The sequence below is a fragment of the Nycticebus coucang genome, chromosome Y, assembly GCF_027406575.1.
Source record: "Nycticebus coucang isolate mNycCou1 chromosome Y, mNycCou1.pri, whole genome shotgun sequence".
Classification (NCBI taxonomy): domain Eukaryota; kingdom Metazoa; phylum Chordata; class Mammalia; order Primates; family Lorisidae; genus Nycticebus; species Nycticebus coucang.
The window spans coordinates 31,561,190-31,633,278 of NC_069805.1; the positions used below are offsets into that span (position 1 = coordinate 31,561,190).

General features: G+C 36.0%; 3 pseudogenes; all 3 read right to left on the reverse strand.

Moving 5' to 3' along the window:
• Positions 1-23,377: 23,377 nt before the first annotated feature.
• Positions 23,378-25,733, reverse strand: LOC128579100 (protein lin-54 homolog; annotated as a pseudogene).
• Positions 25,734-30,124: 4,391 nt separating this feature from the next.
• On the reverse strand, positions 30,125-55,483 carry LOC128579114 (protein MCM10 homolog; annotated as a pseudogene).
• A 4,056-nt stretch (positions 55,484-59,539) lies between these two features.
• LOC128579101 (protein lin-54 homolog) lies at positions 59,540-61,872 on the reverse strand (annotated as a pseudogene).
• Positions 61,873-72,089: the final 10,217 nt, after the last annotated feature.

A 72,089-nucleotide genomic window follows, 5' to 3' on the forward strand; every position in this document is an offset into this window, starting at 1 on the left:
TTTTTCTGATGATCAGGGAAGATGAGCATTTTTCAAATGTTTCTTAGCCATTTGTCTGTCTTTGTCAGAGAAGGTTCTGTTTGTATCTCTTGCCCCGAGGTAGATTGGATTGTTTACTCTTTTTCTTTCGATTAACTTGAGTTCTCTGTAGATTCTAGTTATCAGTCCTTTGTCAGATTCATGCCCTGGCAAATATCTTTTACCATTCTGAAGATTATCTTCTTGCTTTCCTTGTTGTGTCCTTAGTGATGCAGAAGATTTTCAGCTTAATTAAGTCCATTTGTTAATTTTTGTTGTTGTTATGATGGGCCCTAAAGTCTTTGTCATAAAATTTTTCCCTAGCTCAACATCATCAAGAGTTTCCCCCTACATTTTCTTCTAAGATCTTTATCATTTTGTGTCTTAGATTGAAGTCTCTTATCTATCTTGAGCCAATTTTTATAAGGGGTGAAATGTGTGGGGCAAGTTTCAGTCTTTTCATGTGGTTATGTAGTTTTCCCAGCACCATTTTTTGAAAATTAGTTATTTTCCACACTGTATATTTTTGTTTGGTTTATCAAAGATCAGATGGCAAGAGGAGATTGGTTTGATCTCTTGGTTTTAAATTCGGTTCCATATGTCTATGTCTCTATTTGTGTGCCAATGCCATGGTGTTTTGTTTATGGCAGATTTGTAATATAGCCCAAAGTCTATTAGGGTGATGCCTCTGACTTTGTTTTTATTACTAAGAATAGCCTTAGCTATATTGCTTGTTTTTTGGTTCCATAAAAAATGAAGTACTATTTTTTCCAGTTGTTCAAAATATGTCAGTATTTTAATCCCCATTGCCTCAAATTTGTAGATTACTTTTTGTAGAATAGGCATTTTGGCAATGTTGATTCTTCCCAGCAAAGAGCTTGGTATGTTCTGCAATTTGTTAGTATCTTCTGCAATTTCTTTTCGTAGGGTTTCATAATCCTTTGTGCAAAGATAGTTCACCTCTTTTGTTAGGTATATTCTTAAATATTTAATTTTCTTTGAAGATACTCTGAAGGGAATTATGTCCTTGATTTGCTTCTCAATCAAGAGAAGCTGAACTTAGTTGTTACTGGCATATACAAGGCTACTGATCTTTGGAAATTGATTTTATACCCTGAGACATTTCTGTATTTCCTGATAACTTCCAGGAGTGTTTGGTTGAGTCTCTAGGTTTTCTAAATATAACAGTATATCAGCAGGAAAGAGGGAGAGTTGGACCTCCTCTGCTCCCACTGGGATGTCATTTATTTCTTTCTATTGCCTGATTGTATTGGCTAGAATTTCTATAACTCTGTTGAGTATTAGTGGTGAGAGTGTGCATCCTTGTCCGGTTCCAATTCTCTTGGAAAAGCATTCAATTTTACACCATTCTGCATGATGTTAGCTGTGGACATATGTCTTCAATCATCTTAAGAAATATACCAAATATGCCTATATTTTAAATGTTCTTGTTAGTAAAGAATTCTGAATTTTAACAAATGCTTTTTCTGCCTCTATTGAGAGCATCATTTAGACTTTGTTTTTATGGATAGAATGTATTACATTTATGAATTTACATATGTTAAAACAACCTGCATCCCTTGGATGCAATCTACTTGATTGTGATGCATACTTTTTTTGAAATGAGTAGCTGTAATCTATTAGCTAAGATTTTATGGAGTATTTTTCCATCTATATTCATTAGTTAAATTGGTCTGAAGTTCTCCTTGTTTGTTAAGTCCCTTCCTGGTTTTGGAATCAAAACAAAAGTGATGTTTGCTTGATAGAATGTGTTTGGGAAGGCTCCAGCCTTGTCAATGTTTTGAAATAGGTTCTTCAGTATAGATAGGAGCTCATCTTTGAAGGTGTGATAGAATTCTGTTGTGAAGTCATCTGTTCCTGGGCTTTTGTTGTTGTTGGTGTTAGAAGCTTTGTTATTGTTTCTGCACTCTCAGCATTTGATAACTGCCTTTTCAGGAGATCTATTTCTTCCTGGTTAAGTCTAGGAAGATGGCATGATTGCAGCTATTGGTCCATTTCCTCCACATTGCCAAATTTCTAGACATAATTTCTTGTAGTATACTGAAACTCGACCAATACCTTTCACCCCTTAAAATAATTGACTTAAGATGGATAAAAGATTTAAATCTAAGACATGAAATGATAAGAATCTTAGAAGAAAGTGTGGGAAAAGTTCTTGATGATGTTGGACTCGGGAAAGATGTTATGACAAAGACCTCAGTAGCAATCACAACAACAAGTAAAATGAACAAATGGGACTTAATTAAGCTGAAGAAACTTCTGTCCAGCTAAGGACACAACAGGTAAAGCAAATAGACAACCTTTAGAATGGTTTTACACATGTTACGAATCTGATAAAGTTTTTATAATTAGAATCTACAGAGAACTCAAATTAAATCAACATCAATAGAGCAAAAAAATTCCATCTACAACTGGTCAAGTGATATGAACAGAACCTTCTCTGAGGAAACCGATGAGTGGCTAATAAACATATGAAAAAATACTCATCTTCCCTGATCAATAGAGAAACGCAAATCAAAACCGCCCTAGACATCATCCAACTCCAGTCAGAATAGCCCACATCACAAAGTCCCAAAGTTGCTGATGTTGGTAATGGGGAACACTTTACACCCTAGCAGGAACTGCAAACTAATGCAACCTTTTTGGATAAAAGTATGGAGAATCTTCAGAGAACTCAAATCGGAACTTTTATTTGATCCTCGAATCACATTAATAGAGATAAAACTACTCAGAAGAAAAAAAATGTTTTTTAATAAAGACATTTTCACTAGATTGTTTACTGCAGCTCAGTTTACATTTGCCAAGATTTTGAAACAACCTGAATGCCCATCAACTCAGAAATGGATCAAGAAACTGTGGTATGTGTACACCATACTTCTCAGTCATTTTAAAAACAGAGAGTTTACATCTTTGATATTAACCTGGATGGAGGTGAAATGCATTCTTCAGTAAAGCATCAGAAAATAGAAACACAAATATCCAACATACTCAATAGTAGTACAAAGCCAGTAGACAATCTAATACATGTCCACATAAGAGAAAATCTCATTTCAGTTCAAGTTGGGAGGAAGGGGAACAAGGGAAGGGGCAAGAGAAGGTTGGAGGGAGATTGGTGTGCTCCTACTTAATAGGCAGAATGTAAGGGTACATGGAACACCTCTTGAATCCGGGACACAACTACAAGAGGGACTCTACCTAACTAATGAAAATAATGTAATCTAATTGTTTATACCCTCACATTAACATGAAATTAAAAAAAAAAGAAACAGGAAAAGAAAAGACCTGATTATCATTTTGTCCATGTATATAAATAAAGACCGAAGAATGACTGAAATTTCAAGGGAAGTATGTATTGTGTGATAAAAATCATCCAAATTTAGGATATTTTATACTCATTCACTATACAAAGTAAATATTTATGTTAAAATTTTGAATTCCATAATGGAAATAAAAGGGGAAAAATTGCAAAAACAAACTTATTGTATAAATAATGTAACATGAGATCTGTTGAATAATGTGATGTGGTTCATATTGAAATGCATAATCGTTTAAAAGAAGACTTGCTGCATTAGTAGTACTGGGTTTTACCACAAGAGTCGGTAAATTAACACGTGAGCCAAGCTCAGCCCACTGCCTGCTTTTGTCAGCAAAGTTTTATTGGATCACAGGCATGCCGGTTCCTTCATTTTCTATGACAGATTTTGGAGTATAACAAAATCCATATGGCTCACAAAGTCTAAAACATATTTACTCTCTGGCTTTTTTTTTTTTTTATTTATTTATTTTGTAGAGACAGAGTCTCACTGTACCGCCCTTGGGTAGAGTGCCGTGGCGTCACACGGCTCACAGCAACCTCTAACTCTTGGGCTTACGCGATTCTCTTGCCTCAGCCTCCCGAGTAGCTGGGACTACAGGCGCGCACCACAACGCCCGGCAATTTTCCTCTTGCAGTTTGGCGGGGGCTTGGTCCGAACACGCCACCCTCAGCATATGGGGCTGGCGCCCCACTCACTGAGCCACAGGCGTCACCTACCTACTCTCTGGCTTTTTAAAGGAAAATTTGGCCAAGACTAATTTTATTAGATTAAACGACCTCTGATGTAAACATTTTTACACTTTATTGAAATGTATATATGGAAAACGAGTGCCAATGTGCAATCATTTGCTGATATTCAGACTAATTTGAGGTTTCAATAGTTGAGCACTCATGTATTGAGAACAAAACCAAAAATATAATAACCTCCAACCTTCTTGGTTATAAGCTAGAATTCCAACAACATGTAGCTGCCTTTTGCAACCAGGCAGATATTTAAGCAATTCTATCAAAATTTGGTTATATGTATCACTAAACTAAATACTTTAAGCATACTTTCATTGGGAAATGATTAGTATACTACAGATTCACCTCATTTTAGATTAGTATACTACAGATTCACCTCATTAGTATACTACAGATTCACCTCATTTTAGAAAATACTTGCATGCAACATTACTTTATGGGTGTGGTGTTTAAGTATTTCCTTAGTGACACGTATTTACACTATATCCAACTTTTGATATGACAATGTTATAATAAACTTCTGTGATACACATATATGATAACATAGTTATATAAAAGTTCTTAACATACATAATTAGTACTATGTATTTTAACATAGGTTATATATAATAGATACAAACATATTGGTTTATTTTATGTATATATCATAGATAACAAATGTTCTTAACATGTTTGTGTGTTTACATGGGTCATATTTTCCTGTAGGATCTAGCTGCAGAACTGGACCTCTTAGATTCAATGAATGACATATTTGAAATTTGATGCCCATTGCTAAATTACCTGTCAATGTGAATTTACCAGTTTATCAACAAATAGTGCATGACAATAAATTTTCTACACATTTCTCAGCACTGCTTTTGTTAAACAAAAATATCAGCATGACTGAAAACAATGATCTCCCATTGTTTGTAAATTGTTGTAAATTTGCATTGTTCTAATAGCAGGCAAATGATGAAAATCCTTAGGTTAAGTATACAACTTGTTAATTGTGAATGTTAGTCCAAATTAAAATTAGTTTTCTTGTACAGTAATAATTATCTACTATGAAACACCACTACAGGCTCACCTGTCCCACTTTTCATTGTCCTTCCTAGAAAACTGCTGATTGTAGGTTTCTCCAGCCTTTCTTTTTTGAGTAAATCCATCATCATCACTGTCATCAGTTGCAAAATCACAGAGGTATTTAGATACTTCTATCTCATTAGCTTCACACTTCTTCCTTTGTTTTTTAACCTTGATGAAAAGTTTAATAGAAGGGATAATTGTTACTACTTTAGTCCTTAAAAAGAATTTTTTTGTTTTGATTGATTTTATCACTTTACTTTGTTATGATTAGAGCCAGCAAAATATTTTGTTATTACTTTAATTTTAGCATTACATTTGAGTATTATCACATAATTGTGAGATATAATTATAACTTTGTTATTTAAATTGTTTGGAGAATCTGCTTTATATCACTTTGAGTGAGTCAAACAGAATTTTTCAAAATTTCTAAAAGGGCCATCCTTAACTTTGTCATTCCCTTTTCCTGTTGGTATTGAATGAATTTTCACCCCATTTGACTGTCAGAAATTGAGAAATAAAAAGACAAACAAAAGATGCCACCTTCTATCCTTTCATTTATTTCTTTATATACTTATTTATCTAAAAGTATTATGGGGGTACAAATAGTTTGGTTACGTAGATTGCTTTTGTAATGTTTCAGTCATCGATAGAAGTATGTCTTTCACCCAGAGAGTGTTCACTGTACCTGTTAGATAGGTTTCTGCTTCCCCTACCCCGTCACCCCCTGCTTCATTTCTATTGAGGTTTACTTCACATGTGTGCCCATCAATTTAATTCCATTTTAGTAGTAAGTACATGTGATATTCATGTTTTCATTCTTTAGATACTTCACTGAGGATAATCGTCCCTAGTTCTAATGGTCCCTAGTTATATCCAGATTGTTGCAAAAGACATTAAGTCATTCTTTGAGGCTTAGTATTCTATGGAATACATGAACCATGTTTTATTAATCTACTCATGAATTGATGCGCATTTTGGTTGATTCCCCGTCTTTGTAATTGTGAATTGTGTTGCAATGAACACTTGAGTACAGGTATTTTTTGATAAAATGACTTCTTTTACAAATTTGGAGGCATCACATTACCACCTTCAAACTATACTACAAGTATAAAGTAACCAAGACAACATGGTTTTGACACAAAAATGGAGACACAGGCTGATTAAACAAGACAAAATACCCATATACAAAACCATCCACATATAGCCACCTGATCTTTGACAAAGCAGGCAACAACATATGTTGGGGTATCTCTCCCTTTCAATAAAAGGTGCCAGTAATATTGTATTTGTATAGCCATATGCAGAAGAATAAAATAGGATCCATACTTCTTACCACTCAAAAAATTAATATAAGATGAATCTTATTTGATCATAATGTATGATTTTTTTCTTTTTTTATTAAGTCTTTTGTACATAGATCATAAACACATTAATGCCATTTTCAGTGTGTTGATTACTTATACAAATTGGGATTGCTTACACATCATATTAATCAACGTAGCTTTCACCTCATTTACCCAATTATATTATAAGGACATTTGTGGTCTACACATGATAGATCCAACTTGTACTTGCAATGTGCTCCATAGGTGTGGTCCTCCTTCTATCCCCTATTATCCCTCCCACTGCCTCCCTTCTCCTTTCCCTCCCCTTCCCTCCTTCATCCTAGGCTAAAGTTGTGTTTCAATTTTCATATGCAAGTGTCAGTGATTATAAATTGGTTTCACAGTAGTACTGAGTATATTGTATACTTTTATTTTCATTCCTGAGATACTTTACTAAGAAGAATATTTTCCAGCTCCATCCATGTAAACATAAAAGAGGTAAAGTCTCCATTTTTTTTTACTGCTGCATAGTACTCCATGGTATACATATACCACAATATATTAATCCATTCATGGGTCTGTGAGCACCTGGGCTTCTTCTATGAGTTGGCAATTATGAATTGAGCTGCAATGAACAATCTGGTGCAAATATCTTTATTGCCAAATGATTTTTGGTCCTTTGGATATACACCTAGAAGAAGAATTGCAGGATCAAACGGTAGGTCTACATTTAGATCCCTGAGTGTTCTCCAAACTTCCTTCCAAAAGGAACATAATAGTTTGCATTCCCACCAGCAGTGCAGAAGTCTTCCCTTTTCTCCACATCCACACCAACATCTGTTGTTTTGGGATTTTGTGATGTGGGCTACTCTTACTGGAGTTAGGTGGTATGTTAGAGTAGTTTTGATTTGAATTTCCCTAATGAATAAAGACGATGAGCATTTTTTTCATGTATCTGTAGGCCATGCATCTGTCTTCTTCAGAGAAGCTTCTGTTCATGTTTCTTGCCCACAATGAAATGGGATCACTTGTTTTTTGCTTAGTAAGAAGTTTGAATGGATTCTCTGTGGATTCTGGTTCTTAGACCTTTGTTGGTAGTATAACTTGCAAAAACCCTCTCCCGGGCGGCGCCTGTGGCTCAGTGAGTAGGGCGCCAGCCCCATATGCCGAGGGTGGTGGGTTCAAACCCAGCCCCGGCCAAACTGAAACCAAAAAATAGCCGGGCGTTGTGGCGGGCGCCTGTAGTCCCAGCTACTCGGGAGGCTGAGGCAAGAGAATCGCGTAAGCCCAAGAGTTAGAGGTTGCTGTGAGCCGTGTGATGCCACGGCACTCTACCCAAGGGCGGTACAGTGAGACTCTGTCTCTACAAAAAAAAAAAAAAACCCTCTCCCATTCTGAAGGCTGTCTATTTGCTTTACTTAGTGTGTTTTTGGCAGTGCAGAAGCATTTGATTTGATCAGATCCCAGTAATGTATTTTTGATGGTGCTTCAATTGCCTGGGGTGTCTTCCTCATGAAGTATTCTCCCAGGCCAATTTTTTCAAGCATTTCCCTTGCACTTTCTGTAAGAATATTAATAATTTCATGTTTTAATTATGAGTCTTTTAACCAGTAAGAGTCAATTTTGTTAAAGGAGAAAGGTGTGGATCCAGTTTCAGTCTTCTACAAGTTTCCAGCCAATTCATCCAGCACCATTTATTGAATAAGGATTCTTTCCAAAAATTTATATTTTTAATATGCTTATTGAAAATCAAATGACAATAAATGTCTGGGTTTACCTCTTTTCTTTTCCCCTTTTATTTATTTATTTATTTTTTATTGTTAAATCATAACTGTGTACATTAGTGCAATCAAGGGGTACAATATGCTGGTTTCATATACAATCTGAAATATTCTCATCTAACTGTTCAACGTAGCCTTCATGGCATTTTCATGGTTATTGTATATAGACATTTGTATTCTACCTTTAGTAAGTTTCGCCTGTACCCATTCTGAGATGCACCGTAGGTGTGGCCCCACCCATTACCCTGCCTCCACCATAATCACCCCCATCCCTTACCCTTCCTTGGTCCTTTCCTCATAGTCTTGTGCTTTAGTTGGGTTATAGCCTTCATGTGAAAGCTATAATTTAGTTTCATAGTAGGGCTGAGTACACATCTACTTCTTTATTTTTGTACCAGTACCATGCTGCTTTAACCACTATCAATTTATAGTATAGTTTGAAGTCTGGAAGCATGATACCTCCCAATATGTTTTTATTTCTGAGTTATGTCTTGGCTATTTGAGTTTTATTTCTGTTTCCGTATAAAACAAAGCACTAATTTTTCCAGCTCTTTAAAATATGACAGAGGTGCTTTAATAGAGATTGCGTTAAATCCGTAGATTGCTTTAGGTAGTATAGACATTTTAACAACATTGATTCTTCCCAGCCATGAGCATGATACATTTTTCGATTTGTTAACATCTTCAGCTATTTCTTTTCTCAGAGTTTCATAGTTTTCTTTATAGAGATATTTCACATCCTTAGTTGGATACACTCCCAGATATTTCATCTTCTTTGGGACTATTGTAAAGGGAATGAAGTCCTTGATTGTTTTTTTCCCTGTGACTATTGTTGGTATATATAAAGGCTACAGATTTATGAGTGTTAATTTAGTATCCTGAGACCTTACTATATGCCTTGATCACTTCTAGGAGTTTTGTCGTTGATTCTCTTGGATTTTTCAGATATATAATCATATCGTCTGTGAAGAGTGACAATTTGATCTCCTCTGGTCCTATTTGGATCCCTTGATTGTCTTCTCTAGCCTGATTGCGGTGGCTAAAACTTCCATTACAATGTTAAAAAGCAGTGGAGACAGTAGGCACCCTTGCCTGGTTCCTGATCTGAGTGGAAATGATTTCAATTTTACACCATTAACTATGATATTGGCTGTGGGTTTGCAGCAGATGGCCTCTATCAGTTAAGAAATGTTACTTCTATACTTATTTTCTTTCTTTTTTTATTGTTAAATCATAGCTGTGTACATTTGTGCAATCAAGGGTTACAATGTGTTGGTATCATATACAATCTAAATTATTTTCATCAAATTGTTCAACGTAGCCTTCATGGCATTTTCTTAGTTATTGTATGTAGACATTTGTATTCTGCATTTAGTAGGTTTTGCCTGTACCCATTATAATATGTACCGTAGGTGTGGCCCCACCCATTAACCTCCCTCACCCTGAATTCCCCTCTCTCTTCCTCGCCTATGGCCCATTCCCCAAATTCTTGTGCTACAGTTGGGTTATAGACTGCATATGAAAACTATAAATTACCTTCACAGTAAGGCTGAGCACATTGGATACTTTTTCTTCCATTCTTGAGATACTTTGCTAAGAAGAATATGTTCCAGCTCTATCCATGTGAGCATGGAAGAGATAAAGTCTCCATCTTTCTTTAAGGCTGTATAATATTCCATGGTATACATGTACCACAATTTGCTAGTCCATTCATGGGTCGATGGGCACTTGGGCTTCTTCCATAGCTTGGCAATTATGAATTGGGCTGCAATAAATATTCTGGTACAGATGTCTTTTTTGTATTGTGATTTTGGGTCTTCTGGTATTTACCTAATTAAGGAATTATAGGATTGAATGGCATCTCTATTTTTAGGTCTCTAAGTGTCTTCCAAACATCCTTCCAAAAGAAACATATTAGTGTGCATTCCCCCCAGCAGTGCAGAAGTGTGCACTTTTCTCTACATCCATGCCAACATCTCTGGTTTGGGGATTTTGTTATGTGGGCTACTCTTACTGGAGTTAGGTGATATCTCAAAGTAGTTTTGAGTTGCATTTCTCTGATGATTAAGGATGATGAGCATTTTTTCATGTGTCTGTAGTCCATGCGCCTGTCTTCCTTAGAGAAGTTTCTCTTCCATTCCTTTGCCCACAGTGAGAAACTGGCTGGCGATCTGTAGTAGACTGAAATTGGATCCACAACTTTCACCATTAAGTAAGATAGACTCTCACTGGGTAAAATCTTTAAACTTAAGACATGAAACTATAAAAATACTAAAAGAAAGAGCAGGGAAAACTGTTGAAGGGATCAGCCTTGGTGAATATTTAATGAGGAGGACTCCCCAGGCAATTGAAGCAGTATCAAAAATAAACTACTGGAACCTGATCAAACTGAAAACCTTCTGCACAGCCAAGAACATAGTTAAGTATAGCAAGCAGACATCCCTCAAAACGGGAGAAAATATTTGCAGGTTAAACCTTTGACCAATGTTTAATAACCAGAATCCACAGAGAACTCAAACGTATTAGCAAGAATAGTTGTCTATTTTTTGAGACTTTGGAAAAAAGAAAAAGAAGTTAACTGATGACCACATACTGAACCTCAAAGTCAAAGCATTCTATGATAGACATACTCTTATCTAACAATATGAATGTTACTTTTTTTTTGCATTCTTATTATTATTGCTCAATATTTTCTGGCAGCAATAATCTGATCTCTTCTATGAATGTTTTTATCTTTGCTTGTTCTTGATGACATTTTTGTTTGTAGTGCTTATTTTAATCAATGCCATTGTTTTTAAATTTTAAGTCTTTTTAATTTTTTGCAGGCAAAATTGGAAAGCAAATAAACACATTTATTTGTATGGAGAAAATAAAAGAATTAATGGAGTTGATAGAAAGGGAATTTAAAATATGGATGATAAAGACACTAAAAGGAATGGGCAAGAACATGGAAAGAAAGAACCAAAACTCTGATGATTGATATGTAGAACATAGAAAAGATAAGGTGGAGAATAAGGAAATGAAGGAAACAATCAGGGAATGTAAACCTGCAGTGAAAAATATCAAAAATAGGGTAGACTATGTAGAAAAAAGAAGCTCAGAGCTACAGGATAAAGTTTTTACTTAACCCAGAGAGTTGATGAGCAGAAAAGAAGAGAAAGAAAGCATAGCATGCGCTTAGAAAACTACAGTACTCCATGAAGTATTCAAATATATGAATAGGGATTCCTAAGGGGGAAGAAGATTGCCCCAAAGGAATGGAAGCCATTCAGGAGACTATCATAAAGGAAAACTTCCCAAGTTTCACTAAAAACCCCCACACACCCCTTTCAGATGCATATCAAACCCTGGGTAATTTCAATGCTAACAGAGCCTCTCCAAGACACATTGTAATGAACCTGTCTGAAGTCAAGATGAAAAAAATTCTTCAAGCAGCCAGTAGTAAGCATCAATTGATCAAATTAGAATTCCAAGCAGTAACCCAAAAGATGTCTCAAGAATTCAGTGAATTCTATACCTATTTTCTTAAGTGTTCTGATCAAGAGAGGATGCTGGGTATTGTCTAAAGCTTTTTCTGCATCAATTGAATCATATGGTCTTTGATTTTTAATTTGTCTATGTGATGTATTGTATTTATGAATTTATGTATACTGGACCATCCTTGGGACCCTGGGATGAAACACACCTGGTTGTGGTGTATAATGTGTTTGATGTGTTATTGGATTGTTTCCTAGGATCTTATTGAATAGTTTTGCCTCAATATTCATTAGAGATATTGGTCTCTAATTTTCTTTTCTTGTTGGGTCTTTTTCTGGTTTAGATATAAGCATGATATTCACTTCATAGAATATATTGAGAAGTATTCCTTCTTTTAGTATGTTTTGGAAAAGATTAAGTAATATAGGTACTAGTTCCTCCTTAAAGGTTTGGTAGAATTCTGATGTGAAGCCATCTGGTCCTGGGCTGTTCTTTTGGGGGAGATTTCTTATACTTGATGCTATTTCAGAGCTTGTTATAGGCTTGTTCAACATTTCCACTTCTTTCTGGCTAAGTCTAGGAGGGTGGCATGTTTCCAAGTATTGATCTCTTTCCTTCAGATTTTCATACTTCTGAGAGTAGAGTTTTATGTACTATTCATTAAGGATTTGTTGGATTTCTGAGGAGTCTGTTGTTATTTGGCCTTTATCTTTTCTGATTGATGAATAGGGGATTCTACTCTTCTACTTCTTGTTAGGTTAGCCAAAGGTTTATCTATTTTATTGACCTTTTCAAAAAACAACTCTTTGATTGGATGATCTGTTGTACGATTCTTTGGTTTTCAATTTCGTTTAGTTCTGTTCTAATTTTAGTTATCTTTTTTTTCTTCTGCTGGATTTAGGGTTGGAAATTTCTTCCTTTTCCAGTTGCTTGAGATGTCCCATGAAGTTATTGACTTCCTCTCTTTCCATTCTCTTGAGGAAGGCTTGCAATACTATATATTTTCCTTAGGACTGCCTTTGTGGTATCCCAGAGGTTCTGATAGTTTGCAACTTCATTATTGTTTTGTTCCAAAAATTTGGTAATTTCCTTCTTAATCTCATCTATGACCCAGCTATCATTCAGCATGAAGTTATTTAGCTTCAATGTTTTTGTATGCATGTGAAGATTCCTGTTTGTACTGAGTTCAACTTTTATTCCATGATGGTCTGAGAAAATACAAGGAATGAATTATATTTTTTAAAATTTGCTGATGTTAAACTTGTGACCCAAGATGTGATCAATTTTGGAGGATAATCCCTCGGCTGATGAGAAGAATGTGTATTCAGTTTAATTAGGATGAAATGTTCTGTAGATGTCTATTATATATAAATGTTGAATGGTTAAGTTTAGTTCTAAAATTTCTTTGCTTAGCTTCTTTTTTGTGTGAGGATCTATCCAATACTGCCAGAGGAGTGTTAAAGTCTCCAACAATTATGGTGTGGGGGAAATCAAGTTGCTCATGTCAGCTAAAATTTCTCTTATAAATTGAGGTGCATTCTGGTTGGGTGCATAAATGTTGATAATTGAAATCTCATCATGTTGAGTGTAGCCCTTAAGAAATAAGAAGTGACCATCATTATCTTTTCTTACTTTGATTGGTTTAAAGCCTATTGTATCTGAGAATATAATTGCCACACCTACTTTTTTCTGATTTCCATTTGCCTGAATTAAAGGTGACCATTCCTTCACCTTTAGTGTATGTTTATCTTTTAAGGAAAGACGAGACTCTTGAATGCAGCAGATGTCTGGCCTGAGGTTTTCTATTTAGTCAACCAACCTGTGTCTCTTTAGAGGGCAATTTAGTGACCAATTATTACATAAATTGGATTTAATTTTGACCAAGGTACATTATTTGAACATTAATTTTTTTTTATTAAATCATATCAGTGTACATTAATGCAATCATTGGGCACCATATACTGCTTTTATAGACTGTTTGACACACATTCATCACACTGGTTTACATAGCCTTTCTGGCATTTTCTTAGTTGTGTTAAGGCATTTATATTCTATATTTACTAAGTTTCACATGTACCCTTGTAAGATGCACCACAGGAGACCACCAATCACTCTCCCTCCACCCATCCTCCTCCTCCCTCTCCCCCTTTCCCGTATTCTTAAATTATAACTGAGTTATAGCTTTCATATGAAAGCTATAAATTAGTTTCATAGTAGGGCTGAGTACATTGTATACTTTTTTTTCCATTCTCGAGATACTTTGCTAAGAAGAATATGTTCCAGCTCCATCCATGTAATAAACATGAAAAAGGTAAAGTCTCCATCTTTCTTTTTTTCTGTTTTTTGAATATAGGCTTCTAAAGTGGTATTTTTTTTCTGCTTTTGCTGTATCCCACAGTTTCTTTTTAACTTGTATCTTCATTGTTGTTATACTCAAGGAAGTTAATAATTTCCTTTTGTATTTCTTCCAGCACCCAACTGTCATTCAGCATAAGGTTGTTGAACTTCCATGCCTTTTTGTGAGGTTGAACGTTTTTGTTGAAGTTGAGTTTGACTTTTAGTGCCTTGTGCTCTGAGAAGATGCCCGGTAAAATTTCAATTCTTTTGATTTTGTTGAGTGTCATTTTTTGTCACAGGATGAGATGATTTTGGAGAATGTTCCATGGGATGATGACAATAATGTATATTCATATTTTGGGGATGGAGTGGTCTATATACATCTATCAAGCACAGTTTTGCTAGGGTCTCATTTCAATCTCTTATATCTTTGTTTAATTTCTGTTTAGAGGATCTGTCCAGCTCTGAGAGAAGTCAACTAATTCTTTATAGATGGGGTCTTCTGCAGTATGTGCCTCATGGTTCATTGCGGGGGATTCTCTGTTCTTATTTTTCAGTTTGCCTGAATTTTTCTATTGTTTCCTCCTCATGTGTTCTTTCTTCTTGTTTACCTCCTTATGCTCCTTTTTACTTCTCACTACCTCGTTTGTTTTAAAGAGAAGTCCTTGCTCTTGATGACAGTATGTTGCATGATGACAGTATGTTTCTGGGGCATCAGGTCGTGCTGTGGGTTCTTTAGGAGACAGAGAGCACAGCAGCAACCTCTATCATCCTAATTCCAAAATTATTGCCTTGGGCAATCACCTGATTGTTTTCTCAGCATTCAGATGCTGCTGAGTTGGGATCTTAAAGCTGGCTAGAATCCTTCAGGGGCAGGTTTCACAGTGCCCCCTGACTCTAGTTCCTGTAGGTTGCAGGAGTCCCTCAGCCTGCCCCAATAGATGAGTTCTGATCTTGGCAGAAGGTATTAAGACAACAGTGCTTTAGGCTCCTGCTAAGACCTTGTCAGGACTTCCCACAATGGCAGCCACCTGGCGACCGAGAACTTCTCATTATAGCTGCCTCACCAGGCACAAACCTATGGCACATCCACTCCAACCAGCATTTGAATATGGTTAGGCTGTTTACTGTTTGAGCTTGCCTTCTCTTCCAAGCTTTCCACTCAACACACAGCTTGCCCCAACAACTGAAAGTTCAAGAAAGGCTTCCTTCCACAGAGGTTTGTGACAGCTGATCCCAGCCAGTCACAATTACTTACCTAATTCATCAGATTTCCACCTCTCCAGATGATAAGCTATATCCATCTCACCACCTCCTCACTGTGCTCCCTTAGCTAGGACTCTGGGTAAGGTCTTCATGCTAGGTACAGCTGGGTTCTCTCTTTTTCCCCAGTCGTTCTAGGAGAACTCAGCTGAATGATTTTTCTGGTTCCCCAACTTGCTCCATCCCAAGCCCAGAAATTCTTTACCTCTATTCCAAAGACAAAGGCTATCTGAGTTTTCAGGATTTTTAAATATTTTAACTAGTTAAGAATATATTTTAAAGAAAATATTAAATTGTGACCTATTCAGTATAAGATGTTAGTCCAAAAGATATTTTTATTTGGACTATTCTACATTGCAAATACCATTCAAAATACCATTGCAAAAGAAAGCAATATTAAATCAGAAATCTAAAATTAAATTGTTTCATACCTGTGACTGTTTATTTTTATTTCCTTCATGACTTTCTTTCTCTTCATCTGATGACATCTGCAAGGCTGGCTCTACTGATAGACCATACATTTACTTAAGTGGACCACAGTTCAACAAAATTGACATTGTTTGATAAAAAGGGGTAAAAAAGTAATTTATGTGTAAATTGAGAGTTTATGTTAAGCTTAATCTTTAGCCAAATATTTACTTCTGTAAAAAAAATAAAATAAAATACTTCTAATTATCCAAAACTTTGCAAAACAACCCAGAGGGCAATAGATGTCACTAGGTTCAACAAATACAGACATATCACAGATTTACTCACAGATTTTTCCACCTAATGTATACACACATAATGTCAGAAGAAAAACAGAATTTAAATATACAATACACACATATGAAATAACATTGTGGATTGTTCTCTATTTCATAATAGTACCTTTGAAAAGCATGCTGTGCATGTTGTTTTATTAATAATTCACAAATTTCTGTTACTTTTTGTATTTTCATCATTGTGCATCCTGTTTGTTACATGTGAAAAGATTTACTGTGATATTATAACAATTTTATTTTATCTTTTAAGGCCTTAGACTGCAACATGAAGCCTTCATTGATTCCTGCTGTTTCTCCAGATAAATAGTCATCTTCTCCCTCAGGGCGGCCTTAGTACTCTAGTGTCATCTCTACTTCAATGTTTCTACCTAAACTGTAAGTCGTTTCTTGCCATGTCTCTACCCTTTCCCCTGGACTATAAGCACAATATTTCAAAACTTCTGGAACAGTCTTTATCTGTTTTACTCAATAATTATTGACGCTGTGGCTGGAAGGAATACAAATAAAACTGTCAAAAATGAGTTTTTCAGAGATCATGTCTGAGCTGATACTTATAATGTTAGATGAGCCAAATTAAAGGGCATAGGGGCCAGGAAACAATGAGAGCAGGACAGAAAGCAGGAGAGAGAGGAAACAATTCCTGAAGAAACATATGTATATGTATTTGTCTGCAGTAGAGGGATTGGTGAGCCAGGCATTCTAGAAGCTCAGGAATGCCAGAAAAAAATGCCGACAAGAAGGGATAGCAGAAATCCTTCTATGAAATTTCATGGTGCTTGGATGTTAATATTTCAAAGAGATATTAATTATCCCATTTTCACTTAAGTAAATCACTCTAAACGCTATATGGAAGATGAATTTCAGAAAAACACAAGAGAATGGCAGAAAATGAATTACAAGGACATATTGGAAAATAAAGGCAATGTGGGCCTGAAATAAGTGAATGTTTATGGAAATATTTTGGATATCAAATATCAGTGTCCCATATAGGATGCATGTTTTTATAAAATAAATGAACATATAAATCTTGGTTTGGTATTTTAATTTTTTAAATATTAATAAACAATACAATAAATATCTGTGGATACACCTATATAATACAAAAGCCATTATGACTATCATTCATATATATATATATATATATATATACACACTATATGAAAATATATAAAAAAGCTTTCGAACAGTTTGATGTGGAAAGCAATATGACAGAAATAAACAAAGAAAAGTAAGGGAACATACATTTAGTACAACATCCACTTAAGATTTATAAAGTATTTCAGAGGAAAACCACTCAAACACGGCAGTGCACATATGGCAATGTGAATGGTGTCTTTAATCAGAGGAGCAAATCATACCCCTGAGAGAACAAATGACAAGACTGATGGCAGAAGCCTTTAGCATAGCTTTAATGCGACACAAAAGCATCATTTATGCACGTAAGTAATCATCTGATCTTTGTTTTGTTATTTATAATGGACACACTTCTAATGACAGTAGGGTTGAATCTATAATATATTTCTCTTAGAGAAAGTATTTTTAATAGAGCAGCATGGATGTACACTTGTAGAATAATAGTTAATATAAACATTCTCTTTGTTCCATATCCATGTAAGCTGCAGATACACCTACATTTCTTCTACCATCTACTTTTGCCATCTAAGAGTTTCATTACCCACTCACCTAAGGACATATAAAATACATCAAAGAAATTATGAACAATACATTTCAAGTATCAAAACATTTATCCAAAAAGAAAAAAAATTGAGATCTCACAGAATTATATGAAATTAATAACCTTTCACATTTCAAAATAAATGCAATATTTGGTAAAAATAAGAAAGTTTTGAAAAAAACATGAATACATAAAAATATATAAACACATATATATTTAATTAAGTCATTTGTACATAGATCATAAGTACATTTATGCCAAATGGGATTCCATGTGTTGATTATTTGTACAAACTGGAGTGCTTACATCCTACTAATCAACATAACTTTCACCTCATTTCCCCAATTGCAGCATTAAGACATTTGTGTTCTACACCTGATAGATCCAACTTGTACTTGCAATATGCTCCATAGGTGTGATCCCCCTACTAACCCTCCCTCTATCAACCCATCTCCCTCCTTTCTCTTCTCCCTCCCCTTCCCTCCTTCATTCTAGGCTAAAGTTGTGTTTCATTTTTCATATACAAGTGTGAGTGATTATAAATTGGTTTCACAGTAGCACTGAGTACATTAGATTTTTTTTTCCATTCCTGAGATACTTTACTAAGAAGAGTATTTTACAGCTACAACCATGTAAACATAAAATAGGTAATGTCTCCATTTTTTTTTTTTAATGCTGCATAGTATTCCTGGTATACTGGCTGGCAACCTGTAAAAGACTCAAACTGGACCAACACCTTTCTCCTCTAACAAATATTGACTCTCACTGGTTAAAGGACTTAAACTTAAGACATGAAACTATAAAAAATTCATTGAGAGAGTGCAGGGAAATGCTTGAAAAAATTGGCCTGAAAGAATATTTGATGAAGAGGACACCCCGAGCAATTGAAACAACATCAAAAATACATTCCTGGGATCTGATCAAATTAAAAAGTTTCTGCACTGCCAAGAAAACAGTAAATAAAGCAAATAGCGTCAAAATGGGAGAGGATTTTTGCAAGTTATATTTCTGACAAAGGTCTAATAACCTGAATCCACAGAGAACTCAAACATATGACTAAGAAGAAAAAAAAAAGTGATTCCATTTAATTGTGGGCAAGAGACATGAACAGAAGCTTCTCTGAAGATAGGCAGATGGTCTACAGACACATGAAAAAATGCTCACCATCTTTAATCATCTGAGAAATGCAAACAAAAACTACTCTGAGATACCATCTAACATCACAAAATCCCCAAACTCTAGATGTTGGCGTGGTTGTGGAGAAAAGGGAACACTTTTGCACTGCTGCTGGGAATGCAAGCTAGTACATTCCTTTTGGAAGGAAGTTTGGAGGACACTCAGGGATCTAAATGTACACCTGACTTTTGATCCTGCAATTCCTCTTCTAGGTGTACATCGAAAGGACCAAAAGTCATTTGGCAATAAAGATATTTGCACCAGATTGTTCAATGCAGCTCAATTCATAATTGCCAACTCATGGAAGATAATTACATTTTTATAAAATTAGTTTCCTTTGGTATATCCTATTAATCTTTTAAGATCTTTGGAAAATAGTCATTTTATAGAACAAAAAATCTGTATTAAAAAAGCAGCCACTGCTTGTATGCAAATTAGTCTTATTTGATACCGTAATATCAATGCAACATGCATCTCTGATGCCTGGCATTTGTAAAGAGGAGACATGCATCTCTCTGCTTTACCCCAATTCCAGCACTCTCCTGCTTCTAGTGATCTCTGGGGCAGCAACAATCTATCTTGTGTGAGTGCCAGTTTCCTAAATCCACCTTGGTCAGTACTCTCAAGTTTCCTCATCATTAACTACAAAATTACCTAGTTAATTTTCTTCTTTCCACTCTCTTTCCCTACCCAGAATGTCTCTTCCCTTCAAAAAGTATTCTGTAACCCTGTGGTCTTCCATTGTTTTCATGGATTATTTCTGCCATTTCTTCCCTCTTCATTTAGCAAAACGATCTCACATTTATAACTTGATTTCTTTGTTTCTTTGCTCCTTCTCCTCCAGCTAAACTCATGCTCAGAAATAAGAGCAAAATAATGCCTTTTCTTGATCCTGCTATGGTGAAACTGTTCTTCCAGGCTTTTTTTCCAGATTTCTCTATAGGCAAGTGTATACCCTTGCTACTCATGGGGATCCAAGGACCAGCAGCCTCAGCGTCACTTGTGTGTGTTAGAAATGAAGATACCTAGACCTACTGAATCACAAAGTGCATTTTTAACCAGGTATCCAGGAGATATCAGAAAGTTTGAGAAGCTCTGGTCTGCAGTGATTTGCGTCCACATTTCCTTACCTGAGCTTCCCCTTTAGAATCTCACCACCAGTCCCTCCGTGTAACATACTCCAAGATGAAAAGGCATCACAAATCATCAAGTTTCTGATGGACTTTTTATCAGGCTATACTTTCCAATATATCTTCATAACTAACCCTCTTCTCTCCATTCTAGCTTCCTTATTGTGAAGTATATGATACTACTGTTCAATAAAGTAAAATAGTTTATATGACACTGAATTATAGACTTTTGTGCCTGACCCTATGCTTCCTTTCCTCTGTGTTAGATGAAACACGCCTCTGCATGATCAGAGACTTCAGTCTTTCATGCCTCCCTAACAGTGAGGAACATGGGAGCAGCGAGGGTATTTGCTCTCTGTCTCTTACATATTTTGAAACTGGGACCTCACTTTATATTCTTGCCACCTTTGTAATGCCCTGTTCCACTTTGCACTAAGAAATTACTTTTTTTTCCTGTGTACTCAATTTTAATTTAAGGACAATTAATGAAATTAAGCACATGGTGGGGGTAGGGAAAGTGGAGAGCAGAGAGAGAAAGGAGGGAGGTGTGGGGAAAAGAATAGTAGAAGCGGGGAGGAGGGGGAGGTGGAGCCTTGGTGTGTGCCACACCTATTAGGGACAAGATAGGATTGCAAGAGGGATTTTGCCTAACAAATGCAATCAGTGTAACCTGGTTTCATGTACTCTCAATGAATCTTTAACATTAAAAAAAAATGAAATTGATTTCTTTTAAGACAGTATAAAAGTTAAATTTTTTTGTATTACTAATTGGCTGTCCTGTTTCTACAGTGTAGAAAATTGTATTCTTTGAATAGCTCTAACAAATATAAATTTAATCTTTCTACTTTGTGATAGAATTAGAGCTAAAAAATTATATGCCCAACCCTCTTCAAGTATTTTTTAAAATTGTTGAATTAATATAGCTATTTCTTTTGTTCAGCAATTTGATGCAAATGCTTAAATACAAAATGTTCAGTACAGAGGAAGGAAATGGCTTAGTATTTTACAAAGCTTCTTGAAAATCAGAAAAACTGGTAGCATTTGATTCCACCTCAAAATTTCTATAAGCAAACACTCTTAAACAATGCCACCACATATAATCTACAATTGAAAACAAAATTTCACATTTTCTTCACACTGTATAGAAATACACATCACAAATGTGCAATTAGAATTAATACAGAATATTTGCAAAATGAACAAAATTTAGGCCTAGACCAAAAACATATTCTGATTTGTTGAAAATAAGTTGACTAGACATTATTTTATCATCTTACGCTAATTTACATTTATAAAAATTTTAATTAAACATACTAGATTGAGGTGCTAAGAATGTGTGCACTATCTATACTTAAAGTCAATGCCCTATAATTTTATAAATCCAAATTTCAAAAGGAAGGATTCTGTTTATTGAATAATGGAATCCTCTTTTGGATCACTTAGTTTCTACTGCCTATATCAGGCCCGTTCATATGAACGTATATTCTCACTACATACAGAAACACTATAGAGTCCCTTTAGGAACTGCAATAATCATACATGAATAATTACTGAGGATTAAGGTACCTAACAAAATTACTGAATTCCAACATGGTCTTTTTATTGTTATAAACCAAGAGTCCCATTACAATACACTCCTAAATTCAGAGTGTTTGAATTACCGAAAATGATTTAGATTATTTGAGTAATTATACTCATACCTTCCGCTTACCCAAATAACTGAGTAAAATCATGCTACATTAAACTTCCATTATAAAAACAAACCAATAGAGCAATGGACAACATGCCTGACTACTGTTATAAAAAGAATTTTTCCCATTATAATTTTGAAGGCTTTGTTGGGAAGCCCATTTCAGTAAATCAAGTAAGAGTCATGTATTGATTTGAAACTTCTTAGTTCAAAAGTTTACAAAAAGAAATATTTGTATAGATGAAAAATCCTTCTCCAAATTCATTTCTTACAGCTTCCTTATTCTTTATTTCTTCATCTAGGCCAAATTTTATACTTGATAATTATGTGAGGTTCTATATAATCACTACATGATAAGTTTACTTCTTATACACACCTCTTATTTGCAAAGCACCCAGTAAACACTTTGACAATTTATTATTTCAAATACATGCCACCTCTTTGAGAGAAAATGGAGTCTTTGTTGGCCATTCCTTATCATAGCAACACATTGTTAATTCTCTAAGTATCATTTATCATTTACTGTCTTTTTTAATTTTTTTTTTTTTTTTTTAGAGAAAGAGTCTTACTTTTCACCCTCTGTAGAGTGCAGTGGTGTCACAGCTCACAGCAATCTTAAGATCTTGGGCTTAGGTGATTCTATTGCCTCAGCCTCCAGAGTAGCTGGGACTACCAGTGCCCATTACAATGCCGGGCTATTTTTTTGTTGCTGTTTGGCCAGAGCCAGGATTGAACCTGCCACCCTCGGTATATGGGGCCAGCACTTTACTCAATGAGGCACAGGTGCTGCCCCCCTTAATATTTTATATGTTTATTTTTTTCTTATTGAATCATAGCTGTGTACATTAATGCAACTATGGGGTACAGTGTGCTGGTTCTGTACACAATCTGAAATACTTTCATCAAACTGGTTAATATAGCCTTCACCACATTTTCTTAGTTATGTGTTTAGACATTTATACGACCCTCCCTCCACTCACCCTATCCCTCTCCCCCTCTTAATTTTAAGAGTGTGCCTGAGGGTTCCGTTCTGACATTCCCAAATTAACAACAAGATATTATTATTCCAGAATCCACCTTAAAACTTGATTTTTCTTTAAAATATGGTGCTTTCTAAACACAAAAGGCCATCTGAATGTTTCTCAAGAATTTTTTAAGTTAGAGATTCTGTCTGTATACGCTCTAAATCTATACTCAAAGGATGACTGGTTAACAACCACTGGTACTTTGACTTTCTCTACCGAGAAAAATCATGTGACACCACACATTGTAAATTATAGTAATTTATAAATATTCTTTGTCAATAGAATCAGAAGGATAGACCATCTAACTGTTTAAAAACCTAAGCCAATGAAAAATCTATATAATACAAGAAAGGAAAGTTTAATTTAGGCCATAAGCAGATTTAACTAAGATTTAAAATGTACTAATTTCCTCATTTTAAATCTCTTCCCTTTCAATGTTATAATTTGAAGTCTCTTAAAACAAGAAGTGAATTAAAACACAGTAATTGTTAAACCATTTGCCAAAACATCAAGTGTCAGTGCACCTTAAATTTTCTGTACTGTACCATTTATCAGTCTTTTGTACAAGAGCTAGCAATTCATGGCACAGGGGTCATATTTTGCTTTTCCTGCTAAGTTAACGATGCTCATCAAACCTCATCCAAATCCTTTTCTTTTTTTATTTTTGGGGATTCATTGAGCGTACAAACATCCAGGTTACACTAATTGCATTTGTCAAGCAAAGTCCCTCTTATACATGTGTTCCTATTACTCTTTCAGCTGCTGATTTTTATTTTCCCTTCTTGTCTGCCTGCTCTGTCTGGGCAAGAAGGTAGTCACACATGGCTTCAGCTACTTCCTTAGTCACGACTGTAAACAACAATTTTCCTCATCCACTATTCAAAGTTGGTTTGGCCTACTAAAGTAGTCTGAAATTGGGGAAGACAACTTAGTTTTTGCTGCTGTTTGTTGCTGTACTCTTACTTCAGCTGCCTCTGCCAAGTGCATCAATGTCTTTCTTTCTGGGCTTTCTCAAAATTTTACACCCATTATATTTGGATATTGAGGAACACATTATTTTTGCCTCATAGCATTCACAATAGTTTTTAAGACAGCCTGATCATTTGCAATTACATCCTTTGCTATGATGTCAATCTGATTCTCCCTCCTTTCCTTTCCCTATCTTAGGCTTGAAGCCTTCTGGATTTCTGTCAAGGCATGCTTTTATTGCTTTTTGCCTTTCATTTTCATGTTCCAAATTGTTATAATAACTAGTACAATTGCGGTTGTTGTAAAATTCACTATTTGCAAAGCAATCAGAATATAATGCCAAACACAGTGATATTATACACTTACAGGGCTTTCTAGGCCCAATGGAAGACACAGATGGGATTATGCCTTTGAATGGAAGCCTCGACTGGATCTGGATACCAAATATTCCAACGAAATTAGAATAGCTTGCTATAGACACGTATGAAGACTACTGTAGCTGAGTAAAGTACTGAGCTGGAAGCACAGCATAGCCCACAATCCCTGTTCCCAGAGTTGGGGCCAAGACACTGCCAGGACAAGGCCTAGTGGTCCATTGGTGAGGTTGGGCTGAATCTGTGGCAGTGTTGCGGCAGGCATGATGAGCCGGTCCTGTGGGTGGCTGGTAGTTATGATTTGTGAAGTTGGATTGATTGGTTGGGAGCAACTTGTTTGACAACCTAAGGCAAGATAATTGGAACGGACATCTGCACTGTGGTAGTATTCACAACCAATGGCTTTGCTTGCTGAAAAGGTCGAGTGTTTGTACTGGGATTCTGACTAACTGGCTGGGGTGAGCTACTGGTTGTGAGGCAGTAAGAAGTCAGATATAATAAAACTTGTTTCCAGGTAACTGAATCTTCCGGACATTGAGAGCAGTTTCCAGAGGTGTAATTGCTTTAAACTTTGATGTGCTTACTCCCCTAACAGTGATGGTCTGCACAGTTGATTCCACTGCCTTATTTGGTGATTTCAAAGGAGATATGGCTATTTTCTTTAGTGTCTGTGTTGTATAATTTAAAGGCGATCCAATAAAACCACTTTCAGATATTGTTGTGGTCTTTGATGGAGTTCTGGGAATAGACTGTGAAAGAACCCTACCTGCAATGACTGGAGGTGATACTTGAGTTGTCTGTCCTGTAACTGCTTTCCTATTGCTTGGTTTTGCAAAAATCAGCTTCTTGATTACCAAACCAGAGGTTGGTATTTGAGGCTTCTTAGCAATCTGTAGTGTTTTTTACTGTTTGGTCTATAACACCAAGGACATGTGTTACATGTCATCTGTTAACTTCCTGGGGTCAGTGCTGAGACTCCAATGACAGGTTTCACCTCTGGCCTTCTTCCCATAATTAACTATTTTAATTTGCTACAGTGGTAACTTAGTATCTCATGATTGGGCCTCAGTTGTAACTTTCTGAGTCTGTGGTAGTTGGCTATGGAGTAGTGCTAGAACGAGACTTAACCAAAGTGATTAAAATTAACTTCTGTTCATCTGGTTTAAGTTTCTGACTAACAGTTTAACATCAGCTGTCTGTGATACTTTGTTTAACATAATATGATGGACTGATATAGTCATAGGAGTCTGAGCACCAAATTTGTGAATGCCACTTGGAAAAGCTGGTTTCACTGTGGTGTTACAATCTGCCTTAGGAATTATGGCATTCGCTGTAACTTGGTTAATGTGCTTACTGTCCACTGTGATTGGTTCCGTGGAAATAGGCATGGCTGTAGAGCCACCAGTAAAATTTATGTTGACAATTTCTTCCACTTCTGTCTCTATGGGAATTAGGTCTTCCCCAGCTTCAATACTATGGTCACCAACTGAAGTTATACCAGTGTCCATTATCTCCTCTGGAAGCAAACCTTTCACTTTGGCAGTGACCACCTCCATGAGCATTCTCCTGCTAGAAAGTTAATCAGGCACAAACCCAGCAGCTCTCTGGGCTCCCACTATCTGTGGCAGCAGCAGTAGCTGCCTTGGAGACTCAGGGCAGGGACTGTTCAAATTCACTCGCCCAGAACCATTCTACCGCTTCACCCCATAATACGTAGGCCCTTGCCACCCATGCACCCTCTCCAGAAATTGTATCATTTGACCAACCTGAATCATGCCACCTAATCCTTTTCCCTTAATGTACTTCCTCTTCCAGGGAGGTCCCACCTATGAGCTTAGGTGCCATCCTACTGGTCATAAATGCAATCAAATATTTTCCCCAAAACTCTGAATGCACAGTTAACCCTTTGCCCAGAGCCTGGCTGCCTGAAAGTCTACCCACTGCAGAGCTCAGAGTGTTTGGTGAATTCCCAGAGAGCCCCAGGCTTTGTGTAGACCTCTGGATGGCATCACAGACAGTGACTACTGAGGAAGCAGGGGGCTGCAGAGAGAGAGTGGTGTCTGGAGAGAGAGGGATGTGGAGATGCCATAATTAAACAAACAGATAAAACAGAATTCATTGGAATACTATTAAAAAATGAAAACTGGGAAACAGTTTTTGGAATGTTTGGAAACATTCTTTGTAATGCAAACCAGGAAAGATTCCTTGCAAAAAACAAAGCTAGTAAAGAAACTGTATCCAGAATATATAAAGAACACTTAAAACTCAACAAAGAGAAGAACAGTCTAATTTTTTAAATGGCAAGAAATTTGCAAAGATAGCTCATCGAAGATGTACAGATGGCAAATATGCACATGGGAGGATGCTCAACATTATGAGTCATTAGGATGCTGTGTATTGAAACCAAAATAGTATGCACAATGCATACACATCAGAATGTCTAAAATTAAAAACAATGATATACTGAGTGTGAAGATGCAGAGAATGGAACTGTCATGGACTGCTGTCAGGAATGGAAAATGATACAAATACTATGAATACTATGGAAAGTAACTTAGCAGGTTCTAAAATAAGGGAATGCAAAACGCCAGGAGGAGAGTGCTGTGGGTGATGAATATGTTAACTCTCTTATTATGGCCATGGGTTCACTTGTATGTTTCAAAACTTATGATATTGTACATTAGAAATGTGCACAGTTGATCATATACTAATTACGCCTCTCTAAAGCCACTGAAAGCAGGAACAAACACCTAAGATAGTGACCGAAACACACAGGAAAGAACAGCCAGACACAACTCTAGCAGGATAATGCTAGAGTTGAGATCTCTAATCTTATAATAATGAGAAGTGGTAAATGTATTTTCAACAAGGATTTTTAACACAATGGGATCCTCATTTTTAAAAGTACAGTAGACCCTCCATAGTTGACCACCGCCCTGCACTGACCACCTCAATTTGACCTCAAGTTGACCACACATGCACCACACATACATATCTGTACAGTAGGCCTAGTTCCTTATGTTGGCCATCTCCATGTGTTGACCAGTTCGTTATAGTCCCTTGGGAGGTCAACTCACAGAGGCTTGATGATATATATAATGGTTGCAGAGTAGAGCATGGCCTCAGGAGATGGGGTTGTGAGGAAAGCAGTTCCAAGGTTACCCTAGCATTCCGAGTGGGAGATAATGGCAACCTGATCTTGGGAAAGCGTAAGAGAGAAGTAGGGTCAGCAACACACCGGGGGTGTCATTCACACTGAGAGAAGTACAGTGGGATTGTCAGAGCTCTTTGACTGAGAGTTCACAACATACCCTAGTTCTCATTGTATATAAACATAAAGCACATTTCTGAGATTAATGTCACCATAACACTTCTGTGCTCAATGGTGCAGTGCTAAGCAATGCATATGCTACTGTAGGACACATAAAAAGGCCTTACACTCATCCAATGGTCCTACCTTTATAGTGCTTTCCATGTTGTTTAGCAAGAAATGTCAAATTCTTATAATTAACAGAAGGCAACTCATAATCCTCTGAGTCTCCCTCAGATGAACAGGTTATGTCATCATGGTCATCCATAGTGTGTATTTGTTTTTTCACCTATAAAATAAAGAACAGTGCTTCAAAATGTACCCCAAATGTTTACAGCATAGTCTAAATGTACAGAAGTGATAGTTATCCATTTTCTTTCCTTTTCTTTCTTTTTTTTTTTATTAATTCATTTGTACATAGATCATAAACACATTTATGCCATTTCGGGATTCAATGTGTTGATTATTTCTACCACTTTACCTCTTTTATGTTTACATGGATGGAGATGGAAAATACTCTTCTTCATAAAGTATCTCAGGAATGAAAAAAAATTATCTATTTTTTATATGAGCAAAACCACAGATATTTTGTAAAGTACTGATGTGTGCTAAAAGGATGACACTTTTACCTATGGCTATGGTTCCTTAATCAGTTTTTAAAGGAAATGTCTTTATAGCAAAAGACTCTGTTTTTTACTTTAACTTTATATTTTCAAATAATGACATGTTTGATGATTTTTTAGTAATACCTTGTTCTTGTTTTTAGATGTTCTCTTTGTAGGCCTAAAAAACACAAATAATTCCTTTTAGCAAATAGGAAATATACAAATGCAAAATATCTAAAACAATTGCTGTTTAATAAAATATCTGCATTTGTCATTTATTTCTCCTACTTATAGAGTTTTTAGGGTTTTTAATACATAATGTAAAATCAATCATTTTCTACAAGAGGGATTGAAGTATAAACAGTAACATTAAGAGACGAAGAAAACTTACTACATAACATCCTAACAAAGAATTACATTTAGATCAAGCTTTCTGAAAAAGAGAAAGGACAATCATACTTGCATTATTTGATAGAAATATACCAGGTGTTTGTCACTCTCCTTTTTAATAAACACGGTCATTTATAGGCACTAAGACTTATTTGCATTATTTTTCTAACATACTTATATGAGGGAAATTCTTTTTGTAATAATATTAATAATGTTAAATTCAAGACCAGAAGCAGTGGCTCACACCTGTAATCCCAGGACTCTGAGAAACAGAGGCAGTGAACTGCCTAAACTCATGAGTACAAGACTAGCCTTAGCGAGAGTGAGACACTGTCACTAAAAATAGCCAGGCATTGTGGTCAGGGCCTGTAGTCCCAGCTACTTGGGAAGCTGAGGCAAGAGAATCGCATAAGCCCAATAGTTTGAGGTTGCTGTGAGCTGTGACACCATAGCATTCTACCAAGTGTTACAAAGTGAGACTCTGTCTTTAAAAAAGAACAATAATAATAATGTTTTTCATCTGTATTTTCACAACTTACTATGTCCTTACTATGTAGTACTTAAAACACTATACATGTATTTAATTAATGTGAATCCTTACAAGAGCTTTGTGATGTAGCTACTGTTTTAGAGATGTTATCATCCTGTATGGTTTTATAAAGGAGGAGACTAGGCTCAGAACACCAAGTAATTTGCCCACCACATACAGATGGTCAGTACAGACCACACATTCAAACCCCAGAATTCTGGCTCCAACACATGAGCTTCATAGCCTGTTGTGAAAATCAAATTTATTGTCAACTGCTCTTAAATGATAGGATAGTAGATAAATCCATATAATCATTCTATTTATGGCCATAATTATAAATAAAATTTTCTAAATCTCACATATTTTTTAAAAACTAAAAGCCTTCATATTGTTGTATCTAGGCAATTAGAGAAACCTACTTTCAACAAGTTCAAAACTTATTTTTCTAAGAAACTTTTCTAAGAAAAATTTTTCTAAGAAAATTCATCATCAGCACTAATTTATCTATTCAACTGTTTATTCATGTACTCAACAAATACTTATTGAGCACACAATACACGTCCATGACACTATTGGTACAAAGAAACGTGGTTTTCAAGCTTTATAAATTTATAATACAAAAAAGTGTTATCTGAAATAAACTGTCTATCATTTATTTTTCTATTGTACATAATCAAAATCTTCCCTTGTCTAGGCTATAAAGGTTATACCTCTAATAATTTAGAGTATCTCATAAAATCACAATGATGCTATTGTTAATGCCATTATACTATGTAAATTTTTATCTCCATGTAACATTAGAACTTCACTGAGATAAAGGAGTGTATAACCAAGAGGTACAGAAACACACCTCTTGGTTTACCTTCCCGTTTGGGGCCAAAAATTTCTGTGAAAGCTGTAATGTTGCCACAATACTGTAGTGAGAACAGGGAAGACAATATTCTGGTTTTCCACTTAAACATCAATGTTAAATTTGGTGTCAAGCCCACACAACTGCAGAAATAAGCAGACAAGGCTTATGGTCTTAACCAGCATGGGTTTTTGCTGGTGTCAGTCAGAAACAAAGGCCATCCGGAGTCCATCCTAGGCCTTTCCAGAGCCACATGAAGAAAAAAAAGATTGAGGCAAATGACTTTAGGGTTATTTGAGGCTATTTAGAAATTTGGTGTGTTCTCCTCTTGGTAACAAAATTTCTCCTCTGATCTATGGACCAGAGTTTTCTTTTAGCATTCCCTCCCTTTTTTTTAGAGGCCATGATTAATGCAGTGCTTGTGTGGGAGTCTGTCCCCACAGGGACACTTGAAAAACTTTTTCATGCCATTGAGCCAGTGGAGGTCGTGCTGCTCATTGACACAGGTCTCCAGCACATGGAGATGGGAGTAGGTACTCACCTTGCATGTCACGACCAGACACTTCACTTCTCTGATGTTTCTCATCTTTTCTTCCATTTGTTCTTTTTTCACCAGTGCCTCAAAATAGCATTTATGCAGCTCAGCCTCAGCCTCTTTCAGGACACCTGTGCACTTTGACTTTACTTTTAGAATTTCCTGAAATTACTCAGATACCAGTCAGGCAAACTGCTCTCTCCTTTTCTTCATGGCAGGCTCCAATTCATCCTCAGCTTGGGAAGAAAACATGGTGTTCTTTTCTACAAATTTCATCACTCCAGGGTATCCTGGGAATCCTTTTCTATCATTTAGAGGCTGTTTTGGTGTGTTTCTGTAAGAACCTGGACTTTGCTCTTAATTTGGTGATAGCAGCCAAGTTTTTCGTTTCTGCTAAAGCACTCAGTTTTGGTTTTGGTGGTTGTGACTCATCAGAAAAGAGAACGTCATCTCCTTTTGAGTTGCCACACCCAATCTTGGTCATCCACATGGTCAGACTTCCTTCCAGCCTGGGGAATTCAGTCCCCATCTATGCAGATTGGGCAGTGGGCTATTAAGATGAGGATGGCAGAGCCAGGCTCTTGACTTCAATTGAGCCTTGGAGAAATTGTCTCCAAAAAGCTTCTGATTTCCTTTCCCTCATCTCCAACATCTGCTGCTTCTGTTTTTTTTTTTTTTTTTGTAGAGACAGAGTCTCACTTTACGGCCCTCGGTAGAGTGCCATGGCCTCACACAGCTCACAGCAGCCTCCAACTCCTGGGCTTAAGCGATTCTCTTGCCTCAGCCTCCCGAGTAGCTAGGACTACAGGCACCCGCCACAACACCCGGCTATTTTTTGGTTGCAGTTTGGCCGGGGCAGGGTTTGAACCAGTCACCCTCAGTATATGGGGCCAGTGCCTTATTCACTGAGCCACAGGTGCCGCCCTGCTTCTGTTGTTTTAAGAGGGCCGATGCTGATACAGACTGCATGGCAGGTTTGGGGCTTCCCATAATCCCTGTAGTCATGGTCTTGACTAAATGCTACAGGCTTCTGGCTCCACTCAGTGGCAGATCCCTCAATTCTTTGAACTCCTCAGAGCAAGACAAGCTCTTCTGGGGCATTCTGAGTATTTGTTTTGTTTCCTGAATGATCAAGTCTGCACCTTTGACAACCAGATTGCTCAGAGTGGTTTGAATCATCTTCCTAGGCACAACAGCTGCTGCAACTCAGGCCACATAGGATGCAGAAAAACTCCTCAGTGGTAAAAACCATCTTGACATAAAAATTCTTCTAGGCTGGTGACTTTGCAGACAAACTTCTTTGGAATTTATCCTCTGGATAAGGTGGACTGCAGGTCAGCCTGTTGTGCACTGAGTTTCCAGTACTGAGCCTGGATGTGACACTCAAGTATTCAGAGTTTCACAAATTAACCAATTGTGCATGAGGTTCTCCATTCTTTTTCTTTGATTTATAGGTTTCAAGATCAAGAGCTTCACCCATAATTAAGAGATTCTGGGGATGATCCATAGCTATGGACACCTTCTCTGAGCCATCCTTGGGCTTCATGGGATTAGCATTGAGCAATCTTATAAAAGCACCTTGTTCTATCTTCAATTTTATTATTCATTTATTTATGTATTTATTTTATTTATTTTTATTGTTTGAAATTTATTAAGGGTACAATGAATTAGGTTACACCGATTGCAGCTGTTAGGTAAACTCCCTCTTGTAATTGTGTCCCACCCCCAAGAGGTGTGCCATACACTGTGACCCCTTACCCTACTCCCTCCGCCCCTCTCCCCATCCTTCATTTCCCTACCCCCCACCTTCTATTAGACCACTTACAGCCTTCTTATTAGAATTGAGTACACTGCGTTCTTTCTTCTCCACTCTTCTGATGCTTTATGAAGAGGAATGTGTTCCACCTCCATACAGGTTAGTTAAAAAGATGTAAAATCTCCATCTTTTTTAATGGCACAATAGTATTTCATGGTATACAGAAACTACAGCTTATTAATCCATTCCTCGGTTGGTGGGCATTTAGGTGGTTTCCACAGTTTGGCAATTGTAAATTGAGCTGCAAATGTCCAGTGCAAATATTTAGTACGATTTTTTTCCATGTGGCTAGATGCCTCACCGTGGAAATGCAGGATCAAATGGGAGGGCTAGTTTGAGTTCTTAGAAGATTCTCCATACTTCCTTCCAAAAAGGTTGTATTGGTTTTCAGTACCACCAGCAGTGTAAAAGTGTTCCCTTCTCTCCATATCCACACCAGCATCTGCAGATTTAAGACTTTGTGATGTGTGCTATTCTCATTGGGGTTAGGTGGTATCTCAGGGTAGTTATGATTTACATTTTTCTGATGATCAGGGAAGATGAGCATTTTTCAGATATTTCTTAGCCACTTGTCTGTCTTTGTCAGAGAAGGTTCTGTTTGTATCTCTTGCCCCGAGGTAGATTGGATTGTTTACTCTGTTCTGTTGATTAACTTGAGTTCTCTGTAGATTCTAGTTATCATTCCTTTGTCAGATTCATACCCTGGCAAATATCTTTTACCATTCTGAAGATTATCTTCTTGCTTTCCTTGTTGTGTCCTTAGTGATGCAGAAGCTTTTCAGCTTAATTAAGTCCATTTGTTAATTTTTGTTGCTGTTATGATGGGTCTGAAGTCTTTGTCATAAAATTTTTCCCTAGCTCAACATCATCAAGAGTTTCCCCCTATGCTTTCTTCCAAGATTTTTATTGTTTTGTGTCTTAGTTTGATGTCTCTCATCTATCTTGAGACAAGTTTTATAATGGGTTAAATTTGTGGGGAAAGTTTCAGTCTTTTCATGTGGTTATGTAGTTTTCCCAGCACCATTTTTTGAAAATTAATTATTTTCCACACTGTATATTTTTGTTTGGTTTATCAAAGATCAGATGGCAAGAGGAGATTGGTTTGATCTCTTGGTTTTAAATTTGGTTCCATATGTCTATGTGTGTCAATGCCATGGTGTTTTGTTTACGGCAGACTTATAATACAGCCCAAAGTCTGGTAGGGTGATGCTTCTGACTTTGTTTTTATTACTAAGAATAGCCTTACCTATATTGCTTGTTTTCTGGTTCCATAAAAAATGAAGTACTATTATTTCCAGTTCTTCAAAATATGATGTCAGTATTTTAATCCCCATTGCCTTAAATTTGTAGATTACTTTGTGTAGAATAGGCATTTTGGCAATGTTGATTCTTCCCAGCAAAGAGCATGGTATGCTCTGCAATTTGTTAGTATTTTCTGCAATTTTGTTTCCTGGGGTTTCATAATTCTTTGTGAAAAGATAGTTCAGCTCTTTTGTTAGGTATATTCTTAAGTATTTAATTTTCTTTGAAGATACTCTGAAGGGAATTATGTCCTTGATTTGCTTCTCAAATCAAGAGAAGCTGAACAGCTTAGTTGTTACTGGCATATACAAGATCTTTGGAAATTGACTTTATACCCTGAGACATTACTGTATTTCCTGATAACTTCCAGGAGTTTGTGGTTGAGTCTCTTGGGTTTTCTAAGTATAAGATTATATCATCAGGAAAGAGGGAGAGTTTGATCTCCTCTGAAGCAATTTGGATGCACTGTATATAATTCTCTTGCCTAATTGTATTGGCTAGAACCATGTTGAATAATAGTGGTGAGAGTGTGCATCCTTGTCTGGTTCCAGTTCTCTTTGGAAAAGCTTTCAATTTTACACCATTCTGCATGATGTTAACTGTGGACAGATGACTTCAATCATCTTAAGAAATATACAAATTTGCCTATTTTTTTTAAATGTTCTTGTTAGTATAGAATTCTGAATTATAACAAATGCTTTTTCTGCCTCTTTTGAGAGCATCATATAGACTTTGTTTTTATGGATAGGATGTATTACATTTATGAATTTACATATGTTAAAACAACCTACATCTCTTGGATGAAATATACTTGATGGTAATGCATAATTTTTTTGAAATGAGTAACTGTAATCTATTAGCTAAGATTTTGTGGAGTATTTTTCCCTCTATACTCATTAGTTAAATTGGTCTGAAGTTCTTGTTTGTTAAGTCCCTTCCTGGTTTTGGAATCAAAACAAAAGTGATATTTGGTTTATAGAATATGTTTGGGAAGGCTCCAGCCTTATCAATATTTTGAAACAGGTTCTGCAGTATAGGTAGAAGTTCATCTTTGAAGGTGTGATAGAATTCTGTTGTGAAGCCATCTGGTCCTGGGCTTCTGTTGCTGCTGTTGGTGCTATAACCTTTTTTATTGTTTCTGCACTCTCAACATTTGATATATGCCTTTTCAGGAGATCTATTTCTGGTTAAGTCTAGGAAGATCTCATGATTGCAGCTATTGGTCCATTTCCTCCACTTTGCCAAATTTCTAGACATAATTTCTTGTAGTAGACTGAAACTCAACCAATACCTTTCACCCCTTAAAATAATTGACTTAAGATGGATAAAAGATTTAAATCTAAGACATGAAATGATAAGAATCTTAGAAGAAAGTGTGGGAAAAGTTCTTGATGATGTTGGACTCAGGAAAGATTTTATGACAAAGACCTCAGTAGCAATCACAACAACAAGTAAAATGAGCAAATGGGACTTAATTAAGCTGAAAAACTTCTGTCCAGCTAAGGACACAACAGGTAAAACAAATAGACAACCTTCAGAATGGGTTTACATGTTATGGATCTGATAAAGTTTTTATAATTAGAATCTACAGAGAACTCAAATTAAATCAACATCAATAGAGCAAAAAAAAATCCATCTACTACTGGTCAAGTGATATGAACAGAACCTTCTCTGAGGAAGCAGATGAGTGGCTAACAAACAAATAAAAAATTACTCATCTTCCCTGATCAACAGAGAAATGCAAATCAAAACCACCCTAGATATCATCCAACTCCAGTGAGAATAGCCCACATCACAAAGTCCCAAAATTGCTGATGTTGGTAATGGGGAACACTTTTACACCCTTGCAGGGACTACAAACTAATGCAGCCACTTTAGAAAAAAGTATGGAGAATCCGCAGAGAACTCAAATCGAACTTTTATTTGATCCTGCAATCCCATTAATAGAGATGGAACTACTCAGAAAAAAATATTTTTTAATAAAGACATTTTCACTAGATTGTTTATTGCAGCTCAGTTTACATTTGCCAAGATTTTGAAACAACCTGAATGCCCATCAACTCAAAAATGGATCAAAAAACTGTGCCATGTGTACACCATACTTCTTAGTCATTTTAAAAACGGAGAGTTTACATCTTTGATATTAACCTGGATGGAGGTGAAATGCATTCTTTAGCAAAGCATCAGAAAATAGAAACACAAATATCCATCATACTCAATGGTAATATAAAGCCAATAGACAACCTAATACATGTCCACATAAGAGAAAATCTCATTTCAGTTCAAGTTAGGAGGAAGGGGAACAAGGGAATGGGCAAAAGAAGGTTAGAGGGAGATTGGTGTGCTCCCACCTAATAAGCAGGTTTTAAAGTTACATGGAACACCTCTTGGGTGTGAGACACAACTACAAGAAGGACTCTACCTAACTAATGAAAATAACGTAATCTAGTTGTTTATACCCTCACATTAACATGAAATTAAAAAGAAAAAAAAAGAAACTGGAAAAGACCTGATTATCATTTTGCCCATGTATACAAATAAAGACCAAAGAATGACTAAAATTTCAAGGGAAGTATGTATTGCGTGATAAAAACCATCCAAATTTAGGATATTTTATACTCATTCACTATACAAAGTAAATATTTATGTTAAAATTTTGAATTCCATAATGGAAATAAAAGGGGAAAAATTGCAAAAACAATCTTATTGTGTAAATAATGTAACATGAGATCTGTTGAATAATGTGATGTGGTTCATATTGAAATGCATAATCTTTTAAAAGAAGACTTGCTGCATTAGTAGTACTGGGTTTTACCACAAGTGTCAGTAAATTAGCACATGTGAGCCAAGCTCAGCCCACTGCCTGCTTTTGTCAGCAAAGTTTTATTGGATCACAGGCATGCTGGTTCCTTCACTTTCTATGACAGATTTTGGACTATAACAAAAACCATATGGCCCACAAAGTCTAAAACATATTTACTCTCATATTTACTCTCTCGCTTTTTAAAGGAAAATTAGGCCAAGGCTAATTTTATTAGATTAAACAACCTTTGATGTAATCATTTTTACACCTTATTGAAATGTATATATGGAAAATGAGTGCCATGTGCAATCATTTGCTGATATTCAGACTAATTTGATGTTCCAATAGTTGAGTACTCATGTATTGAGAACAAAACCAAAAATATAATAACCTCCAACCTTCTTGGTTATAAGCTAGAATGCCAATACAACATGTAGCTGCCTTTTGCAACTCAGCAGATATTTAAGCAATTCTATCAAAATTTGGTTGTATGTATCACTAAACTAAATACTTTAAGCATACTTTCATTGGGAAATGATTAGTATACTACAGATTCACTTCATTTTAGAAAATCGTTGTATGCAACATTACTTTATGGGTGTGGTATTTTAAGTATTTCCTTACTGACACATATTTAGACTATCTCCAACTTTTGATATGACAATGTTATAATAAACTTCTGTAATACACATATATAGATAACATAGTTATATAAATGTCCTTAACATACATAAATACTATGTATCTTAACACATATTACATATTAGATACATAAATATTGGTTTATTTTAAGTATATATCACAGATAACAAATGTTCTTAACACGTCTGTGTGTTTAGATGGGTCATATTTTCCTGTAGGATCTAGCTGCAGAACTGGACCTCTTACATTCAATGAATGACATATTTGAAATTTGATGCCCATTGCTAAATCACCTGTCAAAAGGATTTACTGGTTTTATCAACAAATAGTGCATGACAATAACTTTTCTGCACATTTCTCAGCACTGTTTTTGTTAAAAAAAAAATGTCAGCATGACTGAAAACAACGATATCCCATTGTTTGTAAATTTGCATTGTTCTTATAGCAGGCAAAGGCTGAAAATCCTTAGGTTAAGTATACAACTTGTTAATTGTGAATGTTAGTCCAAATTAAAATTAGTTTTCTTGTACAGTAATAATTATCTACTATGAAACACCACTACAGGCTCACCTGTCCCACTTTTCATTCTCCTTCCTGGAAAACTGCTGATTGTAGGTTTCTCCAGCCTTTCTTTTTTGAATTAATCCATCATCATCACTGTTATCAGTTGCAAAATCACAGAGGTATTTAGATACTTCTATCTCATTAGCTTCACACTTCTTCCTTTGTTTTTTAACCTTGATGAAAAGTTTAATAGAAAGGATAATTGCTACTACTTTAGTCTACAAAAAGAAATTTTTTCTTTTCATTGATTTTATCACTTTACTTTGTTATGATTAGAGCCAGAAAAATATTTTGTTATTAATTTTAGCATTACATTTGAGTATTATCACATAATTGTGAGATATAATTATAATTGTTATTTAAATTGTTTGGAGAATCTTCTTTATTTCTCTTTGAGTGAGTCAAACAGAATTTTTCAAAATTTCAAAAAGGGCCATTCTTAACTTTGTCATTCCCCTTTCCTCTTGGTATTGAATGAATTTTCACCCCATTTCACTGTCAGAAATTGAGAAATAAAAAGACACACAAAAGATGCCATCTTCTATCCTTTCATTTATTTATTTATATACTTATTTATTTATCTAAAAGTATTATGGGGGTACAAATATTTTGGTTATGTAGATTTCTTTTTGTAATCTTTCAGTCATCATTGGAAGTATGTCTTTCACCCAGAGAGTGTTCGCTCTACCTGTTAGATAGGTTTCTGCTTCCTCTCCCCCCTGTAACCCCCTGCTTCATTTCTATTGAGGTTTACTTCACATGTGTGCCCATCAATTTAATTCCAATTTAGTAGTAAGTACATGTTGTATTCGTGTTTTCATTCTTTAGATACTTCACTGAGGATAATCGTCCCTAGTTCTAATGGTCCCTAGTTATATACAGATTGTTGAAAAGGCATTAAGTCATTGTTTGTGGTTTAGTATTCTATGGAATACGTGTACCATGTTTTATTAATCTACTCATGAATTGATGCGCATTTGGTTGATTCCCCATCTTTGTAATTGTGAATTGTGTTGCAAAGAACATTTGAATACAGGTATTTTTTGATATAATGCTTCTTTTACAAATTTGGAGGCATCACATTACCACCTTCAAACTACACTACAAGGCTATAGTAACCAAGACAGCATGGTATTGACACAAAAATGGAGACACAGGCTGATGAAACAAGACAAAATACCCATACAGTAAACCATCCACATATAGCCACCTTATCTTTGACAAAGCAGGCAACAACATACATTGGGGGAATCTCTCCATTTTCAATAAAAGGTGCAGGTAAAATTGTATTTGTATAGCCATATGCAGAAGAATAAAAAAGAATCCATACTTCTCACCACTCAAAAAATTACTGTAAGATGAATCTTATTTGATCATAATGTATGATTTTTTTCTTTCTTTTTTTATTGTTTTGTACATAGATCATAAATACATTAATGCCATTTTCAATGTGTTCATTATTTGTACAAATTGCAGTGCTTACATCGTATTAATCAACATAGATTTCACCTCATTTACCCTATTATATTATAAGGACATTTGTGGTAAACACATAATAGATCCAACTTGTACTTGCAATGTGCTCCATAGGTGTGGTCCCCCTACTATCCCTCCCACCCCCTTCCCTCCCCTCACTCTCCCCTTTCCTCCTTCATCCTAGGCTAAAGTTGTGTTTCATTTTTCATTTGCATGTGTGAGTGATTATAAATTGGTTTCACAGTAGTACTGAGTATATTAGATACTTTTATTTTCATTCCTGAGATACTTTACTAAGAAGAATATTTTCCAGCTCCAACCATGTAAGCATAAAAGAGGTAAAGTCTCCATTTTTTTTTTTTTTTTTACTGCAGCTAGTACTCCATGGTATACATATACCACAATTTATTAATCCATTCATGGGTCCATGGGCACTTGGGCTTCTTCCATGAGTTGGCAATTATGAATTGATCTGCAATGAACAATCTGGTGCAAATATCTTTATTGCCAAAAGATTTTTGGTCCTTTGGATATACACCTAGAAGAGGAATTGTAGGACAAATGGCAGGTCTACGTTTAGATCCCTGAGTGTTCTCCAAACTTCCTTCCAAAACGAAAATACTAATTTGCATTCCCACCAGCAGTGCAGAAGTCTTCCCTTTTCTCCACATCCACACCAACATCTGTTGTTTTGGGATTTTGTGATGTGGGCTAGTCCTACTGGAGTTAAATGGTTTCTCAGAGTAGTTTTGGTTTGCATTTCTATGATGATTAAAGATGATGAGCATTTTTTCATGTGTCTGTAGGAAATGTGTCTGTCTTCTTCAGAGAAGCTTCTGTTCACGTTTCTTGCCCACAATGAAATGGGATCACTTGTTTTTTGCTTAGTAAGAAGTTTGAGTTCTCTGTGGATTTTGGTTCTTAGACCTTTGTTGGTAGTATAACTTGCAAAAATCCTCTCCCATTCTGAGGGCTGTCTATCTGAGGGCTTTACTTAGTGTGTTCTTGGCAGTGCAGAAGCTTTTTAATTTGATCAGATCCCAGTAATGTATTTTTGATGGTGCTTCAATTGCCCGGGGTGTCTTCCTCATGAAGTATTCTCCCAGGCCAAGTTTTATCTTTCTCCTCTAATAAAAATTGACTATTACTGGTTAAAAGACTCATACTTAAGACATGAAACTATTAATATTTTTAGAGAAAGTGCAAGGGAAATGCTTGAAAAACTTGGCCTGGGAGAATACTTCATGAGGAAGACACCCTCTTTCTCTAAGAATATTAATAGTTTCATGTCTTAAGTATGAGTCTTTTAACCAGTAATAGTCAATTTTTATTAGAGGAGAAAGATGTGGGTCCAGTTTCAGTCCTCTACAAGTTTCCAGCCAATTCATTCAGCACCATTTATTGAATAAGGAATCTTTCCCAAAATTTATATTTTTAATAGGCTTATCGAAAATCAAATGACAATAAGTGTCTGGGTTTACCTCTTTTTTTTGCCTTTTATTTATTTATTTTTTATTTTTTTATTGTTAAATCATAGCTGTGTACATTAGTGCAATCAAGGGGTACAATGTGCTAGTTTCATATACAATTGAAATATTCTAATCTAATTATTCAACGTAGCCTTCATGGCATTTTCATGGTTATTGTATGTAGACATTTGTATTCTACCTTTAGTAAGTTTGGCCTGTACTCATTCTAAGATGCACGGTAGGTGTGGCCCCACCCATTACTCTACCTCCACCATAATCTGCCCCCTCCCTTCCCCTTCCTTGGCCCTTTCCTCATAGTCTTGTGCTTTAGTTGGGTTATAGCCTTCATGTGATAGCTATAATTTAGCTTCATAGTAGGGCTGAGTACACATCTACCTCTCTATTTTTGTACCAGTACCATACTGTTTTGATCACTATCGATTTATAGTATAGTTTGAAGTCTGGAAGCGTGGTACCTCCAAATTTGTTTTTATTTCTGAGTTATGTCTTGGCTATTTGAGTTTTTTTCTGTTTCCATATAAAACAAAGTACTAATTTTTCCAGGTCTTTAAAATATGACAGAGGTGCTTTAATAGAGATTGCGTTAAATCTGTAGATTGCTTTAGGTAGTACAGACATTTTAACAACGTCGATTCTTCTCAACCACGAGCATGATACATGTTTCAATTTGTTAACATCTTCAGCTATTTCTTTTCTCAGAGTTTCATAGTTTTCTTTATAGAGATATTTCATGTCCTTAGTTGGATACACTCCCAGATAATTCATCTTCTTTGGGACAATTGTAAAGGGAATGAAGTCCTTGACTATTTTTTCCCCTTGACTATTGTTGGTATATATAAAGGCTACAGATTTATGAGTGTTAATTTTGTATCCTGAAACATTACTATATGCCTTGATCACTTCTAGGAGTTTTGTAGTTGATTCCCTTGGTTTTTCTGGATATATAACCATATCGCCTGTGAAGAGTGACAATTTGATCTCTTCTGGTCCTATTTGGATCCCCTTGACTGTCTTCTCTTGCCTGATTGTGGTGGCTAAAACTTCCATTACAATGTTAAAAAGTAGTGGAGACAGTAGGCATCCTTGTCTGGTTCCTGATCTGAGTGGAAATGATTTCAATTTTACTCCATTCACTATGATATTGGCTGTGGGTTTGCAGCAGTTGGCCTCTATCAGTTTAAGAAATGTTACTTCTATACTTATTTTCCTTCTTTTTTTTTATTGTTAAATCATAGCTGTGTGCATTTGTGCAACCAAGGGGTACAATGTGCTGGTTTCATATACAATCAAAAATATTCTCATCAAACTGTTCAAAGTAGACTTCATGGCATTTTCTTAGTTATTGTACGTAGAAATTTGTATTCTGCATTTAGTAGGTTTTGCCTGTACCCATTTTAATAAGCAACGTAGGTGTGGCCCCACCCATTACCCTCCCTCCACCCTGACTTCTCTCCTCCCTGACCCTCTCATGGCCCATTCCCCATATTCTTGTGCTATAGGTGGGTTATAGCCTTCATATGAAAGCTATAAATTACCTTCACAGTAGGGCTGAGTACATTGGGTACTTTTTCTTCCATTCTTCAGATACTTTGCTAAGAAGAATATGTTCCAGCTCTTTCCATCTTTCTTTAAGGTTGCATAACATTCCATGGTATACATGTGCCACAATTAGCTAGTCCATTCGTGGGTTGACGGGCACTTGGGCTTCTTCCATGGCTTAGCAATTATGAATTGAGCTGCAATAAATATTCTGGTACAGATGTCTTTGTTATATTGTGATTTTTGGTCTTCTAGGCATTTACCTAGTAAAGGAATTATAAAATCGAATGGCATCTCTATTTTTAGGTCTCTAAGTATTTTCCAAACATCCTTCCAAAAGGAACGTATTAGTGGGCATTCACACCAGCAGTGTAGAAGTGTGCCCTTTCTCCACATCCACGCCAACATCTCTGGTTTGGGGATTTTGTTATGTGGGCTACTCTTACTGGAGTTAGGTGATATCTCAAAGTAGTTTTGAGTTGCATTTCTCTGATGATTAAGGATGATGAGCATTTTTTCATGTGTCTGTAGTCCGTGCATCTGTCTTCTTTAGAGAAGTTTCTCTTCCATTCCTTTGCCTACCCTAAGAAACAGGCTGGCAACCTGTAGAAGATTGAAATTGAACCAACACCTTTCACCATTAACTAAGATAGACTCTCACTGGGTAAAATCTTTAAACTTAAGACATGAAACTATAAAAATACTAGAAGAAAAAGCAGGGAAAACTCTTGAAGGAATCGGCCTCAGTGAATATTTAATGAGGAGGACTCCCCAGGCAATTGAAGCAGTATCAAAAATTCACTACTGGGACCTGATCAAACTGAAAATCTTCTGCACAGCCAAGAACATAGTAAGTATAGCAAGCAGACAGCCCTCAAAATAGGAGAAAATATTTGCAGGTGAAACCTCCGAACAAGGTTTAGTAACCAGAATCCACAGAGAACTCAAACATATTAGCAAGAATAGTTGTCTATTTTTTGAGACTTTGGGAAAATAAAAAAGAAAAAGAAGTTAACTGATGACCCCATACTGAACCTCAAAGTCAAAGCATTCTATGATAGACATACTCTTATCTAACCATATGAATGTTACTTTTTTTTTGCATTCTTATTATTATTGCTCAATATTTTCTGGCAGCAATTATATGATTTCTTTTATGAATGTTTTTATCTTTGCTCGTTCTTGATAAGATTTTTGTTTCTAGTGCTTATTGTAATCAATGCCATTGTTTTTAAATTTTAAGTCTTTTTAATTTTGTGCAGGCAAAAAGTGGAAACCAAATAAACACATGTATATGTATGGAGAAAATAAACAAAAATAATTAATAGAGTTGATAGAAAGGGAATTTAAAATATGGATGATAAAGACATTAAAAGGAATGGGCAAGAACATGGAAAGAAAGAACCAAAAATGAGACAAGAGATATGTACAATACAGAAAGGATATGGTGGAGCTTAAGGAAATGAAGGAAACAATCAGGGAATGTAAAGCTGCAGTAAAACGTATCAAAAATAGGGTAGACTATGGAGAAAAAAGAAGCTCAGAGCTACAGGACAAAATTTTCACTTAACCCAGAGAGTTGATGAGCAGAAAAGAAGAGAGAGAAAGCATAACATGTCCTTAGAGAACTACAATACTCCATGAAGTATTCAAATATATGAATAGGGATTCCTAAAGGGGAAGAAGATTGCCCCAAAGGAATGGAAGCCTGGAAGCCATTCAGGAGACTATCTATCATAAAGGAAAACTTCCCAAGTTTCACTAAAGACCCCAATACACCCCTTTCAGATGCATATCAAACCCTGGGTAATTTCAATGCTAACAGAGCCTCTCCAAGACACATTGCAATGAACCTGTCTGAAGTCAAGAAGAAAAAAATTCTTCAAGCAGCCAGTAGCAAGTGCCAATTGATCGAATTAGAATTCCAAGCAGTAACCCAAAAGATGTCTCAAGAATTCAATAAATTCTATACCTATTTTCTAAAGCGTTCTGATCAAGAGAGGATGCTGGGTATTGTCTAAAGCTTTTTCTGCATCAATTGAATCATATGGTCTTTGATTTTTAATTTGTCTATGTGATGTATTGTATTTATGAATTTATGTATACTGGACCATCCTTGGGACCCTGGGATAAAACACACCTGGTTGTGGTATATAATGTGTTTGATGTGTTATTGGATTGTTTCCTAGGATCCTATTGAATAGTTTTGCATCAATATTCATTAGAGATATTGGTCTCTAATTTTCTTTTCTTGTTGGGTCTTTTTCTGGTTTAGATATAAGCATGATATTCACTTCATAGAATATATTGAGAAGTATTCCTTCTTTTAGTATGTTTTGGAAAAGATTAAGTAATATAGGTACTAGTTCCTCCTTAAAGGTTTGGTAGAATTCTGATGTGAAGCCATCTGGTCCTGGGCTGTTCTTTTGGGGGAGATTTCTTATACTTGATGCTATTTCAGAGCTTGTTATAGGCTTGTTCAACATTTGAACTTCTTTCTGGCTAAGTCTAGGAGGGTGGCGTGTTTCCAAGTATTGATCTCTTTCCTTCAGATTTTCATACTTCTGAGAGTAGAGTTTTATTATATAGTATGAATATTATATAATATATATATGTATTATATAGTATTCATTAAGGACTTGTTGGATTTCTATGGAGTCTGTTGTTATTTGGCCTTTATCTTTTCTAATTGATGAATAGGGGATTCTACTCTTCTACTTCTGGTTAGGTTAGCCTAAGTTTTATCTATTTTCTTGAGCTTTTCAAAAAACCAACTCTTTGATTGGTTGATCTGTTGTATGATTCTTTGGTCTTCAATTTCATTTACTTGTGCTCTAATTTTAATTATTTTCTTCTGCTGGGTTTAGGGTTGTAAAGTTCTTCATTTTCCATTGCTTGAGATGTCCCATTAAGTTATTGACTTCCTCTTTTTCCGTTCTCTTGAGGAAGGCTTGCAATGCTATACATTTTCCTCTTAGGACTGCCTTTGTGGTATCCCAGAGGTTCTGATAGTTTGCGACTTCATTATTGTTTTGTTCCAAAAATTTGGTAATTTCCTTCTTAATCTCATCTATGACCCAGCTATCATTCAACATGAAGTTATTTAGTTTCAATGTTTTTGTATGCATGTGGAGATTCTTGTTTTTACTGAGTTCAACTTTTATTCCATGATGGTCTGAGAAAATACAAGGAATGAATTATATTTTTTAAAATTTGCTGATGTTAAACTTGTGACCCAAGATGTGATCAATTTTGGAGGGTGATCCCTCGGCTGATGAGAAGAATGTGTATTCAGTTTAATTAGGATGAAATGTTCTGTAGATGTCTATTATATGTAAATGTTGAATGGTTAAGTTTAGTTCTAAAATTTCTTTGCTTAGCTTCTTTTTTGTGTGAGGATCTATCCAACACTGCCAGAGGAGTGTTAAAGTCTCCAACAATTATGGTGTGGGGGAAATCAAGTTGCTCATGTCAGCTAAAATTTCTCTTATAAATTGAGGTGCATTCTGGTTGGGTGCATAAATGTTGATAATTGAAATCTCATCATGTTGAGTGTAGCCCTTAAGAATAAGAAGTGACCATCATTATCTTTTCTTACTTTGATTGGTTTAAAGCCTATTGTATCTGAGAATATAATTGCCACACCTACTTTTTTCTGATTTCCATTTGCCTGAATTAAAGGTGACCATTCCTTCACCTTGAGTCTATGTTTGTCTTTTAAGGAAAGATGAGACTCTTGAATGCAGCAGATGTCTGGCCTGAGTTTTTCTATTTAGTCAACCAACCTGTGTCTCTTTAGAGGGCAATTTAGTGACCAATTATTACATAAATTGGATTTAATTTTGACCAAGGTACATTATGTGAACATTAACTTTTTTTATTAAATCATAACAGTGTACATTAATGCAATCACTGGGCACCGTATTCTGCTTTTATAGGCCGTTTAACACACTTTCATCACACTGGTTAACATAGCCTTCCTGGTATTTTCTTAGTTATTGTGTTAAGGCATTTATAGTCTACATTTACTTAGTTTCACACGTATCCTTGTAAGATGCACCACAGGTGTAATCCCACCAATCACCCTCCCTCCGCCCATCCTACCCCCTCTCTACCCTCCCTCTCCCTGGTCCCCATATTCTTAATTTATAACTGAGTTATAGCTTTCATTTGAAAGCTATACATTAGCTTCATAGTAGGGCTGAGTACATTGGATATTTTTCTTCCATTCTTGAGATACTTTGCTAAGAAAAATATGTTCCAGCTCCATCCATGTAAACATAAAAAAGGTAAAGTCTCCATCTTTCTTTTTTTCTGTTTTTTGAATATAGGCTTCTAAAGTGATCATTTTTTTCTGCTTTTGCTATATCCACAGTTTTTTTTTAACTTGTATCTTCATTGTTGTTATACTGAAGGAATTTAATGATTTCCTTTTTTATTTCTTCCAGCACCCAACTGTCATTCAGCACAAGGTTGTTGAACTTCTATGCCTTTTTGTGAGGTTGAACATTTTTGTTGAAGTTGAGTTCGACTTTTAGTGCCTTGTGGTCTGAGAAGATGCATGATAAAATTTCAATTCTTTTGATTTTGTTGAGTTTTGTTTTCTGTAATAGGATGTGATAATTTTTGAGAATGTTCCATGGATGATGACAATAATGTATATTCGTATTTTGGGGATGGAGTGTTCTATATACATCTATCAAGCACAGTTTTGCTAGGGTCTCATTTCAATCTCTTATATCTTTGTTTAATTTCTGTTTAGAGGATCTGTCCAGCTCTGGTAGAAGTCCACTAATTCTTTATAGATGGCGTCTTCTGCAGTAGGTGCCTCACGGTTCATTGTGGGGGATCCTCTGTTCTTATTTTTCAGATTGCCTGAATTTTTCTATTGGTTCCTCCTCATGTGTTCTTTCTTCTTGTTTACCTCCTTATGCTCCTTTTTACTTCTCACTACCTCGTTTGTTTTAAAGAGAAGTCCTTGCTCTTGATGACAGTATGTTGCATGATGACAGTACGTTTCTGGGGCACCAGGTGGCGCTGTGGGTTTTTTAGGAGACCGAGAGCACAGCCAGCAACCTCTATTGTCCTAATTCCAAAATTATTGCCTTGGGCAATCGCCTGATTGTTTTCTCAGCATTCGGATCCTGCTGGGTTGGGATCTTAAAGCTCACTAAAATCCTTCAGGGGTAGGTTTCACAGTTTCCCCTGACTCTTGTTCCTGTAGGTTGCAGGAGTCCCTCAGCCTGCCCCAATAGATGTGTTCTGATCCTGGCGGAAGGAATTAAGGCAGCCGTGCTTTAGGCTCCTGCTAAGACCTTGTCAGGACTTCCCACAATGGCAGCCTCCTGGCCACTGAGACCTTCTCATTATAGTTGCCTCACCAGCCACAAACCTATGGCACATCCACTCAAACCAGCATTTGAATCTGGTTGCTGTATGCTGTTTGAGCTTGCCTTCTCTTCCAAGCTTTTCACTCAACACACAGCTTGCCCCAAAAACTGAAAATTCAAGAAAGGCTTCTTCCTGTCCCAAGCCTCTGTGGGTGGCCAGCTGATCCCAGCCAGTCTCAATCACCTACCTAATTCATCAGATTTCCACCCCTCCAGATCATAAACTAAATCCATCTCACCACCTCATCACTGTGCTCCCTTAGCTATGACTCTGGGTAAGGTCTTCATGCCAGGTATAGCTGGGTTCTCTCTTTTTCCCCAGTCCTTCTAGGAGAACTCAGCTGAATGATCTTTCTGATTCCCAAATTTGCTCCACCCAGAAATTCTTTATCTCTATTCCAAAGACAAAGGCTATCTGAGATTTCAGGATTTTTAATTATTTTAAGTATTTGAGAAATATTTTAAAGAAAATATTAAATTGTGACCTATTGAGTCTAAGATGTTAGTCCAAAATATAATTTTATTTTGGACTATTCTACATTGCAAATGCCATTCAAAATACCATTGCAAAAGAAATCAACATTAAATCAGAAATCTAAAATTAAATATTTTCATACCTTTGACAGTTTATTTTTATTTCCTTCGTGACTTTCTTTCTCTTCATCTGATGACATCTGCAAGGCTTGTTCTGCTGATAGACCATACATTTAGTTAAGTGGACCACAGTTCAACAAAATTGACATTGTTTGATACAAAAGGGTAAAAAGGTAATTTCTGTGTAAATTGAGAGTTTAAGTTAAGCTTAATCTTTAGCCAAATATTTACTTCTGTAAAAAAAAAAAAAAAACTTCTAATTATCCAAAACTTTGCAAAACAACCCAGAGGGCACTAGATGTCACTAGGTTCAACAAATACAGACATATCACAGATTTACTCACAGATTTTTCCACCTAATGTATATACATATAATGTTAGAAGAAAAACAGAATTTAAATATACAATACACACATATGAAATAACATTGTGGATTATTCTCTACTTCATAATAGTACCTTTTAACAGCATGCTGTGCATGTTGTTTTATCAATAATTCACAAATTTCTGTTACTTTTTCTATTTTCATCAGTGTACATCCTGTTTGTTACATGTGAAAAGATTTCCTCTTCTATTCCAACAATTTTATTTTCATCTTTTAAGGCCTTAGCCTGCTACATGAAGCTTTCATTGATTCCTGCTGTTTCCCCAGATAAATAGGTATCTCCTCCCTCAGGGGTGCCTTAGTACTCTAGTGTCATCTCTACTGCAATTTTCCTACCAAAACTGTAAATCATTTCTTGCCATGTCTCTACCCTTTGCCCCTGGACTGTAAGCACAATATTTCAAAACTTCTGGAACAGTCTTTATCTGTTTTACTCAATAATGATTGAGACTGTGGCTGGAAGGAATATAAATAAAACTGTCAAAAATGAGTTTTTCAGGGATCATGTCTGAGCTGATACTTATAATGTTAGATGAGCCAAATTAAAGGGCATAGGGGACAGGAAAGGATGAGGGCAAGACAGAAAGCAGAAAGAGAGAGAGAAAAATTCCTGAAGAAACATATGTATATGTATTTGTCTACAGTGGAGGGATTGATGAGCCAGGCATTCTAGAATCTCAGGAATGCCAGAAAAAAATGCAGACAAGAAGGGATAGCAGAAATCCTTCTATGAAATTTCATGGTGGTTGAATATTAATATTTCAAAGAGATATTAATTATCCCATTTTCACTGAAGTAAATCACTGTAAATTCTATATGAAACACGAATTTCAGAAAAACACAAGTGAATGGCAGAAGATGCATTACAAGGAAATATTGGAAAATAAAGGCAATGTGGGCCTGAGATAAGTGAATGTTTATGGAAATATTTTGGATATCAAATATCAGTGTCCCATATAGGATGGATGTTTTTATAAAATAAATAAACATATAAAACTTGGTTTTGTATTTTGATTTTTTTCAGTATTAATAAACAATACAATAAATATCTGTAGATACACCTATATAATACAAAAGCCATTATGACTATCATTCATATATATATATATATATATATATATGGATATATGACACACACACATATATATATATATATATATCAGCTTTCGAAGAGTTTGATGTTGCAGCATTTATGTGATGGTATGTTATAAAAATCAAAATAAATTAAGCCAAATATACATGTGTCAATATGGATTGATCTCACAAATACAATACTGAGCAAATAAGAGAAAGTCACAGAATGACATATGAAGCCTTGACAATTAAGTTCACAAGCTCACAACCGTGTGCTTATGTTGTTAGTACTGTACAAGCCCCTCATTAAAGTTTCATAACTTTGGTGTATCAGTGTCTCATAGTTGTGTTTATGTTGACTGTCTTTCAGAATGGAGTTCATTATCATTGCTGCATGATTGTGTGCTGTTATGAGAATTTCAGAACCTGAATTAGAGCGATGAATAAATGTTAATCTTGTTAAACTTAGCAAGCATGAAAGGGAAGTCAGGGACATGTTAGTTTGCAGATAATGCCACAAAAAAATCAGCAGTTTGCAAATAGATTAAATAGTTTTCTGAAGGGATAAAAAGCAGCATTGAAGAAGAGAGGTAAGGGTGCCCAGTGATAAGAATGAAAGTCATGAAAACCTTACAAAAATTCATTGAATTTTGCATCAAAACTATTAGCTGACTGTGAGAAGCATAGCATATCAAGTAAACATCAATAGAGAAATAAGTAGGAAAGTCTTTTTTTAATTTATTTTATTAGATCATAACTGCATACATTACTCCATTTATGGGGTATAATGTGCTGATTTTATATACAATTTGGAATGTTTAAATCAAACTTGTTAACACAGAATTCACTTCACTTACTTACTTGTTGTGTTTAGACATTTATACTCTACTATTAAATATTAACACTACTCTTAAGTATTGTAGAGACATTTATAATTTACTATTAGTTAAGCATTAATACTATTAAATATTAAGAATTAAATATCAATACTATTAAATATTAAATACTGGTATTAAAATTTGTAGACATGTATATTCCGCTATTAATATTAAATTTAATATTTTATTAATAGTAGAGTATAAATGTCTAAACACAACAATTAAATAAGTGGGTGGTGCCTATGGCTCAAAGAATTAGGGAGCCAGCCCTATAGACCAGAGGGGGTGGATTCAAACCAGGTCCCAGTAAAAAACTGAAAGAAAAAGAAAATAAATAAGTGAGGTGAATGCTATGTTTTTTTTTCTTTCTTTTAGTTAGCAAACATTTATTTACATAAGAAGAGTGTAGCATTAGATAAATGTAATATAAAGTGTGTTTGAAAGGTCAATATACACACATACGTCTGTCATATCAATAGTTGGGTTATATGGATTAATGGAATCAACCGGGAAATTTTTTTTTTTTTTTTTTTTTTGTAGAGACGGAGTCTCACTGTACCACCCTCGGGTAGAGTGCCGTGGTGTCACACAGTTCACAGCAACCTCTAACTCTTGGGCTTACGCGATTCTCTTGCCTCAATCTCCCGAGGAGCTGGGACTACAGGCCCGCGCCACAACGCCCAGCTATTTTTCTGTTGCAGTTCGGCCGGGGCTGGGTCCGAACCCGCCACCCTCGGCATATGGGGCTGGCGCCCTACTCACTGAGCGACAGGTGCCGCCCTTGGGAAATTTTTTTTTTAAATACCCAAGTCAAACAGGGGAGGGAAGGAGGGGAGGTGAATGCTATGTTAACCAGTTTGATGTAAATATTCCAAATTATATATAAAATCAGCACACTGTACCACACAAATGCAGTAATGTACACAGTTATGATCTAATAAAAATATCAGGAAAATCATAATGGAAAATCTTGACAAGAAAAAACTTGGACAAAATGATTCCCAAAGTAGATCACCAGTGGAAAAAAATGGAAAGGAGAGTCAAATTTTGACAAGACCTCACAGAGAAGCAAGATGAAGTTTTGAGCCATGTTATCACTGGTGATGAAACATGGGCATACCAACGTGAACTGAAGAAAAGCATCAAAGTGCACAATGAAAGTCAGTCTTCTCCACAATCAAAACATTCCTTTAGTTCTAACAAAATGTGAAAATGATATTGCTAACCTTCTTGATATCAGAGGGATTGTTCATTAGGAATTTTCGACAACTGCACAGTTAACAAAGTTTACTATTTGAAAGTGCTGAAAAGGCTACATGGAAAAGTTAGATGAAAATGACCTGAACTTTTTGCCAAATCATGGCTCTTGCATCAGGGGGGCAATGGTTCTTGCTGTGTGACAATGCACCAAGTCACACAGTACCGTCTGTGCGGAGTTTTTACTCAGTAAACTAATAACTGTATTAGAACATCCTCCCTACTCATATAATCTGGCTCCCAATGACCTTTTTCTTTACCCAAAGATGAAGGAACATTTTAAAGGATGATATTTTGATAACATTTAGGACATCAAATATAATACAATGTCAGTGCTGATGGCTATTCCAGAAAAAAAGTTCCAAAATTGCTTTGGACCTGGATGAGGCACTAGTATTGCTGCACAACTTTCCAAGGGAAGTACTTCAAAGGTGACTATGGTGATATTCAGCAATGAGGTATGCAGTGCTTTTTCTAGGATGAGTTCACAAACTTCATCATCTTATTTTGTACAAAGTGTATATATCAGTTATATGAAATTTTAGGACATGGAAACAAATTATGATTGTACACCTACGTCACCTATGAAGTAAAACATTTTCAGAGTATGAGTTCATATAATAACATACAGCTAATTCTAGGTGTTGGATACTTCCACTCAATTATTTGTAATAGTTTGAGAGGACCCTAAAGCCAAAACATTTAGTACTGCCATTTTAAAAGACTATGTCTTTCAAATAGCCATGGAAGGATAATTTATTATTTTCCTTGTTTTTAATAATTAATGATGACACACATGCACATAGGTTCTGCTAGTCAGACATTTATTGCCTTAATATCATCAGTCTAAAAACTGGATAAAATAACTAAAGTTAAAAGAACTTGTTAGTATAATGCATTCCACTATGTAAAGTCAGAATTTCATAAATTCTTTGAATTACTAGAAAATTGTGTAGTTTCATAGTTCATCTCTGTCCACTCCCTAACAAAAACAGGAATTTTAAGTTGAAAATTAAAGAAGGAAGAAAGATCCCTTCACCCCAGGATTTTGAAGTTACAGTGAACTATAGTCACTACACATAGCAAGAACATGTATCCACTTTCCCCCCAAAAAATTACCTGATCTGGATAGTTGCACATTCTTCTGTTTTACTGCGTTCTTGCCATGGGAAACTTCCATCTTAATGGCATGCTGAGTGGACTTTAAAATAAAGGGTTTCATAAGTAATGTATATTTCGTATGACACACAGTGAATAATTCCAGATAAAAAAATAAATGTGGTTACCTTCAACTGGCAATGTTTCTCGGAAAACCCTAAAAAAACAAAAAACACAGACAATCAATGTAAATGACAATATAAATGTAAATACGATAAAGCCAAACGTGCAGTTATGGAGAGTTAATATTGAGCTTAATCCTCAAGTTTGACTTTGTACATGATTATTTTAGCTCTGAAGTTGTTTTCCTTTTTCTTTTTTTATTGTGGACAGCAATATGACAGAAATAAACAAAGAAAAGAAAGGGAACATACATTTAATACACCGTCAACTTAAGATTTCTGAAGTATTTCAGAGGAAAACCATTCAAATACAGTAGTGCACATATGGCAATGTGAATGGTGTCTTTAATCAGAGGAGCAAATCACACCATTGAGAGGATAAATGACAAAGCTGATGGCAGAAGCCTACAGCATAGCTTTAACGAGACACAAAAGCATCCTTTATACATATAAGTATTCATCTGATCTTTGTTTTGTTATTAATAAAGGACACACTTCTAATGACAGTACAGTTTAATCTATATTTCTCTTAGAGAAAGTATTTTTAATAGAGCAGCATGGATGTACACTTGTAGAATAATTAATAGTTAATATAAACATTCCCTTTGTTCCATATCCATGTAAGCTGCAGATATACCTACATTTCTTCTACCATCTACTTTTGCCATCTAAGAGTTTCATTACCCACTCACCTAAGGACATATAAAATACACCAAAGAAATTATGAACAATAAATTTCAAATATCAAAACATTTATCCAAAAAGAAAAAAATTGAAATGTCACAGAATTATATGAAATTAATAAACTTTTACATTTCAAAAATAAAAGCAATATTTGCTAAAAATAAGAAAAAGTTTTGGAAAAAACATGAATACATACATATATACACACATATATATTTAATTAAGTCATTTGTACATAGATCATAAGTACATTTATGCCATTATGGGATTCGATGTGTTGATTATTTGTACAATTTGGAGTGCTTACACCCTACTAATCAACATAGCTTTCACCTCATTTCCCCAATTGCAGCATTAAGACATTTGTGTTCTACACCTGATAGATCCAACTTGTACTTGCAATATGCTCCATAGGTGTGATCCCCCTACTAACCCTCCCTCTATCAACCCATCTCCCTCCTTTCCCTTCTCCCTCCCCTTCCCAGGCTAAAGTTGCGTTTCATTCTTCTCTCTTTCTTTTTTTTTTTTTTTTGCAGTTTTTGGCCATGGCTGGGTTTGAACCCACCACCTCTGGCATATGGGGCCGGTGCCTTACTCCTTGAGCCACAGGCACCGCCCCATGTTTCATTTTTCATATGCAAGTGTTAGTGATTATAGATTAGTTTCACAGTAGCACTGAGTACATTAGATTTTATTTTCCATTCCTGAGATACTTTACTAAGAAGATTATTTTCCAGCTCCATCCATGTAAACATAATAGAGGTAAAGTCTCCATTTCTTTTTTTTTTTTTTTTTAATGCTGCATAGTGTTCAATGGTATACTGGCTGGCAAACTGTAAAAGACTCAAACTGGACCAACACCTTTCTCCTCTAACAAAAATTGACTCTCACTGGTTAAAGGACTTAAACTTAAGACATGAAACTATAAAAAATTCGTAGAGAGAGTGCAGGGAAATGCTTGAAAAAATTGATGAGGAGGACACCCCGGACAATTGAAGCAATATCAAAAATACATTACTGAGATCTGATCAAATTAAAAAGTTTCTGCACTGCCAAGAAAACAGTAAATAAAGCAAATAGCGTCAAAATTGGAGAGGATTTTTTCTAGTTATATTTCTGACAAAGGTCTAATAACCTGAATCCACAGAGAACTCAAAATTATGACTAAGAAAAAAAAAAGTGATTTCATTTAATTGTGGGCAAGAGACGTGAACAGAAACTTCTCTGAAGAATACAGGCGCATGGTCTACAGACACATGAAAAAAATGCTCACCATCTTTAATCATCTGAGAAATGCAAACAAAAACTACTCTGAGATACCACCTAACTCCAGTAAGAGTATCCCACATCACTAAATTCCCAAACTCTAGATGTTGGTGTGGTTGTGGAGAAAAGGGAACACTTTTGCACTGCTGGTGGCAATGCAACCTAGTACGTTCCTTTTGGAAGGAAGTTTGGAGAACCCTTAGAGATCTAAATGTACACCTGACTTTTGATCCTGCAATTCCTCTTCTAGGTGTATATCCAAATGACCAAAAGTCATTTGGCAATAAAGATATTTGCACCAGATTCTTCACTGCAGCTCAATTCATAATTACCAAGTCATGGAAGATAATTACATTTTTATAAAATTAGTTTCCTTTGGTATATCCTATTAATCTTTTAAGATCTTTGGAAAATAGCCATTTTATAGGAAAAAAAATCTGTCTTAAAAAAGCAGCCACTGCTTGTATGCAAATTAGTCTTATTTGATAATGTAATATCAAGGCAACATGCATCTCTGATGCCTGGCATTTGTGGAGAGGAGACATGCATCTCTCTGCTTTACCCCAATTCCAGCACTCTCCTGCTTCTAGTGATCTCTGGGGCAGCAACAATCTATCTTGTGTGAGTGCCAGTTTCCTAAATCCATCTTGGTCAGTACTCTCAACTTTCCTCATCATTAACTATAAAATTACCTAGTTAACTTTCTTCTTTCCACTCTCTTTCCCTACCCAGAATGTCTCTTCCCTTCAAAAAGTATTCTGTAACCCTGTGGTCTTCCATTGTTTTCATGGATTATTTCTGCCATTTCTTCCCTCTTCATTTAGCAAAACGATCTCACTTTTATAACTTGATTTCTTTGTTTCTTTGCTCCTTCTCCTCCAGCTAAACTCATGCTCAGAAATAAGAGCAAAATAATGCCTTTTCTTGATCCTGCTATGGTGAAACTGTTCTTCCAGGCTTTTTTTCCAGATTTCTCTATAGGCAAGTGTATACCCTTGCTACTCATGGGGATCCAAGGACCAGCAACCTCAGCGTCACTTGTGTGTGTTAGAAATGAAGATACCTAGACCTACTGAATCACAAAGTGCATTTTTAACCAGGTATCCAGGAGATATCAGAAAGTTTGAGAAGCTCTGGTCTGCAGTGATTTGCGTCCACATTTCCTTACCTGAGCTTCCCCTTTAGAATCTCACCACCAGTCCCTCCGTGTAACATACTCCAAGATGAAAAGGCATCACAAATCATCAAGTTTCTGATGGACTTTTTATCAGGCTATACTTTCCAATATATCTTCATAACTAACCCTCTTCTCTCCATTCTAGCTTCCTTATTGTGAAGTATATGATACTACTGTTCAATAAAGTAAAATAGTTTATATGACACTGAATTATAGACATTTGTGCCTGACCCTATGCTTCCTTTCCTCTGTGTTAGATGAAACACGCCTCTACATGATCAGAGACTTCAGTCTTTCATGCCTCCCTAACAGTGAGGAACATGGGAGCAGCGAGGGTATGTGCTCTCTGTCTCTGACACATTTTCAAACTGGGAGCTCACTTTATATTCTTGCCACCTTTGTAATGCCCTGTTCCACTTTGCACTAAGAAATTACTATTTTTCCTATGTACTCAATTTTAATTTAAGGACAATTAATGACAATTAAGGACATGGTAGGGGTAGGGAAAGTGGAGAGCAGAGAGAGAAAGGAGGGAGGTGTGGGGAAAAGAATAGTAGAGAGCGGGGAGGAGGGGGAGGTGGAGCCTTGGTGTGTGCCACACCTTTTAGGGACAAGATAGGATTGCAAGAGGGATTTTGCCTAACAAATGCAATCAGTGTAACCTGGTTTCATGTACTCTCAATGAATCCTCAACATTAAAAAAAGAAAAAGAAATTGATTTCTTTTAAGACAGTATAAATGTTAATTTTTTTGTATTACTAATTGGCTGTCCTGTTTCTACAGTGTAGAAAATTGTATTCTTTGAATAGCTCTAACAAATATAAATTTAATCTTTCTACTTTGTGATAGAATTAGAGCTAAAAATTGTATGCCCAACCCTCTTCAAGTAGTTTTTAAAATTGTTGAATTAATATGGCTAGTTCTTTTGTTCAGCAATTTGATGCAAATGCCTAAATACAAAAAGTTCAGTAAGTACTACAGAGGAAGGAAATGGCTTAGTATTTTACAAAGCTTCTTGAAAATCAGAAAAACTAGTAGCATTTGATTCCACCTCAACATTTTTATAAGCAAACACTCTTAAACAATGCCACCACATATAATCTACAATTGTAAACAAAATTTCACATTTTTTTCACACTGTATAGAAATACACATCACAAATGTGCAATTAGAATTAATACAGAATATTTACAAAATGAACAAAATTTAGGCCTAGACCAAAAACATATTCTGATTTGTTGAAAATAAGTTGACTAGACATTATTTTATCATCTTACGCTAATTTACATTTATAAAAATTTTAATTAAACATACTAGATTGAGGTGCTAAGAATGTGTGCACTATCTATACTTAAAGTTAATGCCCTATAATTTTGTAAATCCAAATTTCAAAAGGAAGGATTCTGTTTATTGAATAATGGAATCCTCTTTTGGATCACTTAGTTTCTACTGCCTATATCAGGCCCGTTCATATGAACGTATATTCTCACTACATACAGAAACACTATAGAGTCCCTTTAGGAACTGGAATAATCATACATGAATAATTACTGAGGATTAAGGTACCTAACAAAATTACTGAATTCCAACATGGTCTTTTTATTGTTATAAACCAAGAGTCCCATTACAACACACTCCTAAATTCAGAGTTTTTGAATTACTGAAAATGATTTAGATTATTTGAGTAATTATACTGATACCTTCCGCTTACCCAAATAACTGAGTAAAATCATGCTACATTAAACTTCCATTATAAAAACAAACCAATAGAGCAATGGACAACATGCCTGACTACTGTTATAAAAAGAATTTTTCCCATTATAATTTTGAAGGCTTTGTTGGGAAGCCCATTTCAGTAAATCAAGTAAGAGTCATGTATTGATTTGAAACTTCTTAGTTCAAAAGTTTACAAAGAGAAATATTTGTATAGATGAAAAATCCTTCTCCAAATTCATTTCTTACAGCTTCCTTATTCTTTATTTCTTCACAGCCCAAATTTTATACTTGATAATAATGTGAGGTTCTATATAATCACTACATGATAAGTTTACTTCTACTTATACACACCTCTTATTTGTATAGCACTCAGTAATGACTTTGACAATTTATTATTTCAAATACATGCCAACTCTTTGAGAGAAAATGGGAGTTTTTGTTGGCCATTCCTTATCATAGAAACACATTGTTAATTCTCTAAGTATCATTTATCATTTACTGTCTTTTTTACTTTTTTTTTTTTAGAGAAAGAGTCTTACTTTTCACCCTCTGTAGAGTGTAGTGGTGTCACAGCTCACAGCAATCTTCAGCTCTTGGGCTTAGGTGATTCTATTGCCTCAGCCTCCAGAGTAGCTGGGACTATCCGTGTCCATTACAATGCCCGGCTATTTTTTTGTAGCTGTTTGGCCAGAGCCAGGATTGAACCTGCCACCCTCGGTATATGGGGCCAGCACCTTACTCAATGAGGCACGGTGCTACCCCCCTTAATATTTTATATGTTTATTTTTTTCTTTTTTTATTGAATCGTAGCTGTGTACATTAATGCAACTATGGGGTACAGTGTGCTGGTTCTGTACACAATCTGAAATACTTTCATCAAACTGGTTAATACAGCCTTCACCACATTTTCTTAGTTATGTGTTTAGACATTTATACTACCCTCCCTCCACTCACCCTATCCCTCTCCCCTCTTAATTTTAAGAGTGTGCCTGAGGGTTCCCTCTGACGTTCCCAAATTAACAACAAGATATTATTGAAGAATCTACCTTAAAATTTGATTTTTTTAAAAATATGGTGATTTTCTAAACACAAAAGGCCATCTGAATGTTTCTTAAGAATTTTTTATGTTAGACATTCTGTCTGAATACGCTCTAAATCTATACTCAAAGGATGACTGGTTAACAACCACTGGTACTTTGAATTTCTCTACTGATAAAAATCATGTGACACCACACATTGTAAATTATAGTATTATAAATATCCTTTGTCAATAGAATCAGAAGGATAGACCATCTAACTGTTTAAAAACCTAAGCCAATGGCCAGCGCCTGTGGCTCAGTCGGTAAGGTGCCGGCCCCATATACCGAGGGTGGCGGGTTCAAACCGGGCCCCAGCCAAACTGCAACCAAAAAATAGCCGGGCGTTGTGGCGGGCGCCTGTAGTCCCAGCTACTCGGGAGGCTGAAGCAAGTGAATAGCTTAAGCCCAGGAGTTCGTTCGAGGTTGCTGTGAGCTGTGTTAGGCCAGGGCACTCTACTGAGGACCATAAAGTGAGACTGTCTCTACAAAAAAAAAAAAAAAAAAATGTAAGCCAATGAAAAATCTACATAATACAAGAAAGAAAACTTAAATTTAGGCCATAAGCCGATTTAAGTAAGATTTAAAAGGCACTAATTTCCTCATTTTAAATCTCTTCTCTTTCAATGTTATAATTCGAATCTCTTAAAACAAGAAGTGAATTAAAGCACAGTAATTGTTAAACCATTTTCCAAAAAATCAAGTGTCCCTGCACCTTAAATTTTCTTTACTGTTCCATTTATCAGTCTTTTGTGCAAGAGTTAGCAATTCATGGCACAGGGGTCACATTTTGCTTTTCCTGCTAAGTTAATGATGCTCATCAAACCGCATCCAAATTCTTTACTTTTTTTATTGTTGGGGATTCATTGAGCGTACAAACATCCAGTTTACACTAATTGCATTTGTCAAGCAAAATCCCTCTTATAAATGTGTTCCTATTACCCTTTCAGCTGCTGCTTTTTATTTTCCCTCTTGTCTGCCTGCTCTGTCTGGGCAAGAAGGTAGTCACACATGGCTTCAGCTACTTCCTTAGTCACGACTGTAAACAACAATTTTCCTCATCCACTATTCAAAGTTGGTTTGGCCTAGTAAACAAGTCTGAAATTGGAGAAGACAACTTAGTCTTTGCCGCTGTTTGTTGCTGTACTCTTACTTCAGCTGCCTCTGCCAAGTACATCAATGTCTTTCTTTCTGGGCTTTCTCAAAATTTTACACCCATTACATTTGTATATTGAGGAACACATTATTTTTGCCTCATAGCATTCACAATAGTTTTTAAGACAGCCTGATCATTTGCAATTACATCCTTTGCTATGATATCAATCTGATTCTCCCCCCTTTCCCTTCCCTTGAAGCCTTCTGGATTTCTGTCAAGGCATGCTTTTATTGCTTTTTGCCTTTCATTTTCATGTTACAAATTGTTATAATAACTAGTACAATTGTGGATGTTGTAAAATTCACTATTTGCAAAGCAATCAGAATATAATGCCAAACACAGTGATATTACACACTTACAGGGCTTTCTAGACCCAATGGAAGACACAGATGGGATTATACCATTGAATGGAAGCCTCGACTGGATCTGGATACCAAATATTCCAACGAAGTTAGAATAGCTTGCTACAGACACGTATGAAGACTACTGTAGCTGAGTAAAGTACTGAGCTGGAAGCACAGCATAGCCCACAATCCCTGCTCCCAGAGCTGTGGCCAAGACACTGCCAGGACAAGGCCTGGTGGCCCGTTGGTGAGGTTGGGCTGAATCTGTGGCAGTGTTGCGGCAGGCATGATGAGCCGGTCCTGTGGGTGGCTGGTAGTTATGATTTGTGAAGTTAGATTGGTTGGGAGCAACTTGTTTGACAACCTAAGCCATGATAATTGGAACGGACATCTGAACTGGGGTTGTATTCACAACCAATGTCTTTCCTTACTGTCTTTGAGTGTTTTTACTGGGATTCTATCTGGCTGGGGTGAGCTACTGGTTGTGTGGCAGTAACAAGTCAGACAAAATAAAACTTGCTTCCAGGTAACTGAATCTTCCGGACATTGAGAGCACTTTCCAGACGTGCAATTGCTTTAAACTTTGATGTGCTTACTCCCCTAACAGTGATGGTCTGCACAGTTGATTCCACTGCCTTATTTGGTGAATTCAAAGGAGATATGGCTATTTTCTTTAGTGTCTGTGTTGTATAATTTAAAGGCGATCCAATAAAACCACTTTCAGATATTGTTGTGGTCTTTGATGGAGTTCTGGGAATAGACTGTGAAAGAACCCTACCTGCAATGACTGGAGGTGATACTTTGAGTTGTCTGTCCTGTAACTGCTTTCCTACTACTTGGTTTTGCAAAGATCAGCTTCTTCATTACCAAACCGGAGGTTGGTATTTGAGGCTTCTTAGCAATCTGTAGTGTTTTTTACTGTTTGGTCTATAACAAGGGCTGTGTTACACTATTCATCTGTTGGCTTCCTAGGTTCAGTGCTGAGACTCCAATGACAGGTTTCAACTCTGGCCTTCTTCCCATGATTAACTATTTTAATTTGCTGCAGTGGTAACTTAGTATCTCATGATTGGGCCTCAGTTGTAACTTTCTGAGTCTGTGGTAGTTGTCTTTGGGGTAGTGCTAGAACGAGACTTAACCAAAGTGGTTAAAATTAACTTCTGTTCATCTGGTTTAAGTTTCTGACTACCAGTTTAACATCAGCTGTCTGTGATACTTTGTTTAACATAATATGATGGACTGATATAGTCATAGGAGTCTGAGCACCAAATTTGTGAATGCCACTTGGAAAAGCTGGTTTCATTGTGGTGTTACAATCTGCCTTAGGAATTATGGCATTCGCTGTAACTTGGTTAGTGTGCTTACTGTCCACTGTGATTGGTTCCGTGGAAATAGGCATGGCTGTAGAGTCACCAGTAAAATTTATGTTGACAATTTCTTCCACTTCTGTCTCTATGGGAATTGGGTCTTCCCCAGCTTCAATACTATGGTCACCAACTGAAGTTATACCAGTGTCCATTATCTCCTCTGGAAGCAAACCTTTCACTTTGGCAGTGACCACCTCCATGAGCATTCTCCTGCTAGAAAGTTAATCAGGCACAAACCCAGCAGCTCTCTGGGCTCCCACTATCTGTGGCAGCAGCAGTAGCTGCCTTGGAGACTCAGGGCAGGGACTGTTCAAATTCACTCGCCCAGAACCATTCTACCGCTTCACCCCATAATACGTAGGCCCTTGCCACCCATGCACCCTCTCCAGAAATTGTATCATTTGACCAGCCTGAATCATGCCACCTGATCCTTTTCACTTAATGTACTTCCTCCCTGTCTTCTTCTTCCCGGGAGTTCCCACCTGTGAGCTTAGGTGCCATCCGACTGGTCATAAAATCAATCAAATATTTTCCCTGAAAATCTGAATGCACAGTTAACCCTTTGCCAGGAGCCTGGATGCCTGAAAGTATACCCCCTGCAGAGCCCAGAGTGTTTGGTGAATTCACAGGCCCAGGCATTGTGTAGACCTCTAGATGGCATCACAGACAGCAACTAGTGAGGAAACGGGGGCTGCAGAGAGAGAGTGGTGTCTGGAGAGACAGGGATATGGAGATGGTGTGCAGCTGGCAGAGGAACTGACATCCAAGTTCTGACATTAATGGGCAACTTTCCTGACTCCCTTACCCACGAGAGGGGACCAGAGTCTAGCCCCATGGGTTTGCTGGACAGAATGCCTGTGAATTCCTAAATCTGGATGCTTGAAACTCTGAACTCTTTCTCGTGAACAGTGATTGTACTCCCTGGGACAATCTGATTAGAACTTTCAACCTGGAATGTCTACCTGGGGACCCTCCAAAGTTGAGTTGTAGTTGTTTTGTAGTGGAGAGTTATAGATTCTCCTCCTCTAGCTGTTACTAGTGTGGGGGAGGTGGGGCAACCCAGATGTTGATATAGTTCTACAGCTGAGATTCAACAGGATTGACCTTTCACAATGGTCAAAGGCTGTAGGGGAAAAGCCACAATCACAAGCTCCAGGTCATTGGTAATGGACTGCTTAGCACCAGTACCTGAAGCCACCAAACCAAACTCGCCCCACAAGTTTTAAATGCAATATTGAAGAAAATACTCCTGAGGAAGAACCAGTGGAAGAACTTTGGCAACATGAAAAATCAGTGAAGATCACATACACCAATGGATGAAAAAGGAGATACAACAAAAGATACTATTCATAGAGAAGTGGCTCAAATGTCAGAAACAGAATTCAGAATATGGCTGAAAAATAAGATGAATAGAGTGGAGGAAAAGATGAAAAGAGACATCCAAAAAACTGTTCAAAAGTTGTCTCAAGAAACTAAAGAATTCAAAGACAAAGTCACCAAGGATATGAATATAATGAGAAAGATATAGCAGAGCTTAATGAAATGAAAAAAGTGTTCTCAGAACTTTGAAATACAGTAGGGTTCCTCACTAATTGAGTTTAGCAGGTAATAAAGTGTATCAGAAATTAAAGACAAGGCTTTTGAATGATACCAATTATTCAAACAGGCAGAAAACAGGAGAATCAGAACAGAACATTCTCTGAAAGAGTTGTGGGGCCATTCCAAAAGATCGAACATCCAAAGGATAGAGATTCCTGAAGAAGAAAATGATGATCCTTAAGGCACAAATGCTTGACTCCAAGATATTATGCAGGAGAATTTCCAAAGCATTGCAAGAGATACAAAATTTCAGATAGTAGAAAGTTTCAGAACCCAAGCGCAATGCAATCCAAATAAACCATTTCTTAGATACATTGTATTTAACTTTGCCAAAGTTAATATCAAGGAAAAAGTCCTTCAAACAGCCAGGTGTAACAAAAATCTAACCGACAAAGGGAAAAATACTAGGTTAACCGCACATCTTTTAGCCAAAGTTTTTCAAGGCAGAAGAGGATCATCATGGACCTTCAATCTCCTAAAACAAAATAACTTTTAGCTCAGAATCCCATATCCAGATAAAATGAGTTTCATTTGTGATGGAGAAATCAAATACTTCACTGATACCCACATGTTGAGGAAATTTGCCATAACAAGATGAGCTATCCAGGAAATACACAGAACCATTTTCCGTAATGACCAGCACAGTTGTCTACAACCCAAAGAAATACACCCAGAATTTGAACAACAAAGCCTAGATTTCACAATGGTCAAAGGGTTAAAAATATGCAATAGACATTTGAAAAACAAAACAACCAAAATACTACCATACCTATCAATTATCTCAATTAATGTGAATAGCCTAAATTCTCCCCTAAAGGCACAGAATGGCTGACTGGTTTTAAAAAACTAAGGCCAGTAATTGTTTCCAATGGCGTCTCATCTTACCTCAAAGGACAAAGAAATACTCAGAGCGAATGAATGGAGAACAGGCAAATGGACATCAGAAAAAAGCAGGGATAGCAATCTTATTTGCAGATATAATTGAATTAAAACAAAAACAAATAAAAAAATACAAGGACGATACTAAATATTTGTCAAGGGCAACAATCAACATGAATAGCTTTCAATAATTAACATTTATGTGCCCTTTCTGAATGTTCCTCTATTTACAAAACAAACCCTAATGGATCTGAACAATATGATATCTTCCTGTACTATAAATAACTGGACATTTTAAATACCCCTTTAGCTATTCAGGATAGATCATCCAAAAAGAAACTAAGAAATAATGGTCTTAAACTTGAACCTTGAAAAGAATGGACATAACCGACAACTACAGAATCTTTCATCCTAATAAAACTGAATACACATTTTTTTCACCAGCCCACAGATCATATCTTCAAAACTGATCATATCTTCAAACACAAGTCTAACCTCAACGCATTTAAAATAATACCAATTATACCTTCTAGCAAAAGAAATATTCCTACTCAAAGTCATGGAAGTGAAATAACCTTAGTATAAATGATAGCTAGGTCAAAGATGAGATTAAGAAAGAAATCATCAGATTTGCTGAACAAAATGATAATGAAGACACAAACTATCAAAACCTGTGGGATACTGCAAAGGCAGTCCTAAGAGGGAAGTTCATAGCATTAGAAGTCTTCATCAAGAAGAGGCTGAGGCAAGAGAATCGCTTAAGCCCAGGAGTTGGAGGTTGCTATGAGCTGTGTGAGGCCACGGCACTCTACCGAGGGCCATAAAGTGAGACTCTGTCTCTACAAAAAAAATAAATAAATAAATAATAAAAAAAAATAAAACAAGAGGAGAGCAAGTCAGCAACCTAATAGGCTATCTTAAGCAACAGGAAATGAAAGATAAATCCAACTGCAAACCCAGCAGATGAAAAGAAATAACCAAACTTAGAGCAGAATTAAATATAATTGAAAATAAAAGAATCACTCAGTAGGTCATCATAACAGAAAGTTGGGTTTTTGAAAAGATTAATAAAATTAATTAACCTTTGGCTAGACTAAGCAAAAGAAGAAAAATAAAATCTCTAAGAACATCAATCAGAAACAGTAAAGGGGGGGAACACAGATACCACAAAAATTCAAAAAATTCTTAATGACTACCACAAAATAACTCTATTCTCAGATACATGATAATATAAAGGAAATTGACCAATACCTGTAAGCATCTCACCTTCCTAGATGGAACCAGAAAGAATTAGAAATTTTGAATAGACCTTTATCAAGCACTAAACTATCAACTATACAAAATCTCCCCAAAATAAAAATTCAAACGGTTGCACATCAGAATTCTATCAAACCTTCAAAGAGGAACTAGTACCTATATTACATAACCTATTCCAAAACATAGAAAAGGAAGAAATCCTCCCCAACACATTTTACAAAGCAAATATCACCTTGATCCTCAAAACATGTAAGGCCCCAACAAAGGAAGAAAAATATACATGAATATCATTAATGGATATCGATGCAAAAATATTCAATAAGATCCCAGCAAACAGAATTCAGTGACACATCAAAAAAGTTTTATACCATGATCAAGTTGGTTTTATCCCAGGGTTATGAGTTTGGTTCAACATACATAAATCTAGAAATATAACATAGCGCATAAAAAAATAAAAAAAAAATATCACCACATGATTCTATCTATTGATGCAGAAAAGGCTTCTGATAATCGAGATCATTTCATGTTTGGAACACTTAGGAAAACAGGGTTAGATGGGACATTTCTTAAACTGATAGAGGCCATCTACAGAAAACCCACAGTCAATATCAAATTGAATGAAGTAAAATTGAAAACATTTCCACTCAGATCTGGAACTAGACAAAGATAGTGTCTCCACTGCTATTCAACATCCATTTCAATCAGGTAAGTGAAGGAGATCAAGGGTATTCAAATGGGGACAGAAGAGGTCAAACTCTTGCTTTTCACATATGACATGATCTTATATCTGGAAAACCCAGGGACCCAACTACAAAGCTTTTAGAACTGATCAAGGAATATAGCAGTGTCTCAGGACACAAAATCCATACCTAGAAATCAGTAGCTTTTATATATTCCAATGATAGTCAAACTGAAAATATAATCAAAGATTCTGTTCCTTTTACAGTAGTGCCAAAGATGATGAAATATCTGAGAATTTATCTTACAAAGGATGCAAAAGAGCTTTATAATTATACCATGGAAAATATTCAGCCATAAAAAAATGGAGACTTGGTGGAACAAAGTTTTCTTAGTAAAGCATCAAAAGAATGGAGAAGCAAGAATCCAATGTACTCTATTCCAATATGAAGGCAGCCCCTAATACAGGGGCGGGGGCTAAGAGAATGAGCAAGTGGGAAGAGGGGTGGAGGGAAAGGGCTGGGGTGGCAGGGTATGTTACACCTCTTGTGCGTGGGACACAACTATAAGAGGGACTTCATCTAACAAATGCAATCAGTGTAAACTTATTCTTTGTACCCGCAATGAATCACAAACAAACAATAAATAAACAAATAAGTGAATAAATGAATTAAAATGGAGACTTTACATCTTTTATTTTTACCTGGATGCAGTTGGAACATATTCTTCTCAGTAAAATATCTCAAGAATGGAAACAAACAAACAAAAAAAAAGTGTTCAATGTACTCAATACTATTATGAAACCAATATATAAACACTTATACTCTCATATGAATGACAAAACACAAATACAGTCTAACAAGGGGAATGGGAGATGGGAGGGGAAGAGGGAAGGTGATAAGTGGGAAGAGGGAGGTAATTTGCTTGGATCTCACCTAAAGTGCATAATGCAAATGTATACTTCAAAATAACTGAAGAGTAAATTATGTCTTACCATAAAAAATAAATGAAGTGGTGGTTATGTTAATCAGTTTGATTTAAGCATTCCAATTGTATATCAAATCACCATATTATGCTCCATAAATGAATATAGTTATGATTTAATAAAAAAATTAAAAGAACACGCACAACTTATCACCATATCACTTCTCTTTCTTCTCCTTGTATGCATGCAATTGGTGACTTTCCTTGGCTCTTACAATATATCAATGCATTTTAAGCAAATTTTGTGTCAAATAGCTTTTTCAGAAATATACAATTGTTACCTTCGACTTGTTCATTTACTGTATTTTTTCCTTTTTGATTAGAAGCCTCAGACGAATACCCAAGATCCTTCTTTTTAAGATTCTGTGAGATGCTCTGTGAAAATTAATAACAACACTGAGTTTTAAATAAATTAAAATACTAAGGTCCTTGAAGATTTCCTAATCACTACCTTAAATTAAAGTATTAAGGTTCATGAAAATTTCCCAATCAGAATTTTTTATGCAAAAGCAGTTATAATAAAAGCAGTATCTGTTTAAAAGCAGAACACTGCAATTGAAGACTTCATATTTGGTCTCCAGATGAAGCCTGTATTACATCTGTTTTTCATGACTGATTCTGTGAACTAAACAGGGAGCTAAAAAAAAAAAAGAAAGACTCACCTAATATTCAATGGTTAATTGAGAAAATATAAATTTATATGCCTATGACAACAAGGAATTTTCTTCAAAATACATAACTCTAATCTTCACTCCCCACCAAAAATAAGTGAACATTATAAGAACATACAATATACTGACTATAATACTTACAACATTAAATAAATTGATATTCCTTATTCTAGAAATATGTTGGTGATAAATTAGTATTGGCCAAATGGGAACCTTTGGAGTATGTCATTATGAACATAAACTGAACATTATCAAAGCTTCTTTATTTAGGGAAATAATACGTTAAAACAAATTTATATTTTTCAAACTTTAGATTGAGATGAGGGCATAAACTTTTAGATTACATTGTTTTCATTTCTAAAATAATTTTCAATTTTTAGTTGAGCCCTTCACCCAGGATACATGCTGAACACTTTGACATTGTGCACATTAGATCGGATCCCACCAATCACCCTCCCTTCATCTTCTCTCCTCTCCGCCTCCTCTCTCCTCCATCTCATGAGACTAGCATTTTTGTTAGATGTGGGCTTGTAATTGTTTATATATTGGTTTCATATTAGTATTGAGTATATTGGATACTTGCTTATCCATTCTATTTTTTATTATTTATTAAATCATAGCTGTGTACATTGATATGATCATGGGGCATCATTCACTAGCTTCACAGACCATTTGACACACTTTCATCACACTGGTTAACATAGCCTTCCTGGCATTCTCTCAGTCACTGTGCCAAGACACTTACATTCCACATGTACCATTTCACATATACCCTTGTAAGATGCACCACTGATGTAATCCCACCAATCCCCTACCCTCCACCACTTCCCCCCTCCCTCCCCTCCCATTCCCCCTTCTCCCTATTCTTAGGTTGTAACTGGGTTATAGCTTTTATGTGAAAACGCTAAATTAGTTTCATGGTAGGGCTGAGTACATTGGGTACTTTTTCTTCCATTCTTGAGATACTTTACTAAGAAGAGTATGTTCCAGCTACATCCATGTAAATATGAAAGAGATAAAGTCTTCATCTTTCTTTAAGGCTGCATAATGTTCCATGGTGTACATATACCACAATTTATTAATCCATTCGTGGATTGATAGGCACTTGGGCTTTTTCCATGACTTAGCAATTATGAATTGGGCTACAATAAACATTCTGGTACAAATATCTTTGTTATGATGTGATTTTTGGTCTTCTAGGTATATGCCCAGTAGAGGGATTACAGGATTGAATGGTAGATCTATTTTTAGATCTCTAGTGTTCTCCATATCTCTTTCCAAAAGGAATGTATTAATTTGCATTCCCAACAGCCATGCAAAAGTGTTCCCTTTTCTCCACATCCACGCCAACATCTCTGGTCATGGGATTTTGTGATATAGGCTAGTCTCACTGGAGTTAGATGATAACTCAACCAGTTTTGATTTCTATTTCTGTGATTATTAAAGATGATGAGCATTTTTTCATATGTCTGAAGGCTGCACACCTATCTTCTTCAGAGAAGTTGCTCTTCAAATCCCTTGCCCAGCCTGCGATGGGATCCCTTGTTCTAGTTTTCCTAATGCATTTGAATTCTCTGTGGATTCTGGTTATTAAACTTTGTAGGAGACATAACATGCAAATATCTTCTCCCATTCTGAGGGCTGTTTTCTTGCTTTAATGTGTTCTTGGCTGTGCAGCTTTTTAGTTGGATCAAGTTCCAGTAGTGTATTTTTGACACGGCTTCAATTGACCGGGGGGTCCTCCTCATAAAATACTCGCCCAGACCGATTTCCTCAAGGGTTTTCCCTGCACTCTCTTCTAGTATTTTTAGTTTCATGTCTTAAGTTTAAATCTTTAATCCACTGAGTCTATCTTTGTTAATGGTGAAAGGTGTGGGTCCAGTTTCAGCCTTCTGCAGGTTACCAGCCAGTTAACCCAGCACCATTTGTTAAATAGGGAATCTTTTCCCCACTGAATGTTTTTAATTGGCTTGTCAAAGATTAAATAATGTTAAGAAGCTGGATTCATCTCTTGGTTCTCTATTCTGTTCCAGACATCTACTTCTCTGTTTTTCTGCCAATACCATGCTGTTTGATCACTATCGATTGGTAGTATAGTCTGAGGTCTGGTAAAGTAATTCCTCCTGCTTTATTTTTATTTCTGAGTAATGTCTAGGCTATTAGAGGTTTTTTGTGATTCCATATAAACGAAGTATTGTTTTTTCAAGATCTTTAAAGTATGACAGTGGAGCTTTAATAGGGATTGCATTGAAATTATATATTGCTTTGGGTAGTATGGACATTTTAACAATGTTGATTCTTCCCAGCCATGAGCATGGTATGTTTTTCCATTTGTTAATATTTTCAGCTATTTCTTTTCTTAGAGTTTCATAGTTCTCTTTATAGACATCTTTCATGTCCTTTGTTAGATAAATTCCCAAATATTTCATCTTCTTTGGCACTACTGTGAACAGGATAGAGACCTTAACTGTTTTTTCAACTTGACTATTGTTGGTATATATAAAGGCTACCGATTTATGAATGTTGATTTTGTAATCTGAGACGCTGCTGTATTCCTTGATCACTTCTAAGAGTTTAGTAGTAGAGTCCCTAGTGTTTTCCAGATATACTATGGATACCCTTGATTGCCTTTTCTTCCCTAATTGCGGTGGCTAAAACTTCCATTACAATGTTAAAAAGCAATGGAGACAATGGGCAGCCTTGTCTGGTTCCTGATCTGAGTGGAAATGATTCCAATTTAACTCCATTCAATATGATATTAGCTGTGGGTTTGCTGTAGATGGCCTCTATCAGTTTAAGAAATGTCCCTTCTATACCTATTTTCTTAAGTGTTCTGATCATGAAGGGATGTTGGATATTATCAAAAACTTTTTCTGCATCGATTGAGAGAATCATATGGTCTTTGTTTTTTAATTTATGTGCTGGGTTACATTTATAGATTTACATATATTGAACCAGCCTTGAGACTCTGGGATAAAACCGACTTGGTCATGATGTATAATTTGTTTGATGTGTTGCTGGATTCTGTTTGTTAGGATCTTGTTGAATATTTTTGCATCTATATTCATTAGTGACATTGGTCTATAATTTTCTTTTCTTGTTGGGTCTTTTCCTGGTTTGGGGTCAGGGTGATGTTTGCTTCATAGAAGGTGTTGGGTAGTCTTCCTTCTTTTTCTACCTTTTAGAACAGCTTGAGTAATATAGGTACTAATTCCTCTTTAAAGGTTTGGTAGAATTCTGACATGAAACCATCTGGTCCTGGGCTTTTCTTTTTAGGGAGGTTTTGTATGGTTGATGCTATTTCCAAAGTTGATATAGGCCTGTTCAACATTTCCACTTGATTCCGGCTAAGTCTTGGAAGGTGACGTGCTTCCAAGTATTGGTAAATTTCCTTCAGATTTTCATATTTCTGAGAATAAAGTTTCTTGTAATATTCATTAAGGATTTTTTTTGATTTCTGAGGAGTCTGTTGTTATTTCATCGTTGTTGTTTCTGATGATGAGATTAGAGAGTTTACTCTTTTTTTTTCCTGATTAGGTTGGCCAAAAGTTTATCTATTTTATTGACCTTTTCAAAAAACCAGCTTTTTGATTTATTGATCTGTTGTATTATTCTTTTGTTTTCAATTTCATTTAATTCTACTCTAATTTTGATTATTTCTTTTTATCTACTGTGTTTTGGGTTGGAATGTTCTTCCTTTTCCTGTTGCTTGAGATGTCCCAGTAAGTTGTTAACTTCCTCTCTTTCCGTTCTCTTGAGGAAGGCTTGCAGTGCTATAAATATCCCTCTTAGAACTGCCTTTGCGGTGTCCCAGAGGTTCTGATAGTTTGTGTCTTCATTGTTGTTTTGTTCCAAAAAATTAGCGATTTCTTTCTTTATCTCATCTCTGACCCAGCTATCATTCAGCATAAGGTTATTTAACTTCCATGTTTTTGTATGAGTGCCGCGCCCACGGCACCACAGCCGTAGTGAGGCGGCGCTGTCCGCGTTCTAGAACAACGGGAAGGTGGATTGTGCTCCACGGAGCTTAGCCCCCAGCGCCCCCAGTATGCACGGCATCAGAAATGTTGCCTAGCATGCTCAGTTACCCGCTTAAGTTTAAAGATTGTGGCATCTATTCATGTGCTTGTCATTCTGTACCAGAAGTCTGTTTGTTCTGATAAACTATCAATATGTACTTTCTTAAGAATGAACACAATACACTGTTCATCCAAATATAACACAACCTCATGAGCTTGCTAGACTCAGTGGCACCACTAATGAGCACACAAAGAGGTTTTTCCCACCATAAATATCAGTGAACTAGAGCAGGACTTTTACAAGACATAACCTCCCACAATAAGGTTTTGTTCAAACATCTTGCTTCACTAATTGCA